Source organism: Salarias fasciatus, chromosome 15, assembly GCF_902148845.1.
Source record: "Salarias fasciatus chromosome 15, fSalaFa1.1, whole genome shotgun sequence".
Taxonomy (NCBI): Eukaryota; Metazoa; Chordata; class Actinopteri; order Blenniiformes; family Blenniidae; genus Salarias; species Salarias fasciatus.
Window position 1 is genome coordinate 1,152,647 of NC_043759.1, and position 60,948 is coordinate 1,213,594.

General features: G+C 45.4%; 1 protein-coding gene and 2 long non-coding RNA genes across 3 annotated transcripts; 2 read left to right on the plus strand and 1 right to left on the minus strand.

The window, feature by feature from the left end:
* The first annotated feature begins 7,024 nt into the window (after nt 1-7,024).
* Nucleotides 7,025-8,175, plus strand: LOC115402476 (uncharacterized). Its single transcript, XR_003933125.1, has 4 exons — nt 7,025-7,143; nt 7,603-7,683; nt 7,897-7,998; nt 8,071-8,175. It is a non-coding gene; the product is annotated as an uncharacterized LOC115402476 (long non-coding RNA).
* Nucleotides 8,176-18,132: 9,957 nt separating this feature from the next.
* Nucleotides 18,133-53,837, plus strand: LOC115402427 (NLR family CARD domain-containing protein 3-like; the record flags this gene model as incomplete). The annotated part of the gene is made up of 6 exons (XM_030110973.1): nt 18,133-18,334; nt 18,856-20,659; nt 20,740-20,913; nt 20,997-21,170; nt 44,541-44,587; nt 52,909-53,837. Coding segments are annotated over 6 exons (2,931 nt in total), but the record flags the coding sequence as incomplete, so codon positions are not given.
* A 5,863-nt stretch (nt 53,838-59,700) lies between these two features.
* LOC115402480 (uncharacterized) lies at nt 59,701-60,424 on the minus strand. Its single transcript, XR_003933129.1, has 3 exons — nt 60,321-60,424; nt 60,122-60,193; nt 59,701-59,725 (listed from the first exon to the last, which is right to left on the minus strand). It is a non-coding gene; the product is annotated as an uncharacterized LOC115402480 (long non-coding RNA).
* Between the last annotated feature and the right edge of the window lie 524 nt (nt 60,425-60,948).

Sequence of the window (60,948 nt, forward strand, 5' to 3'; positions counted from 1 at the left end):
AGTGTACATTTTCTTTACAAAAACAGGCCTATCTTCTTCTTCTTCTTCCAATAAATGATATGGGAAATTTTCCTGATATTGACCAGGAATCAAGTGAAGAACTATCAGTGAGCTTTTCTACTGAAGAAATAGAACTCAGATCATATACACAGTAAAACTTTGCAAAGTAACACAACATAATACCAACTTTCAAAGTACATGACATACATAAACACATTACCTGCAACACAGCACATGGCACAGCAATGGTTTGTGATTAGCAGCACGCAGTCTCGGGACAATCTGATCAGCATATGAAACACGAGTTAGCATCTGAGCTAGTTTAGCATTTAATAACAATCTCTAGAAAACGTTCTACAACAACAACCCACAACATGGCAAAGTGTCGGCACCAAACAGTCAGGAACCCAGTACACAGCAGAGCATAACATAATACAGTCTGAAACACTTTAAAAATTTATAATTGTCCCGGACCATGCTAAAAGACGTCTTACCACAATGGCGTCGTCGTCCTCTGTGCAGCTGACACAACAACCGCTGCGCCACTAGATGGCAGTGTTGCAACTTTTTTGCCATAATTTACAATACACCATTCTCACACGTTACACATATACAGTACATTAAAAACCAAAGATGATAGACACTTACTGTTTTCCTTGTTGGAATCTATGGCTTTCTAGCTTTCAAACAAGCCCACCCATGACTTCTTACTCTTCCGGGAGGCTGTGTTACATTGCATTGAAAATATGTCATGAATTGTGAATCTTAAACAAAATTAAGTTTCACACTTATGAGCCTACTTTTCCTATTAAACATATTTGTTTGAAATGTTGTTGTGGATTATTGACATAATTAGGAGGAAAAAAAAATTCTGTCATTAATAATATTTGTGCAAAAACGCCAACATTATCTGTATTTTAATACATAAACGAATTGTGAATAGTTTTCCAGAAAATTTATTATTTCAATGCTGTTATTGAGAAAGGAACATGAACGCATTTAATTGACTTTTTTTTTTTTTTTTTAGAAATTATGCGAACTCAACCCTTCGTGGGGTGACAGTAGCTCAGTTGGTAGAGCAGGTCGTCTTATAACCGGAAGGTTGGTGGTTCGATCCCCGCTCCCGCAGGTGTAAAACCGTCGTTGTGTCCTTGGGCAAGACACTTCACCCACCTTGCCTAGTATGAAAGTTGTGAGAGTGAATGGTTGGTGGTGGTGATTGGAGGGGCCGATGGCGCAGATTGGCAGCTTCGCTTCCGTCAGTAAGCCCCAGGGCAGCTGTGGCTACAGCAGTAGCTTACCACCACCCAGTATGGTGTGAATGAATAATGCAATGTAAAGCGTCTTTGAGTGTCCTGAAAAAAGCGCTATATAAAACCAATGCATTATTTTTTAAAATTAAGGAATACCAAAAAAATTGGAGAACATGCATAGTTTTAGATCACTGTAATCTATGCTTTGTGGTAGGTCACATCATACATTTCTCACATCTAGTAGGAATCACTGTCGATTTCTTCTTCATCCCTGTTCTCGTCATCAACATCATCACATGCTTGGTTTTCACAGTCTGGCTGCCTGCACATGCCTGCGCATTTCAGTCTATTTTCTTCCCTGTTGCTTCCAAGACTTCCTGTCACCAGACACTTCCTCCAGCTCCTCTGGGAGGATCCCAAGGCATTCCCAGGCCAGCCGAGAGACATAGTTTCTCCAGCATGTCCTGGGTCTTCTCCGGGGTCTCCTCCCGGCAGGACATGCCCGGAACACCTCCCTAGGGAGGCGTCCAGGAGGCATCCTAACCAGATGCCCGAGCCACCTTAGCTGGTTCCTATGGATGTGGAGGAGTAGCAGCTCTACTCCGAGCTCCTCCCTGCTGACTGAGCTCCTCCCCCTGTCTCTAAGGGAGCCCAGCCACCCCACGGAGGAAGATCATTTCAGCCGCTTGTTTCCGGGATCTTGTCCTTTCGGTCATGACCCAAAGTTCATGACCATAGGTGAGGGTGGGAACGTAGATTGACCGGTAAATAGAGAGCTTCGCCTTTCGGCTCAGCTCCCTCTTCACCACAACAGACCGATACAACGACCGCATCACTGCAGCCACTGCACTGATCTGCCTGTCAATCTCACGCTCCATCCATCCTCCTCTCGTGAACAAGACCCCAAGATACTTAAACTCCTCCACTTGGGCCAGAGTCTCTCCACCGACCTGGAGAGGGCAAGCCACCTTCTTCCGGACGAGGACCATGGCCTCGGATCTGGAGGTGCTGATCCTCATCCCTTTCGCTTCACACTCGGCTGCGAACCACCCCAGTGCGTGCTGTAGGTCCGGGTTCGATGAAGCCAACAAGACAACATCATCTGCAAAAAGCAGTGATGAAATCCTGTGGTCCCCGAACCGGAGCCCCTCTGGCCCCTGGCTGCACCTAGAAATTCTGTCCATAAAAATGATGAACAGAACCGGTGACAAAGGGCAGCCCTGCCGGAGTCCAACATGCACCGGGAACAGGTCCGACTTACTGCAGGCAATGCAGACCAGACTCCTACTCCGGTCATACAAAGACCGGACAGCCCTTAACAAGGGGCCCCGGACTGTATTCCCGGAGCACTCCCGACAAGACACCACAAGGGACGCGGTCGAATGTCTTCTCCAAGTCCACAAAACACTTCTGGACTGGTTAGGCAAACTCCCACGAACCCTCGAGCACCCTACGGAGGGTATAGAGCTGATCCAGTGTTCCACGGCCAGGACGAAAACCGGATTGTTCCTCCTGAATCCAAAGTTCGGCTATCGGTCGAATCCTCCTCTCCAGTGCCCTGGCATAGACTTTCCCGGGGAGGCTGAGGAGTCTGATCCCCCTATAGTTGGAGCACACCCTCCGGTCCCCCTTTTTAAACAGGGGGACCACCACCCTGGTCTGCCAATCCAGAGGCACTGTCCCAAACCGTCACGCAATATTACAGAGACGTGTCAACCAAGACAGTCCCTGCACATCCAGAGACTTGAGGTACTCAGTCTCAATCTCGTCCACCCCCGGTGCCTTGTCACCGAGGAGCTTACCAACTACCTCGGTGACTTCAGCTTGGGTGATGAACAAGTCCGCCAGAATTTCTTCGAGGCCGACCGATAGTCCTCCTCCATGGCCTCCCCGAACTCCTCCCAGACCCGAGTTTTTGCCTCCACAACTGCTCGGGCTGCAGTTCGCTTGGCCTGCCGGTACCTGTCAGCTGCTTCTGGAGTCCCATGAGCCAACAGGGCTCGATGGGACTCCTTCTTCAGCTTGACGGCAGCCCTTACTTCCGCTGTCCACCACCGGGTTCGGGGATTGCTGCCACGACAGGCACCAGAGACCTTACGACCACAGCTCCGGGCAGCTGCAAATCGTCGCGGCGCAGCCGGCATCGCTGCACTACGATTCCCAGAATGCCTTGGGACAGGTCACATGACCAGACTGCCGCTAAGCGCTGCGCGCTTGTAGCTAAGCTACTCGGACGTCAAACATGAAGCTCCCAGGTACATTATCCACCATCGTGATTAAAAAAAAAAAGAAAGACGCTTTTGGCCGAGTTGGTAAGCAGCTTACAGTCAAGTCCGCACCAACCAACTCGGCCACTCGAGAGCCCCCCCGCCCGCGAGGCCGACTTGGCGAGATGCCGACTTGGCTTGATGCCGACTTGGCTTGATGCCGAGTTGACTGTATCCCGGGGCAGTGCCGAGTTGGCCGGGGCCGACTTGGAGTGGTGCCGACCTGACTGTATCCCGGAACATTGGTATGACAGCATATAACTAAACAGAGACAGAAAGACAATAAGAGGAATAGCCCTGAAAGTAATTTAGATATAATTAAAGGAAATAAATAAATAGATAAATATTATATATAAATATTTATATAAAAAGAACAATAAATCAGATGTTCTTGTCCCTTTACTTGCATTTGACATGAGGGTTAGATTCACAATTTATGACAAAAATTTAACGCAATGTTACGTAGCCTCCAGGTGGAGTAGAAACCCATGGGTGGGCTTGTTTGAAAGCTGGAAAGCCATAGATTCCAACAGAGAAAACAGTAAGTGTCTGTCATCTTTGGTTTCTAACGTATATAGAAAATCAAAAAAGAAAATAAACTTATTTTGATTTTGAAACATTTTTAATGATATTTATCAGGATTTTGTACAGCTTCCAGAAGGCATAGAAGGCTGCAGGATAGCTTGTTGTAAAACTGCAACTGTCTAGTTTTTGAAATAGAAAGAAGTAAGTTTCTAACACTTTCTATTCCAGAGATATTGCTAAAAATGTCAGGTGGAAGCTGGGTCTGAGAGCTTGCTCGGCCGAGCTGACTTTCTTTGGTTTAAGTGATGATAGCTCCCAAAAACTACTGTGGATTGAAGGCTATCACACATTTTCCAGCACTAGAGATGTGCACCTTCATGAAAATCACTATTGAAAATTAATCCCTCAAAATGGTACCGACACACCCTTTTTGGGGCCTTGGCTCATGGACTATTTGTGTTTTGACAGACTTCCTGCAGAGTGAGGAGTGAGGATGATCAGCTGGTTGGTTTGGTTTGGTTTTGTTAGCAGCATTCAGGGCAGCAACAGCTCCAGAGTAAAAACTGTTTCTAGTCTGTTTTTTCTCCTTTAAGGCCCTGAAACGCCTCCCTGAGTGTCAGAGGTCAAACAGCTGGTGACCGGGTTGTGAGTCCCTGATGGCGCTGCAGGTTCTGGATTCTTCTTCTGAGAATCCTCAGGAAGTGAAATCTCTGCTGGGCCTCAGGATCAGGGTGGAGCTGGCAGTCCAGGTCAGGTCTTTACTGATGGAGGAGACCAGGAAGCTGCAGTCTGGCTCCACCTCCACCCTGTCCCGGTTACTGTTCTGAGCTGAAGCTCTGGTCTTCTCCTCCTGAAGGCGAGGATCAGTACCTTCAGCTTGGAGATGTTCAGGATGAGGCTGTTGATGGAGCACCAGACCGACAGTCGCTCCTCCTCCACCCTAGAAGCAGAGGTGGAGATGGAGCTGCTTGGGTTGGGGGGTGGGTGGTGGTGGTGTAGAGGAGAGGACTGAGCACACAGCCCTGTGGACAGCCAGTGGTCCTCCATGCTGAGGACAGGTTGGGTCCTACTCTCACCCCCTGGGAGCGGTCAGTCCAAAACCCTGAATCCAGTTCCAGATGTGAGAGAGACCAGGTCCCTCTGACTGCTCAGTCTGCTCACAGTGATGGAGGAATGTAGAATTAGTTTCAAAAACCCCTGGAGGTTTTGGTTCAGCCTGGTCTGTCCTGATTGGACCAGTTTAAGCTGAACCGATTTAAACAGAGCCTCATTCTGTGGAGACGAACTGAGAAGGACAAAGAGTCTGAGTCTGTCAGTTTGCTGTGAGGCTGATCCTGAAGACTTTGTGTTTATGTTTGGACAATGTCTTGGGAATTTCAGGTGATTAATTAATAATTAACTGAATTTTTAGAAATCCAGACGACCTCCAGATGACGTCCAGCCGAACTTGATCCTAAGTCGGAATGGGCACTCCTTCTCACTCACACACACACACACACACACACACACACACACACACACACACACACACACACACACACACACAAACACACACACACGTTTGTACAGCTATATGTTGTGAGGACATTCATTGACATAATGCATTTCCTAGCCCCTTACCCTAACCCTAACCATCAAAAATAAATGCCTAACCCTAACCCATACCCTAAACCTAACCTAAACCTAATTGTAACTCTAAACCAAAAATCAAGTCTTAACCCTCAAAAAGGCCAAAAAAGGTCTGTCGAATAGTGAGGACCGGCAAAAATGTCCTCACTTTCCAAAAATTGTCCTCACTTGTAAGGTTATAAACCCATGGTCCTCACAAAAGGTCCTCACAACATATAGCTGTACACACACACACACGTTGGGTTTCCCACTCTTGTGAGGACCTTTCATTGACTCCCAAAACAAAGCGTAGCCCGAAAGAAATGTTTTTGCACTTTTACTTTTTTCAGTAACAACAACATGGTCAAGAAAACACTGTTTCCCCTCATGGGGACCCAAGAAATGTCCCCACGAGGCAGGTCGTGCCAGGTTTTCCTATCCTTGTGGGGACATTTGGTCCCCGCAAGCATAGAAATACCCGTACACACACACACACACACACACACACACACACACACACACACACACACACACACACACACACACACACACACACACACACACAAACAAATTTGTTTTCACTACATTGTGGGTCTCTGTCTTTTGGGGATTTTGGGGACAGAAATCAGGTCAAAAACACTTAAAGCGATACTTCAACATTTTGGCAAATTGGCCCATTTAGTGCAATTCCTTAGTCATTTCGAACAGCATACTTACTGTTTTTGTGAGGGCGAGCTGTTGTTTATCCAGAGGTGAGTCGGGGAAGGTTTTCAGGACATACACAATGGAAGTGGACGGTATTTTTGTTCCCCCTCATCAAACTCATCACATACACAATCCAACAACCCCAGAACACTTTGGTGGACACGTTATAATCCACACAATCACTACGCTGTGAAATATTAATGCAAAATTACCAGATTGAGTTGTTTATGCGACGATTGCTAAGACGGAACTACTTACTAAACATGGCGTCTGGGCGTAGTGATTTCAACAGAAAAAGTAGTTCCCAGTATTTGCTTCAGTGTCGTAACGCTACAATATTATTTGTTGGTGTTCCACAGCATAGTGAATGTGCGGATTATAACGTGTCCACCAAAGTGTTTTGGGGTTGTTGGATTTTGTATTTGATGAGTTTGACGAGGGGGAACAAAAATACCATTCACTTCCATTGTGTATGTCCTGAAAACCTTCCCCGACTCACCTCTGGATAAACAACAGCTCGCCCTCACAAAAACAGTAAGTATGCTGTTCGAAATGACTAAGGAATTGCGCTAAATGGGCCAATTTGCCAAAATGTTGAAGTATAGCTTCATAAGTAGTGTGAAGATCAGACATGTCATCAACATGCTTATATTTAACTGTGTGTGCATGCATGTGTGTGTAGGTGTGTGTTCTGCCATGGATCAGTGTGAGGACAGAGAGGAGGGAGTCCATCCCTCTAAAAGGACTCTGTGTGGAGAACATGAGAACCAGACCACAGCTCAGAGGTGAGACCTCCATCTTTAAAGACATACTGGAGGATGCTGCGAACCAATCAGCATTGTATGGTTCAAACTCGTAATTGGGCAGTCATAATGCCAATCAATGAGGGAACGCGTTTGCGTGATGACATGTCATGTCAAGTGGCTTCCTCTGTGCGCGCTCTTACGCTCATACGTAATTCCCAAAGGGTTATTACTGACCGATGCAGAGTCTGACATGATTACAAATGTGTTTTATTCCTATGCAGAAAGACGATTCTCGAGCTGCGTGGATGTAAACAAACTGACTTGCTTCTGACGTGCTCGCTCCCGACTTCCTCATGTGGAGGCCGAGGGAGCCACACATGCGCAGTGCTCCAAAAATGGCAAATCAGCCATGTCGCACGAAATAGGCGGCAAATCCTCGAGTATGTCTTTGGATGTGTGTGTGTGTGTGTTTCTAATACCTTTGTGTTTTAGTATCAGGTCAGAGCCTGAAGTTGAACCCAGCTGTGTTTCCCTGAGGAGTGACTTGTCGAAGGACTTACCAATATACTTTAGAGGACAGTGAGTCTTATTTCCTGTTGTCTTCTGCATTTCATGTCTTTACTCAGAAAATGATTCAGTCACATGTCATTGAAGCTGAAATCCTACTGAAGTTTCGAACTGTTCAATAGTTCTCAGTCAGAGAATCATCAGAGTCTGAAACTCTCAGTACTTCTTTCTCCTCCAGTCTTCCTCCATCTCTCCACTCAGTCTGTTCCTGATGTTTGTTTTCAGCTCTGACTCTGAGTTTCCGTCCAGCTGTGAGTCCCTGAAGAGTGACGGGTCTATGAAGGAACCCCTTCACTTTAAATCAGGACCAGGACCTGCTGATGAGGGGTGAGGATCAGTGTTGGTGTCAGGATTCATCCTCAGAGCAGCAGCTTGAACAAAGTCAACATGTTTCTGCAGCGTCAGCCAGCAGAGCTCCCAGGTTCTCCGTGGAGGCTCCGCCCCTCAGCATCCAGCACATCTGGACTCCATCTTTATGGTGAGAACCAGTCTCCATTCAGCACTTTACTGTCTCATCAGGGAGACAGAAGACGTTGTGGAGACTTCCAGCTGAAACATGAAGCAGACTCTCAGCTTCTTAGATATGTTGGAGCCCAGGACTTCGAGCTGGGATTTCTGGCTCTTTGAAGGGAGCCGTCTCCTGAGGAGCCGTTCATTTGAAACAGCCGTTCAAAAGACTGGCTCCCTGACTAACGTCACGTGACTCTATTAGAGACATCAGCCTCATTAGTGTAGAGTCAATCAGTTATTTTCTGACATCTGACATGGCCACTGTCAGTTATGAGTTGTTATCTGGTGCTTTAATTTGTTTAATGACACAGATTTAAGAGATAGTCCATGAGCCGGAGGGCAAATTGGTACCATTTTGAGGGATTAATTTTCATAGTGATTTTCATGAAGGTGCACATCTCTAGTGTTGGAAAATGTGTGATAGCCTTCAATCCACGGTAGTTTTTAGGAGCTATCATCACTTAAACCAAAGGAAGTCAGCTCGGCCGAGCGAGCTCACGGACCCAGCTTCCACCTGACATTTTTAGCAATATCTCTGGAATGGAAAGTGTTAGAAACTTACTTCTTTCGATTTCTGAAACTAGAGAGTTACAGCTTTACAACAAGCTATCCCGCAGCCTTCTATACCCTCTGGAAGCTGTACAAAATCCCTGTAAATATTGTTCAAAATGTTTCAAAATCAAAAAAAGTTGATTTTCTTTTTTGATTTTCTATATATATTAAAAACCAAAGATGATAGACACTTACTGTTTTCTTTGTTCGAATCTATGGCTTTCTAGCTTTCAAACAAGCCCACCCATGGCTTCTTACTCTTCCGGGAGGCTGTGTTACATTGCATTGAAAATTTGTCATGAATTGTGAATCTTAAACAAAATTAAGTTTCACACTTATGAGCCTACTTTTCCTATTGAACATATTTGTTTGAAATGTTGTTGTGGATTATTGACATAATTAGGAGGAAAAAAATAATAAATGTTCTGTCATTAATAATATTTGAGCAAAAATACCAACATTATCTGTCCAAAAAGGTTCATTGGTCTTCCAAGTTATAATCCAAAACAAAGGTTCATTTCAAAAGACCAGGGAGGTATTTTGTTATTTACCTGACAGTTTCGGCAGCTGTCAGCTGTCTTCTTCAGAGAGTCACGTGATGTTGTGGTGACGTATCTTGTCAGCTGATTTATACAGGTTTTGGCGCTATTCTCCCACTGGTGGAAGCGGGAGAACAGCGCCATCTGCAGTCCGACTTCTTGAGTACAGCATCCCAGGTGTGTGAAAGCAAAAAGGCCCCCTCATCCCGGTTCACTGTCTCGGGGGCACGTTTCCGAATTTCAATAGCCTCTTTTATCCATCGTCGGTGTTTGTTCTCTTCTGTCCCGATGACTCTCGCTCCATCCCAATCCATAATGTGATTTTCTCTCTTACAATGATCTGAAATGGCCGACTTGAGTTGTTCCTGTTCAGCTTTTCTTTTTGTTGCACGTGTTAGTGCTGTTGTGGTTTCTTTCTCACATTCTGTCTTGTGTTCCTTTTTTCGTGTGCTGAAAGCCCTCCCTGTCTCTCCAATGTATGTTTTGTTACATAGCTTACATGGGATTTCGTAGATAATATTGCATTTTTGTTCTGGTTGTATTCTGTCTTTGGGGTGTACAAGTATTTGTCTGAGTTTCCTATATGGTTTTACTGGAGTATTGATGTTGTGTTTTTTCATTGCTCTTTGTACTTTCTCTGTGATGCCCCTGATGTATGGTAGGGTTACCATTGTGGTGTTCTCCGTCCTCTCTCTGTTGTTTTCCTTTCGTTTGGGTCTCTTTTTCTTCTCCTGAACCTGCCTTCTTCCTTTTTGTATTGCCCAGTTGGGGTATCCACATTGTTTGAGCGCTTGGATGATGTGTTGTTGTTCTTTTCTCCTGTCCTCCTCGTCTGTGATTATATTGGCCCGGTCAAACAGTGTTCTTATTACAGAGAGTTTGTGTGCTGTGGGGTGTTCCGATGTCCATAAGAGATATTGATCGATATTGATCGGTGTGCGTTGGTTTCCTGTAAATGTTTATTTTTAATGCTGCCGTCCTCTTTGTGGGAAATGTTAATATCCAGAAAATTTATTGCATGGTTCTCTTCTTCTTCATGTGTGAACTGTATTTTTCCGGTGGTGTCGATTGTGTTGAGATGTTTTGTTAATTCTTTTGTGTGTCCTTTTTTTATTTTCTCCAAGATGTCATCCACATACCTCTTCCACATAGTAAGTCCACATTGAGCTGGTGCAGTGTTGATGGCCTTCTCCTCCAGATCCTCCATGAAAAAACCACTCATAATGGCTGAGAGGGGGTCCCCCATGGCGAAACCCTCTTTTTGTCTGTAAATGTTTTGTTTGTACTGGAAATATGTTGACGTGGAGACATAATGTAAAAGCCGGGTTATGTCCTCTACTGTCAAATTGGTGCGTTTCTTGAGTGTTTTGTCTGTCCTGAGTCTGTTTTCCACTATGTGCAGGGTAACGTGTATGGGGGTCTTTGTGAAGAGGGATATGGCATCATGCGAGATTAGGATTTCATCTGGGTGTACTTGGATGTTCTTAAGTTCTTCTGCCAGTTCTCTTGAGTTTTTGCAATGTTGTTTCGATTGTCCAAGTAACGGTTTAATTAAATCCACCAGTGCTTTTGACAAGTTGTAGGTAACTGATCCTATGCTGTCAACTATGGGCCTCAGGGGGGCATCCTTTTTGTGGATTTTAGGTGTGCCATATATACGTGGAGTGATGTTGGCTGTTGGTATAAGGTGGTTGTATGTGTCTTTGTCTATTTTTTCCTCTGCTAACAGTGGTTTGAGTAGAGCTTTGAGAGCCTTCTTTTTTTCCTCTGTTGGATCCTTTCTCATTATTTCATAAGTATCTGTGTCTTTTAACATGTCCTCCATTTTCTGTTCGTAGCACTTTGTGTCCATGATGACCGTCGCTCTTCCCTTATCCGCTGGTATTATTGTTATTGTTTTATCATTTTGAAGTGCGTGGATGGCCTTTCTCTCCTCCTTTGTTATGTTGCCTGGTGGTAATTTTGCAGTTTTTAAGATTCCTGCTACTTCGTTCCTGAGCTCTGCTTTTTTTCCTTGGTCCTTTATTGATTGGCACGCTAGCTCCGTGGCCAATATAAAGTCATCGTATGGCATCTTGTTGGGGGTAATGGCGTAATTAAGTCCTCTGGATAGCACTTTTAATTCGATTTGTGAGAGTTGCCGCTCAGACAGGTTCTTCACCCACCTATGATTAATTTTGACTTCTTCAGTCTCTTTCCGGTTGTGTGTCTCTAGTCTTAGTAGTTTCTCAATATGTCTTGTTTTTGTCTTAATGAAAGCGCGTTCGTGTGTTGCCTTAAGATATTCGTCGACCAAATCTTTCGTGTGTTCATCCATAGCGTAGTTGTGTGTGAAGCTGTCAATGTTTGTTTTCAGTTGTGCGTCAATTGAGTTTACCTTGTTTGTGGTGCACCGTATTCTCTCCTTCAGTAAGGCGAAGCGTGCTCCTTTTATTATCCTTTCAGCATTATGGGTTGGGATGGGGTTCTTTAGACAGAGGCTGCGTGGGATGATTTCCTTGTCTCGACATCTTAGGCTGAATTTTAGATGGTTGCGGAAATGTGCCCGTTTCTCTTCCAGGCGCTCCAATACCCGGAAGTCTTTGATACATTGTAATCCATGACTTGCGCGTAATAGTCCAAAAAGGTTCATTGGTCTTCCAAGTTATAATCCAAAACAAAGGTTCATTTCAAAAGACCAGGGAGGTATTTTGTTATTTACCTGACAGTTTCGGCAGCTGTCAGCTGTCTTCTTCAGAGAGTCACGTGATGTTGTGGTGACGTATCTTGTCAGCTGATTTATACAGGTTTTGGCGCTATTCTCCCACTGGTGGAAGCGGGAGAACAGCGCCATCTGCACAAACTGTCAGGTAAATAACAAAATACCTCCCTGGTCTTTTGAAATGAACCTTTGTTTTGGATTGCAACATTATCTGTATTATAATACTAAGCAAATATGAAATGTGAATAGTTTTCCAGAAAATTGATTATTTCAATGCTATTATTGAGAAAGGAGCATGAACAATAGCATTTAAGTGACTTTTTTTTTTTTTTTTTTTTTTTTTAGAAATTATATGAACTCAACCCTTTACACAAGGAATACCAAAAAAATTAGGGAACATGCACAGTTTTATACCACTGTAATCTATGCTTTGTGGTAGGTCACATAATACATTTCTCACATCTAGTAGGAATCACTATCAATTTCTTCTTCATCCCCGTTCTCGTCATCAGCATCATCACTTTCTGAAGCACATGCTTGGTTTTCACAGTCTGGCTGCCTGCACATGTCTGTGCATTTCAGTCTATTTGCTTCCCGGTTGCTTCCCAGACTTCCTGTCCCCAGACACTTCCTCCAGCTCCTCTGGGAGGATTCCAAGGTGTTCCCAGTCTCTCCAGCATGTCCTGGGTCTTCCCCGGGGTCTCATCCCAGTGGGACATGCCCGGATCTCCTCCCCAGGGAGGCGTCCAGGAGGCATCCTAACCAGATGCCCGAGCCTCCTCAGCTGGTTCCTTTGGATGTGGAGGAGTAGCGGCTCTACTCTGAGCTCCTCCCTGGTGACTGAGTTCCTCACCCTATCTCTAAGGGAGTCCAGCCCCCCTACGGAGGAAGCTCATTTCAGCCGCTTGTATCCGGGATCTTGTCCTTTCGGTCATGACCCAAAGCTCATGACCATAGGTGAGGGTGGGAACGTAGATTGACCGGTAAATCGAGAGCTTCGCCTTTCGGCTCAGCTCCTTCTTCACCACGACGGACCGATACAACGACTGCATCACTGCAGCCGCTGCACCGATCCACCTGTCAATCTCGCGCTCCATCCGTCCCCCACTCGTGAACAAGACCCCAAGATACTTGAACTCCTCCACTTGGGCTAGGGTCTCTCCACCGACCTGGAGGGGGCAAGCCACCTTGTTCCGGTTGAGGACCATGGCCTCGGATTTGGAGGTGCTGATCTTCATCCCTGTCACTTCACACTCGGCTGCGAACCGCCCCAGTGCATGCTGTAGGTCCGGGTTCGATGAAGCCAACAGGACAACATCATCTGCAAAAAGCAGAGATGAAATCCTGTGGTTCCCGAACCGGACCCAATCCGGCCCCTGACTGCACCCAGAAATTCTGTCCATAAAGATTATAATCAGAACCGGTGACAAAGGGCAGCCCTGCCGAAGTCGAACATGCACCAGGAATACTTACTACCGGCAATGTGAACCAGACTCCTACTTCAGTCATACAAAGACCGGATGACCCTTAACAAGGGGCCCTGGACTCCGTATTCCTGGAGCACCCCCCACAAGACACCACGAGGGACATGGTCGAACGCCTTCTCCAAGTCCACAAAACACATGTGGACTGGTTGGGCAAACTCCCACGAACCCTCGAGCACCCTATAGAGGGTCTAGAGCTGGTCCAGTGTTCCACAACCAGGACAAAAACCGCATTGTTCCTCCTGAATCCGAGGTTTGACTATCAGTCAAATCCTCCTCTCCAGTACCCGGGAATAGACTTTCCCAGGGAGGCTGAGGAGTGTAATCCCCCTATAGTTGGAGCACACCCTCCGGTCCCCCTTTTTAAACAGGGGGACCACCACCCTGGTCTGCCAGTCCAGAGGTTCTGTCCCCAACCGCCACACCATGTTGCAGAGACGTGTCAACCAAGACAGTCCCTGCACATCCAGAGACTTAAGATACTCAGGGTGAATCTCGTCCACCCCCGGTGCCTTGCCACCGAGGAGCTTACCAACCACCTCTGTGACTTCAGCCTGGGTGATGGACGAGTCCACCTCTGGGACCTCAGTCTCTGCTTTCTCCACGGAAGACGTGGCAACGGGATTGAGGTCCTCGAAGTTTTCCTTCCACCGTCCTATGATATCCCCAGTTGAGGTCAGCAGCTCCCCACCTCCACTGTAAACAGTGTTGGCGGAGACCTGCTTTCCCCTCCTGAGGCGCTGGACAGTTTGCCAGAATTTCTTCAAGGCCAACCGATAGTCCTCGTCCATGGCCTCCCGAACTCCTCCCAGACCCGAGTTTTTGCCTCCACAACCACTCGGGCTGCAGTTCGCTTGGCCTGCTGGTACCCGTCAGCTGCTTCTGGAGTCCCATGACCCAACAAGGCTAGATAGGACTCCTCCTTCAGCTTGACGGAAGCCTTTACTTCCGCTGTCCACAACCAGGTTCGGGGGTTGCCGCCACGACAGGCACCGGACAACTTACGACCACAGCTCACGGCAGCTGCTTCGACAATGGAGGTGGAGAACATGGTCCACTGGGACTCAATGTCCCCAGCCTCCCTCGGGACATGAGAGAAACTCTCCCGGAGGTGGGAGTTGAAAGCCATGCTGACAGAGGGTTCCGCCAGACGTTCCCAACAGACCCTCACAATACGTTTGGGTCTGCCAAGTCTGTCCGGTTTTCTCCTCCGCCAGCGAATCCAACTCACCACCAGGTGGTGATCGGTCGACGGCTCTGCTCCTCTCTTCACCTGGGTGTCCAAACCACGAGGTCAGAGGTCAGATGACACAACCACAAAGTCGATCGACCTCCGACCTCGGGTGTCCTGATGCCAAGTGCACTTATGGACACCCCTGTGTTTGAACATGGTGTTCCTTATGGACAAACTGTGACTAGCACAGAAGTCCAGTAACCAAACACCACTCCGGTTCAGATCAGGGAGGCCGTGCGATCCAGTCACCCCCTTCCAGGTCTCACTGTTACTGCCCACGTGGGCATTGAAGTCCCCCAGTAGAACAATGGAGTCCCCAGTTGGAGCACTGTCCAGCACCCCTCCCAGGGACTCCAAAAAGGCCGGGTACTCTGCACTGCTGTTCGGCCCGTAAGCCGAGACAACAGTGAGGCACCTATCCCCGACCCGAAGGCGCAGGGATGCAACCCTCTGGTTCACTGGGGAGAACTCCAACACATGGCGGCTGAGCTGCGGGGCTGTAAGCAAACCCACACCAGCCCGCCACCTCTCACCGCGGGCAACGCCAGAGAAGTGGAAAGTCCAGCCCTACTCAAGAGGTTGGGTTCCAGAGCCCAGGCTGTGTGTGGAGGTGAGCCCGACTATATCTAGCCGGTACCTCTCAACCTCCCTCACAAGCTCGGGCTCTTTCCCCCCGAACGAGGTGACATTCCATGTCCCTAGGGCTAGTCTCTGTGTCTGAGGATCGGGTTGCCGGGCACCTTGCTGTCGGCTGCCACCCAGTCCACATTGGTCCATATCCGTCATACTTTTCCATATTGAAGTGGAAGCTGGCAATCTACATCTCTTTTACTTTATGTAGCATAACCACCACTAATCCTGAAACAGAATAAAACATTATCACAACTCCAGCTCCAGAAGAGTACTTACATATTACTTGCACAGTATGTAATCCCACACTAAATGTTACACCTTAATATTACTGTGAGACCTCAAAAGATAATTGGTTTCAACAGAGATTATTAAATCACAAAGCAATCTTTTAAAAATGTATTTAGCGTTCCAACTCTTTTTTCTCTTCGTCTTGTTTTGCATTTTGTGGTAAACTTCCAAGTTTGTTACTTTTTCATGTGTGTACTTGCTGCAGCTGTCGGACACCCCTGCTTCACGTGCTTAATTAGACCAGGCCAGCGAGAGGGGAGGGGCTGAGGGGGGACATTGGTATGACAGCATATAACTAAACAGAGACAGAAAGACAATAATAGGAATAGCCCTGAAAGTAATTTAGATGTAATTAAAGGAAATAAATAAATAAATAAATAAATAAATAAATAAATAAATAAATAAATAAATAAATAAACATTATATCTATATTTATATTAAAAGAAAAATAAATCAGATGTTCTTGTCCCCTTACATGCATTTGACATGAGGGTTAGATTCATAATTTCTGACAAAATTTTAACGCAATGTTACATAGCCTCCAGGTGGAGTAGAAACCCATGGGTGTGCTTGTTTGAAAGCTAGAAAGCCATAGATTCCAACAAAGAAAACAGTAAGTGTCTATCATTTTTCATTTTTAACGTATATAGAAAATCATAAAAGAAAATCAACTTTCTTTGATTTTGAAACATTTTGAACAATATTTACAGGGATTTTGTACAGCTTCCAGAGGGTATAGAAGGCTGCAGGATAGCTTGTTGTAAAGCTGTAACTCTCTAGTTTTTGAAATAGAAAGAAGTAAGTTTCTAACACTTTCCGTTCCAGAGATATTGCTAAAAATGTCAGGTGGAAGCTGGGTCCGTGAGCTCGCTCGGCCGAGCTGACTTCCTTTGGTTTAAGTGATGAAAACTCCTAAAAACTACCGTGGATTGAAGGCTATCACACATTTTCCAACACTAGAGATGTGCACCTTCATGAAAATCACTATGAAAATTAATCCCTCAAAATGGTACCGACACAGCCTTTTTGGGGCCTTGGCTCATGGACGAAGATGTTTCTTTCTGATAAACATTACATTGGCTTACCTTGCACATTGTCCCCAGAAAAGAGCTTCAAAATGCTGCTACGTGTCCTTGAACTGAGCATTTTATGGTGTGTGTGTGTGTGTGTGTGTGTGTGTGTGTGTGTGTGTGTGTGTGTGTGTGCGTGCGTGCGTGCGTGCGTGCGTGCGTGCGTGTGTGTTCCATTGCTAAAACCTCTGATGAAGCGGTCAATACGGTGTTTCAAATTAACTGGTTTCCTTGTTAACTGGTGACTGACTTCCTTTAGCACTTCCTGCTGCAGCTGCTGCTAGTAGCAGCAGATGTTGAAATCAGACTCATTAAAGGTCTGACACGGCTTTTTGTCTGGTTTTTAGCATCTATCAGCAACAAGGGACGTGAAAGAAACCCAGTCGCCAATTAATAAGGAAACCAGTTATTCCAAAACACCGGCTCCTCTCCCGTTTTGAGACACTCCTCCTCCGCTAGCTAGCTGCTGCGTTCAGGTGACTGGAGCGAGCGACGGAAAACTGAAAATCAGTCGTTCACATGAAGGCAGCGGAGACAGCTGGACTCAGGAGACACTCAGGAGACACGTGAAGGAAGCGTGGACAATTTGCACAAAATGAACGGCTCTCAGACAGCTGTGAACCGGCTCTCGTCGTTCACTTAAAAGAGCAGTTCAAACAAACGATTCGTTCATTGAACGAATCCGTATTGAATTCGAATTCGTTTCGAACGAATTCGTTCATTGCACTACTTCCGTCCGGCCGACTCCACCCGGTTCTTTGATTCTATGCTTGGTATAAAGAATGCCAAAACAAATGACTTCAGATTATTACCACTTATTTAAGTATAGCCAGATGTAATGCTCAGCGCTGGACCTTACAGGGAAAGATAGGCAGTATTTTGTCCCGAAAGGATCCTGACTGTTGATGAAACAGAGCTTTTATTGCATACTCTTCTGGGCTGGGCCTACCCCGACAGACAGGTTGGACTTTGTTCGCAATTGGGCAATTTGGTATTGATGTCAGCTGCCAACCAAGAGCTGACATCCTTATCAAGGATGTTTGAAACACAAGTGTGTGTGTGTGTGTGTGTGTGTGTGTGTGTGTGTGTGTGTGTGTGTGTGTGTGTGTGTGTGTGTGTGTGTGTGTGTGTGTGTTGGTGTCTCCGGGACATGTGGGTGGGTATGTTTACACTTTAGCAGAACATCTTATAACCTTGCTGTACTTCTCTCAGGAATGGCCGAATATGCAGTTAATATAATTGTTCCAGGGTAGTAGTGCTCATTAAAGTATATACCTAACAGATCCATTCGGGTCCAGAGTGAAACAGTCCAGCCTTCATCCAGCTTCCAGAGTTCTCTGATGCTGAAGCTGGTTCTGCTGGAGATCCACATGAAGTCTGACTCTGCTTCACATGTTGTCCATCCTGGATTTACCTCACATCTCCAGATGTTTCTCTGTTCCAGCTGCTGGAGGACAAGATGGTGGCTTTCATGAAGGAGGAGCTGAAGAAGATGAAGAAGCTCCTGAGTCCAGATTACCCAGCATCCTTAGAGAGTGAGAGAGAGGATGAGGATGAAGAGCAGAGGAGCAGCAGAGAGTCATTAGTGAGGATGACTCTGGACTTCCTGAGGAGGATGAAGCAGGAGGAGCTGGCTGAGCGTCTGAGGAGCAGTAAGAGGATTTGATCTCATTTCACAGGATGGAGATGAAACAGAAATGTTTTCAGGTAGAAGAGAGACTGGAGAGCAGAGAGCAGGACAGAGTCTGAACCAAAGGTCAGAGGTCATTTCCAGGTCAGAGACAGAAACTTAAACAGACAGAAGCAGCTAGAAAGTCCAAAACCAGAGATGGAAACCAGTGGGAGTCAGAACACAGAGAGAAATCCACACTGAGAACTGAGGAGCTCCTCTGAAAGCAGCTGATATGAATCAGAACAGGGAGACCAGGAACCAGGAAGGGAGCAGCTCCCACAAGTCCATGTCCCCAACCATGAAACATAGAGACAACAATGGCCTCGTGTCTCTTCCTGAACTCTCCTGTTCATATCATGCGAACATGTCCATCAGACCAGAAACTGTTTGGTCTCTACTGAAGATCTGGATGATCTGATGGAGGAGAAACATCAACAACACACTTTCATCTTCACTTTCAGTGTCAAACACACTCAACCCTTTTATTTCTTGTATTTCCAGGAACTTCTGCTCCAATCTGCCAACAAAAGCTGAAATGTGGCCTGAAGAAGAGGTTCCAGTGTGTGTTTGAAGGAGTCTCTAAAGCAGGAGAGTCCACCTTCCTGAACCAGATCTACACAGAGCTCCACATCACAGAGGGAGGGACTGCAGAGGTCAACCAGGAACATGAGGTCAGACAGATTGAAGCAGCTTCCAGGACAGCAGACAGAGCAGAGACAAGCATCAGACCAGGAGACATCTTTAAAGACTCACCTGGAAGATCTAAACCAATCAGAAGAGTGCTGACAAAGGGAGTGGCTGGCATTGGGAAAACAGTCCTGACTCAGAAGTTCACTCTGGACTGGGCTGAAGACAAAGACAACCAGGACGTCCACTTCACATTTCCATTCTCCTTCAGAGAGCTGAATGTGCTGAAGGAGAAGAAGTTCAGCTTGCTGGGACTTGTTCATCACTTCTTCACTGAAACCAAAGAAGCAGGACTCTGCAGTTTTGAAGACCTCCAGGTGGTCTTCATCTTGGACGGTCTGGATGAGTGTCGACTCCCTCTGGACTTCCAGCACACTGACTTCCTGACTGAAGTTACAGAGTCCAGCTCAGTGGATGTTCTGCTGACAAACCTCATCAGGGGGAAACTGCTTCCCTCTGCTCGCCTCTGGATCACCACCCGACCTGCAGCAGCCAATCAGATCCCTGCTGACTGTGTGGACAGGGTGACAGAGGTCCGAGGGTTCACCGACCCCCAGAAGGAGGAGTACTTCAGGAGGAGGTTCAGAGAGGAGAAGCAGGCCAGCAGGATCATCTCCCACGTCCAGACCTCCAGGAGCCTCCATATCATGTGCCACATCCCGGTCTTCTGCTGGATCACTGCTACAGTTCTGGAGAAGGTGTTGAAGAGCAGAGAGGGAGGAGAGCTGCCCAAGACCCTGACCCAGATGTACATCCACCACCTGGTGGTCCAGGCCAAACTCAAGACGGTCAAGTATGATGGAGGAGCTGCCACAGATCCACCCTGGAGTCCAGAGAGCAGGGAGATGATAGAGTCTCTGGGAAAACTGGCTTTTGAGGAGCTGCAGAAAGGAAACCTGATCTTCTATGAACCCGACCTGACAGAGTGTGGCATCAATCTCACAGCAGCCTCACAGTACTCAGGAATGTTGACCCAGGTCTTCAGAGAGGAGAGTGGCCTGTACCAGGACAAGGTGTTCTGCTTCATCCATCTGAGCCTTCAGGAGTTTCTGGCTGCTCTTCATGTCCATCAGACCTTCATCACATCTGGAATCAACCTGCTGGAAGAACAACAGCAAACCTCCAAATGGTCAACTATTTGGATGCAGAAACCTAATCTTCACCATCTCCATCAGAGAGCAGTGGACGAGGCCTTGAAGAGTCCAAATGGACACCTGGACTTGTTCCTCCGCTTCCTCCTGGGTCTTTCACTGCCAACCAATCAGAGTCTCCTTCGAGGTCTGCTGACACAGACAGGAAGTAGCTCACAGACCAATAAGAAAACAGTCCAGTACATCAAGGAGAAGCTGAGTGAGAGTCTGTCTGCAGAGAGAAGCATCAATCTGTTCCACTGTCTGAATGAACTGAATGATGGTTCTCTGGTGGAGGAGATCCAACAGTCCCTGAGATCAGGACGTCTCTTCACAGATAGACTGTCTCCTGCTCAGTGGTCAGCTCTGGTCTTCATCTTACTGTCATCAGAACAAGATCTGAAAGAGTTTGACCTGAAGAAATACTCTGCTTCAGAGGAGGCTCTTCTGAAGCTGCTGCCAGTGGTCAAAGCCTCCAGCAAAACTCTGTACGTGGTGTAAGAACAAATCTGTAGAACTGAGTCCAGGAGAAACATTGATCTGGTTTTCATTGTTGGTTCTTCTCCAGGCTGAGCAGCTGTGGTCTGTCAGAGAGAAGCTGTGGAGCTCTGTCCTCAGTTCTCAGCTCTCAGTCCTCCAGTCTCACACATCTGGACCTGAGTAACAACGACCTGCAGGATTCAGGAGTGAAGCTACTGTCTTCTGGACTGGAGAGTCCTCACTGTCACCTGGAAGCTCTCAGGTCAGGATCCAGCTGCTGCTTGATCATGTGGAGGATCTTCCTTCTTCCTTCTTGACTTGATGCAGCCATGTTTGTGTCTCCAGTCTGTCAGGGTGTCTGGTCTCAGAGGAAGGCTGTGCTTCTCTGGTCTCAGCTGTGAGCTCCAAGTCCTCCCATCTGAGAGAGCTGGACCTGAGCTACAACCATCCAGGAGCCTCAGGAGTGGAGAAGCTGTTTGCTGCAGTGGAGGATCCACAGTGCAGTCTGGACACTCTCAGGTATGGACACACAGCAGGAGCTCCTCATGGACACTGAGACTGTCCACAGAAGCGGTCCTCAACAGGTGGACTGTGGTCCAGGTCTGGACCCAGACGCCGTCCCATACAGACCCTCAGTGGTGGACAAAGTCCTCCGCTCCATGACTGGAGGGAAAGTTCTGATCCTCCTGGTCAAATATTAATGCAGTACCAGAGAAAGCTGTGAGGTCAGATAGTTTCAGTTAAAGTACTGGAGTACCTGCTTCTGGAAATACTTCAGTAATAAAATACATTTTCATGTGAATGTCCAACATTACTGCTTTGTTCCCACAATGAATGAACACAACCAAACCACTGGAACATCTCCTGAATGCACTGAGCTGCTGGTTGAAGCTGTGGAATAAAAACTGGTAGAATCTGCTGCCGGTCCTGAGAGATTCCTGCTGAAACTCACCTGACCTGACAGGAGGACAGTTACTCTGCTCTGTTTACTCTGTTCTCTGTTGATTCACAACCAAACATAGAATTCAGACCCTGAAGATGAACTCCCACCAACTCCAGCATCAAGTCAGATGAGTTCCATCGTCAGGCTTTGCAGCCGATCAGACAGTGGGAGAAATGCTGAGTTCAAAAGAGTAAAGAAATAAAGTTACTCAATCTGTCAGGATTACTGCTGCTGGAAAACCTTCTGTAACTGGTCAAGTATTGTAGTTAACCTGGTTTGTTGACTATCTAGTGAACTCACTGATGAATCCACACAGGACTGGCCCCAGGGGGACAAAGCAGAGGATCAGATCTCATTTCACTGACCTTGACCTCAAACTGCAGCTCCTCAGAGTCCAGGAGGCTTCATCTGAAATCTGGATCTGGAAAGAAACAGATGTGGACTTGTCATCTCACCTCCACAGGCGTTCTCCGGCTGGACAGGGAGTTTTAGTAGGAGGTGATCAGGGATGGGAGGGCTGCTTCAAGCATGGAGTCTGGGACAATTACTATTTACTTTTCAAAAAAATGTAATCAGTAACTTACTCTAGTGACTTCAATGAGAAAGTAATCTACCAGATCACTCCTAGTTACTTTTAGATTACTTCACCAGCAAACATAAAAAAAAAAAGACAGACAAATCCAGTGTGTGGTCCTCTCAGTGTGTTGATGACTCTACACACAGCAAACACACACTGCTCTGAGGATTATCAATACATTTTGAACTCTGACCTCTGACCCCATCAATACCAACAACATGACGTCTTCTAAACCTGCTGACAGTCTGACTCAGGATCAGCTCCATCAGTCCAGACTGTGTTCCTCTAGTAGTTCTACAGTCCAGCAGCAGCACCAGGAGCCGGACTGACAGCGTTAACACACATTTCTATTCTGTCCTCAGTCTGCTGAGTAGCTGGACTGCTGGAGTGAGGAGCAGGGCTTGTCTTCAGGTCGGCCGTGCTCAGGATATTTTCAAGAGGTCAGAGGTCATTCATTCCTCAGTGACAGAAGGAAACATGCAGTCTCCAGTCAATCCTCCATCCAGGCTGAAGATATTATTGCCTCCATCAGATATTCCTGAGTTCAGTCTGGAGAGGCTGCAGTTCTCAACAGGTTCCTGACAGGTTAGCAGGCTAGCAACACTTTAGCTTCACTGTGAGTTCAGGTGTGTTTCATAGCTGTAGATGTTCCTTCAGGTTTTAGACGGCTGAGACAGAGAAAGTGAGAGAATAAGACAGGTGAGAAGAAGAGAGAGAGAGAAAAATATGGATGAAAGAGAAAGTTCGTTGTTAGTATAATAGTTAAAGTTGAGCCAAATGTCACTCTCCAAAAGAATCCCAGTGGACAGTGAAAACAGAGCATTGAATCCAGAATGAAGAGTTTGTTCTTCCTCCTTCCCTCTGGACCATGTTTGGCTCCACACACAGCTGAGAGGCAGCTTTCTCCAGCAGGAAACTAATTTCCACCTGGTTCCAGGCTCACCAATGAGCAGCTCCACCTGTGTCTGAGAAAGACTCGGACTCACTGAAGTCCAGCTGGAACATCTTGACAGGTCAAGTAAGAGCTCCGATTTCTCCCTGAGGAGGAAAGAGAGCATTTCTCCACAGTGAGCCTGTCTTTACACTGATGATCTGTCACATCTGGTTTATTGTTCTGAAGTCCAGCACTGCTGCTGAACATTTGATTCAGTTTGTCTTATTTTGAAAACGAGCCTGACTTTTATTTAGTAAATGACAAAACATTATATTGAAAGTCAGACATTTTTTTCCAGCTCCATGTTTCATGACAATAAATCTGATTAGAAGGTTTGTGAGTTTCACTGAATTAATTAGATTTGACACTCAGGGGTTGATTAGATGCAGATGTTGGCAGAACTTTAAGTATATATCACACTAAATAGTTCCACATTCTGATCTTCTGGACCTTTACTTCAAGAAATAGAGTCTAACTGCCCCTCTGAACATTGGAGTTAAAGAGCCCTGCTCTACAAAATGTCTCCACTGACTGTAAACAGTGATTTTTATGACACAAGGACCAAGAACAGCTGAACCCTGATGACAGAAATGAGAGTTTGAAGCCTCTGTGATGTGAGAGAGATAAATGGGATATTATATGTCAAGCTGAAAGATTTATGGCCCCCCAATAAACCCCTCCCCTCACCATTTGTCCACCATTTGTCCACCATTTGTCCAGCGTTTGTCCACCGTGCATTTGCCCCCCCCCCCCCCCCCCCCCCAAACTTCCTTCCTTCTGAGGTCTTTTGAAGTTTTTGCGATGTGTTAGGTGTTGACACATCTGAAGGGATGAGTAGGAGCCAGACAGACGGATAGAGGGGGGTGAATTTATATTGTACTCAGAGATGGCGGAGAAGCGTGTCATGAAGAGGTTATATTACAAGCCGAGTCATCCTGGTAGCAGGGCCGGCGATTAGGCTGGGCATCCGGGGCACTTGCCCAGGGCGCCTGACGCCGTGAGGGGCACCAGCCAGGGTGCGACGCTGTGACGGCCCGTTTGAGCAGCGCACTGCTTGGCTTTGCTCGTTCGCTCGCTCGCTGAGGGTGAGTAGAAAATGAGACCAAATTGTTTTTTGGGTGGAGTATTCCTTTAACATCTGCACTGCAAAAACTGCAAAAATTCAAAATCTTACCAAGTTCAAAAGTCTTGTTTTCAGTCAAATTGTCTCATCTCACTTGATTTAAGATATTTTTAAGATACAGAGACTTATTTTCTTGGTTTAATATTCTTATATCAAGATCTTGTTTTAAGTAAAATTCACTTGCTGCATGGACAGATAATTTCACTACTTTTAAGAGTATTTTTCTTTAATTTAGTGTCGTTATCTTGTATTTAGGTTATCCTTTTTTGCAGTGTGGTACAACCGGAGTTAAAGGAATGACGCTGAATTTTTTTTTTTTTCCTCGGGTCCTGTGCAAATCTGTGCTTCTTTGTTCCTGGTTTCAAAAATGGCGTTTATTGGTGTGGTGTTTGGAGACACACATGACACTCCTCATTTCAGCATTGTTTGAACCACTGGCCCCATTTCTTTTTCCATTGATAAGAGATACTGTTTAACACAAACACGATATTTTGCATAGTTAATTTGTGCTTGATAAGGTTCCAGAGCCAGCAATCCTACATGATTTGCAAATACAGATTTTCTTCTCCTTTCTAACAAATCCACAGAAACATTACCAAAGAGCAAAATATGACAACCCCTTGTAAGAGCAGCATTTATATAAGAACGAAGAGAGAACCATGTCCCTAGAGCCAGTCTCTGTGTCCGGGGATCGGGTCGCCGGGCACCCTGCCGTTGGCTGCCACCCAATCCACACTGCACCCGGCCCCTACGGTTCCCTCGGTGGGTGGTGAGCCCACCGGAGGTCAGGCCCACGTCGTCCCTTCGGGCTGAGCCCGGCCGGGCCCCGTGGGCAAAGACCCGGCCACCAGGCGCTCGCTTACGAGCCCCAACCCCAGGCCTGGCTCCAGGGTGGGGCCCCGGCTGCGCCATACCGGGCGACGTAACGACCTTTGTTCTTTTCCTTCTCATAGGGGGTTTTGAACTGCTCTCAGTCTGGCCCGTCACCCAGGACCTGTTTGCCATGGGAGACCCTACTAGGGGGCATAAAGCCCCCCGGCAACATAGCTCCTGGGATCATGCGGGCTCTCAAACTCCCCCACCACGTTAAGGTGGCAGTTCTAGGGGGAGTGCGTTAAAATCTGAGGCAAATTAAGTAAACACATTTCTCTCATTTTGATGATTTATATATATATATATATATATATATATCTATATATATTTTTTCTTTTTTTTGTCATGCAGCCACTTTCACCTAGCAGAAAGGAGGATATGGGAGAATTAAGATGACTAGCATAACTGAGAGAAAGAAACCAGGGGAAAGATGGGATGTAAATCTCTGAAAGGTCAATGTCAATGCACACACACACACAGTCTGTCCGGTTTCCTCCTCTGCCAGCGAATCCAACCCACCTGGTGGTGAGTTGGATTCGCTGGCAGAGGAGGAAACCGGACAGACTTGGCAGACCCAAACGTGTTGTGAGGGTCTGCTGGGAACGTCTGGCGGAACCCTCTGTCAGCATGGCTTTCAACTCCCACCTCCGGGAGAGTTTCTCTCATGAGGAGGACTATCGGTCGGCCTCGAAGAAATTCTGGCAAACCGTCCGGCGCCTCAGGAGGGGAAAGCAGGTCTCCGCCAACACTGTTTACAGTGGAGGTGGGGAGCTGCTGACCTCAACTGGGGATATTGTTGGACGGTGGAAGGAATACTTTGAGGACCTCCTCAATCCCGTCGCCACGTCTTCCGTGGAGGAAGCAGAGGCTGAGGTCTCAGAGGTGGACTCGTCCATCACCCAAGCTGAAGTCACTGAGGTGGTTGGCAAGCTCCTCGGTGGCAAGGCACCGGGGGTGGACGAGATTCGGCCTGAGTACCTTAAGTCTCTGGATGTGCAGGGACTGTCTTGGTTGACACGTCTCTGCAACATCGCGTGGCTGTCGGGGACGGTGCCTCTGGATTGGCAGACCGGGGTGGTGGTCCCCCTGTTTAAAAAGGGGGACCGGAGGGTGTGCTCCAACTATAGGGGGATTACACTCCTCAGCCTCCCCGGGAAAGTCTATTCCAGGGTACTGGAGAGGAGGATCCGACCGATAGTCGAACCTCGGATCCAGGAGGAACAATGCGGTTTTCGTCCTGGCCGTGGAACAGTGGACCAGCTCTATACCCTCCATAGGGTGCTCGAGGGTTCGTGGGAGTTTGCCCAACCAGTCCACATGTGTTTTGTGGATTTGGAGAAGGCATTCGACCATGTCCCTCGTGGTGTCTTGTGGGGGGTGCTCCGGGAATACGGAGTCCGGGGCCCCTTGTTAAGGGCCGTCCGGTCTTTGTATGACCGGAGTAGGAGTCTGGTCCGCATTGCCGGCAGTAAGTCGGACCTGTTCCCGGTGCATGTTGGACTCCGGCAGGGCTGCCCTTTGTCACCGGTTCTGTTCATAATCTTCATGGACAGAATTTCTCGGTGCAGCCAGGGGCCGGAGGGGGTCCGGTTCGGGAACCACAGGATTTCATCTCTGCTTTTTGCAGATGATGTTGTCCTGTTGGCTTCATCGAACCCGGACCTACAGCATGCGCTGGGGCGGTTCGCAGCCGAGTGTGAAGCGGCAGGGATGAGGATTAGCACCTCCAAATCGGAGGCCATGGTCCTCGACCGGAGGAAGGTGGCTTGCCCCCTCCAGGTTGGTGGAGAGACCCTAGCCCAAGTGGAGGAGTTCAAGTATCTTGGGGTCTTGTTCACGAGTGGGGGACGGATGGAGCGTGAGATTGACAGGCGGATCGGTGCAGCGGCTGCAGTGATGCGGTCGTTGTATCGGTCCGTCGTGGTGAAGAAGGAGCTGAGCCGAAAGGCGAAGCTCTCGATTTACCGGTCAATCTACGTTCCCACCCTCACCTATGGTCATGAGCTTTGGGTCATGACCGAAAGGACAACATCCCGGATACAAGCGGCCGAAATGAGCTTCCTCCGTCGGGTGGCTGGGCGCTCCCTTAGAGATAGGGTGAGGAGCTCAGTCACCAGGGAGGAGCTCGGAGTAGAGCCGCTACTCCTCCACATCGAGAGGAACCAGCTGAGGTGGCTCGGACATCTGTTTAGGATGCCTCCTGGACGCCTCCCTAGGGAGGTGTTCCGGGCATGTCCCACTGGGAGGAGACCCCGGGGAAGACCCAGGACACGCTGGAGAGACTATGTCTCTCGGCTGGCCTGGGAACGCCTTGGGATCCTCCCAGAGGAGCTGGAGGAAGTGTCTGGGGACAGGAAGTCTGGGCATCCCTGCTGAGACTGCTGCCCCCGCGACCCGGCCCCGGATAAGCGGTAGAAAATGGATGGATGGATGGATGGAAGAGAGAACAAAATAAAGTGCTTAGTTTAAGAAACAAATATGAACATCAGCTCTACATTAGCTTTTCCTGTAGCAATTTCTTTTCTGATCAGTCTCAACCAGTTGCACAAGAAAACAGAATTTCAACTCAATATACATTTTCTCACTCTTTTTCTACTCTGACAGACAGTAATGTACGCAGCTTTACACACGCCGTACTGCGTTTGCGCCGCTGTTTTACATGATTTGCAGTTACAGATTTTCTTCTCCTTTCTAACAAATCCACAGATGCAAATAATAAACATTACCAAAGAACAAAATATGACAACCCCTTGTAAGAGCAGCATTTATATAAGAACGAAGAAAGAACGAAATAAAGTGCTTAGTTTAAGAAACAAATATAAACATTAGCTTTACATACCTTTTCCTTTTGTTCCTGTAGCAATTTCTCTTCTAAACAGTCTCGAATAGCAATATACATTTTCTCACTCTTTTTCTACTCTGACAGACAGTAATGCTCCCTCATCATTACTATTATTTCCTCATCAGCTTTACACACTCCGTACTGCAGTTTGCGCCGCTGTTTTAGGTGGCGTAAAGATTAGTTGTGCGTCAACTCTTGCCTGTATCTTGTTTATAGCACTCCCTACATATAACGTGACTCTGTTGCTCATCTGATACTTTAAAACTGAACAATCTCCGAATTACTGAGCCACTGTTTTTTTTTTTTTTAATGAATGGGATTTTTATTGGGGTGTTGTTTGGAGACACACAATTACTCCTCGTTTCAGCAGTGTTTGAACCACTGGTCTGACCCCATTTCTTTTTCCTCTGATCAGGGATACTGTTTTAACAAACAGGATATTCCGCATAGTTAATTGTTGCTTGATAAGGTTCCATATCCAGCAGTCCTACATGATTTGTGTGCTGTGTCCATAATTTAGATGGAGCAGACGCTCAAACTGACGGAGGTTGCAACAACACATCCAACTGAACTTCTGCTTTCGTTGTATTTTGCAAGATTTTAATGAACAAAAATGCAAAGTGTCCTCATCATACGACCAAACAATAACATTTTAGTTGCTATCTTCATCATCTGGTTGTCTATGAAGAAACTGGTAACAAATGTCAAGCATTTTAGTCCCAGTGATCATTTGTAACTGCACTTTGAAGTTTTTACGATGGGTTAGGTGTTGAGGAGATGAGTAGGAGCAAGACAGACGGATAGAGGGGGTGAATTTATATTGTACTTCGAGATGGCAGAAAAGCGTGCCATGAAGAAAGTTAGGGTGGAAGATGTGAAAGATTTTTTATCATCTCAAGACACCTATACTCTGCATAAACCGGCTACGGTACATTTTCCAAGGAACAGAGTTTTTGTTACAAGACCTCTCAAACAGTTTCAGGCAGACCGTTGCGATAGGAAGACGGGCTCACCTTTCCTCCTCTCCTCTCTTTCATCATCTGGTTGTCTATGAAGAAACTGGTAACAAATGTCAAGCATCTTTAGTCACTGACCCAGTGATCATTTGTAACTGCACCGATGAATGGTTCAATGTTTCCGTGCATATATTTTAATAATAACATCAGTCCCTCTGGAGAGAGACAAACAGTATTTGTGGACTTGCTACTCTGTCCGAGAATGGTTTATCTGCTGGTCTACTTGACAGAATGCTAATGTTCTGATTCCCTCTATTGTGAACAGTCAAGTCACCACATCAACATTTAGCAAAACAGAGGCTGCTTTTGCCAAACAGGGAAATACTGTCCTACCGTCTGATGTATGTTTGGAATGTTTTACTGTTACTCACTCTGGAGCACAAATTCTATATAATCTTAATTTTGACAGATTATCTTTTTGCGAATAATTAAAACATTTCTAAATCACAAACACATGTTGAAATTTCCAGCCATCTCTCTCGACCGGTAACAGTTTTGACAGCGGTTCTCTTGGTGGGACACCAGAAATGCTGACAGTCTGAACAGTGAACTTAATGGACAGTATATCTCCTGTTGATAAATACAAGAGAAAAAATACACCTATATTTATGAGAAACTTTTTTGGTTTCCCTTTAATGTTTAAACAAATCTTTGGTATTTCTACCGGTGTACCTGAAACTTGTGCATGAATAACCATCATTATTATTATTTGATCACCGTCAGCATCCCAGTACTGTCGGCCTCTTCATTGTGTAGAAGTTTTTCTCCACAGAAAGGAAACTGGTCTCTGTTCTGGTGTAATGTTTGTCTTTGGTACTTGTTGTGATGTGCTGCGGGCACATCGTGGTTTTTTTTTACGGACAGCTTCTCGGTTTTTTTTTCCCTTCAGATATTTAGGGAATATTTATCCTGTTTTGTGTTTTTTTGAAGTAATTATCTTCTTCCTTTTTTGTTCGGTTTTGATTGGAGCGAGTCGCTATAAATAGCAGCGTGGAGGCGGCGCTCTGGGTCGGCGTCGTCCGGTCTCTCTCTCGCTCGCCTACCCACCTCGTTACACCTGTATGGACTTCGGCTCTGACAGGCAGGCATGTTGCTGCAGGGCATGCTAGCCCACTAGCCTGCTTTGCATTCTCTTTTTTTCCGATTTTTCCCTTCTTTTGGATCGCTGTCTTTTTCTGTCCAGGTGTGACCAGCCGTCCCGTTTTCGCCTTTCTTTTGATCGGGTTTAGTTGGGGTTTTGTCTTTAGTTTGGACGAGGGATCAGCTTCGACGGCTGCATAGCAGCTGGGCTGTGGACTCGTCTTTTTCTTAAATTTGGCTGGCGCATCTGGGCCTTCCTTGGTTTGCTACTTTGTTCCTTTTTTTTTGAATACAGTTTTTGGGGCACGGGTGGTGAGGGTTCTCTTTCCTCCAGAGCCTCGTCAGGTTCCAGCTTCAAGACGCCAACTCTGGAGAAAGTGTTAAATAAATGACGGGACCCTCATCCTGTTTGTCCTGTGTCCTTGAGAAATATGTTTGACTCTCCGGGTCATAACACTTGTTGAGTTTTGGCCTTGATTCAACACTTGTGGCACTCCGGTGGGTCTCGCTACTTTAGCTTCATCTCTTTTTTTCCTTTGCTCACAGTCTCTGATCATTGCATGCATCATTGAGGTTTCTTCACCCTTGCCAGTGTTTGATCATTAGTATTATTATAATAACGTTGGCCCCTAAATCGTCGTTGATTTGGTCTCATCCTGTCTCATCCTCATCCTCTGAAGCCTGGTTGTGTTGATACAAACGGTCTATACTCTCCCAGAGTTGTGTATTGTACAGCACGAATCTTAGCTTTTTTTTTTTTTTTTTTTGATTTGCAAACAATCCAGTTGCATCTAATCCTCTAGTCCTCTTTTAGTAATTCCACAGGACTCAATGAAAACACGTCTGGGGCTGGTAATTCTTTAAAGTATCAGCATCCTGTGTTCCCAGTCCATTAATGATCATTGACACAGAGAAGGGTTCAGCTTTATGCGACACTTTTAATTTGACCTTTTCTTTCCAACATTTAAGAAATCTTTCTGCATATTCAGACACCTGTTCATCAGTCCGTTCTTACAGTGAAGTTCTCGTGTTATCACATCTGCTAAAGTAAGAAGCTTTTCCATAACTTTGTCATGTATCGTTCACCATAAAGTCCACTCATTTGAGAACAGGAATTCCAGAGTAGTTTTCAGCATGATCTATTTGCACAGGGGGGTTATATTGACTCCATCGTACGAATAAAGATGGCTTCACTAAGGAGCAGGAAATGGCTGTAGTACAGGCCTGCAAGAATGCCCCGGAATACAACTGGCCCCCAAAAACAGCAAAATAGGTCGATACTCAGATGCTTTAAAGAACATTCTGTGAGAAGACACGGAATGAGGGAATCTAATCTAACTTATTTCTTTCATCCGTTTGTCAACTTCTCTGATTGACCTGACCATACTAAATACACATTGGGAAAAAACTCTGTGGAAAACCACAAAAGCGTCAACTGACGCAAACAAATGGCTTTAGCACCTCTGCATGGTGAGGCTGTAAGGCCTTATTTGTACTCACTTCCAGAATCAGCACCTGTAGCGAGCTTCAAACACTCACAGCCAGACTGAGCGTCTCTCTACAGGCCTGATGTGCTTCTCACCTCCAGAGAATCATCGTCAGCATCCAAGTTCCTTCAACTTCCTTAAATCAGACACAAAATACGCGTCTCTCTGCTTTTCTTCACCTAGACAGGACGCCACACTGTCAAATGACTTCCTCAGATCAGAACACACACACACACACACACACACACACACACACACACACACAGACACAGACACACACACACACACACACACACACACACACACACACACACACACACACACTTACCCTCCACCCATGCTGACTCAGTGGAGGTGGGGGAAAGGAGGAAAAAATAAAAACGCTGAAGTCCTGTGGGCCCTGCTCTCGCCCTCCCTATAGAAGGGGCTCTATTTATACACGTCATTAAATACATCAAGCCCATGTTGGATCACTCCAATTAACAAATACAGATTTTGGAAGAAAAAAAAATGGCTCAGGAAAGAATTCAAAACCCGATCATCCGGGACACACCGATCATGGTGTACGAAGAGACGCCGATCATCCCGAATGCACCGAAGAAGCATGTGATGCACCTGCTTCGGACCCAGTTCCGTCTATTGGAATCGTTGAAGGAAGAATGGCCGCTGAAACCTTACGGACGGCGTGGTGCATGGGGCTACGTGTTCAAATATACGACGGGGGAGCTTTGCCTCTATCAGCGAGGTGAGGGTGAAAAGCAGGGAGCTGTACCTTCTATAGCGATGCTGAACTCCAACGACTGGGGTGTGCTGTATCACATGATTGTTCGACATTTTCGGGCAAACCCTGATGAAGGTGGCGCGAGGCCCGTCGATCCAACACTGACCCCTGGTCGACCTCTGAAGCGTGAGTCCGTGGAGGGTGATGCACAAACAGGGTCTCCTTCTTGGAAAAAAAAAGTGTTTTACAGCATTGCGTGGCAGTCCAGAGCGGGTGTTTCAGGCACTATGTGCTTTCGCGCCTGCATTTGTTGCTACGAAGGGAAAAAAGGCTTGGAGGAGTTTCTTTTGGAGACCTTTAATACCAGCTGCGGCGTATTCCATACACTGCTAAATGTCCCGCTGGTCGCATGGAAGGAAAGGTTTGGAGGACCGGACGATAAAATCGGCTCACTTTTTCGCAGCTGCTGCTACTGGAAAGATCTTCTCGTGGTTAAAAAAAAAACCTGTTTCCTTTGGCCTCCATTCAATCCTCCAGCTTTTAGTTCACCATGTCCACGATCCTACCAGTTTTCCCACCCCCCGGACCTTCCTGCCACCTGTACACATTATAAAGACTGCGATTGATCATTCCGCATCAAGAAGATATGGAGAACATCAGGAGTATCCGTAGAACCAGCTCTCGCGTCCTCATCGATCCGCTGTGGAGCAGAACTCCGTTGGTGGAGTACCCGATCAACATGTTTGCGGATGAATCGTCGAATTTGATCTCCCCGGACCCTGACTCTCAGCCGGGTTCCTCTCGATCACTGTACACCATTCCCGAGACCTGTGACCCGGATCCAGGGTCCCTGGGAGATGATGAGGATCGAAGCAGTGAGGTGAGCGCTGACGGCGGAGACCTTCAAGTGGATGAGTCCCAACTCCCCGACTCTGAGGATTTTGTGGAGCCGGAACCAGCATCTTCGCCTCCTGACACTCCAGAGGTTCAGGAATCCGAGGATGAGCTGGACGGCTGGATGCCCTCGGCCATCATCAAAATTGTCAAAACAGCGGTCATCCATCTGCTGGACATTGTGACTCACAAGTACCGGGAAGAGCTTTGCTACGGGTGTCAGATCAGACATCCGAATGAGAAACAGCATCCTTGTTTACAGCCGGTGGACGAATATTTCTATCAAACTCACTTTCGCCGTCTGATGGAAAAACTGTGTACCGACCATTTCATTCCTGCTATTCAGTGTTTGTTATTCATGCGCAACATTAAAATCGACGATATACGAGTCAAAACTGTGGCAGAGACGTTGCTGAGAGAGATGAGATCCAAAGAAAAGTTTGTGGAAACTTTTGCAGATGTGTACGACAATCTGATCGGGCTGGATGTTGTGAAAATTGGTGAGCTTGGAATTGTGAAAGAATGCTGGAATGAGAACTGAGGCAGGCCTGGAGCTGTCCTGATGTGTTCAGTACTTTTTTTTTTTTTTTTTTTGTCCATCTAATCTTATTTTTAGTTTTGCATGTCATCATTTCTTTGTAGCTGGGTATACTATTCTTAATTTTAAAGAAACTTTAAGTTGTGTGTTCCTGTACCTTTTCAGTTTCATGTCCTACCAATCCTTCTCGCTTCTTGCTTGGTAGAAGAATTGCTTTGTGTGTGTTTTTTTTAAATAAAACAACAAAAAAAGAATCTGGTTTTCTCAGTGTTTCTGAAAAAACATGACTGATAAGCGGTGGTTGAAAAAGCCATTCTACCCCCCTTCATCCACCTGCCCTCATCTGACGAACCATTTACGACCCAACTGTAAGTGTGTGTGTGTGTGTGTGTGTGTGTGTGTGTGTGTGTGTGTGTGTGTGTGTGTGTGTGTTCTGATCTGAGGAAGTCATTTGACAGTGTGGCGTCCTGTCTCGGTGAAGAAAAGCAGAGAGAGGCGTATTTTGTGTCTGATTTAAGGAAGTTGAAGGAACTTGGATGCTGACGATGATTCTCTGGAGGTGAGAAGCACATCAGGCCTGTAGAGACGCTCGGTCTGGCTGTGAGTGTTTGAAGCTCGCTACAGGTGCTGATTCTGGAAGTGAGTACAAATAAGGCCTTACAGCCTCACCATGCAGAGGTGCTGAAGCCATTTGTTTGCGTCAATTGACGCTTTTGTGGTTTTCCACAGAGTTTTTTCCCAATGTGTATTTAGTATGGTCAGGTCAATCAGAGAAGTTGACAAACGGATGAAAGAGATAAGTTAGATTAGATTCCCTCGTTCCGTGTCTTCTCACAGAATGTTCTTTAAAGCATCTGAGTATCGACCTATTTTGCTGTTTTTTGGGGCCAGTTGTATTCTGGGGCATTCTTGCAGGCCTGTACTACAACCAATTCCTGCTCCTTAGTGAAGCAATCTTTATTCTTACAATGGAGTCAGTAACCCCCCTGTGCAAATAGATCATGCTGAAAAACTACTCTGGAATTCCTGTTCTCAAATGAGTGGACTTTATGGTGAACGATACATGACAAAGTTATGGAAAAGCTTCTTACTTCAGCAGATGTGATAACACGAGAACTTCACTGTAAGAACGGACTGATGAACAGGTGTCTGAATATGCAGAAAGATTTCTTAAATGTTGGAAAGAAAAGGTCAAATTAAAAGTGTTGCATAAAGCTGAACCCTTCTCTGTGTCAATGATCACTAATGGACTGGGAACACAGGATGCTGATACTTTAAAGAATTACCAGCCCCAGACGTGTTTTCATTGAGTCCTGTGGAATTACTAAAAGAGGACTAGAGGATTAGATGCAACTGGATTGTTTGCAAATCAAAAAAAAAAAAAAAAAAGCTGAGGTTCAAGCTGTACAATACACAACTCTGGGAGAGTATAGACCGTTTGTATCAACACTACCAGGCTTCAGAGGATGAGGATGAGACAGAATGAGACCAAATCAACGACGATTTAGGGGCCAACGTTATTATAATAATACTAATGATCAAACACTGGCAAGGGTGAAGAAACCTCAATGATGCATGCAATGATCAGAGACTGTGAGCAAAGGAAAAAAAGAGATGAAGCTAAAGTAGCGAGACCCACCGGAGTGCCACAAGTGTTGAATCAAGGCCAAAACTCAACAAGTACCAAAGACAAACATTACACCAGAACAGAGACCAGTTTCCTTTCTGTGGAGAAAAACTTCTACACAATGAAGAGGCCGACAGTACTGGGATGCTGACGGTGATCAAATAATAATAATGATGGTTATTCAGGCACAAGTTTCAGATACACCGGTAGAAATACCAAAGATTTGTTTAAACATTAAAGGGAAACCAAAAAAGTTTCTCATAAATGTAGGTGTATTTTTTCTCTTGTATTTATCAACAGGAGATATACTGTCCATTAAGTTCACTGTTCAGACTGTCAGCATTTCTGGTGTCCCACAAAGAGAACCGCTGTCAAAACTGTTACCGGTCGAGAGAGATGGCTGGAAATTTCAACATGTGTTTGTGATTTAGAAATGTTTTAATTATTCGCAAAAAGATATTCTGTCAAAATTAAGATTATATAGAATTTGTGCTCCAGAGTGAGTAACAGTAAAACATTCCAAACATACATCAGACGGTAGGACAGTATTTCCCTGTTTGGCAAAAGCAGCCTCTGTTTTGCTAAATGTTGATGTGGTGACTTGACTGTTCACAATAGAGGGAATCAGAACATTAGCATTCTGTCAAGTAGACCAGCAGATAAACCATTCTCGGACAGAGTAGCAAGTCCACAAATACTGTTTGTCTCTCTCCAGAGGGACTGATGTTATTATTAAAATATATGCACGGAAACATTGAACCATTCATCGGTGCAGTTACAAATGATCACTGGGTCAGTGACTAAAAATGCTTGACATTTGTTACCAGTTTCTTCATAGACAACCAGATGAAGAAAGAGAGGAGAGGAGGAAAGGTGAGCCCGTCTTCCTATCGCAACGGTCTGCCTGAAACTGTTTGAGAGGTCTTGTAACAAAAACTCTGTTCCTTGGAAAATGTACCGTAGCCGGTTTATGCAGAGTATAGGTGTCTTGAGATGATAAAAAATCTTTCACATCTTTCACCCTAACTTTCTTCATGGCACGCTTTTCTGCCATCTCTAAGTACAATATAAATTCACCCCCTCTATCCGTCTGTCTTGCTCCTACTCATCTCCTCAACACCTAACCCATCGTAAAAACTTCAAAGTGCAGTTACAAGTGATCACTGGGACTAAAATGCTTGACATTTGTTACCAGTTTCTTCATAGACAACCAGATGATGAAGATAGCAACTAAAATGTTATTGTTTGGTCGTATGATGAGGACACTTTGCATTTTTGTTCATTAAAATCTTGCAAAATACAACGAAAGCAGAAGTTCAGTTGGATGTGTTGTTGCAACCTCCGTCAGTTTGAGCGTCTGCTCCATCTAAATTATGGACACAGCACACAAATCATGTAGGACTGCTGGATATGGAACCTTATCAAGCAACAATTAACTATGCGGAATATCCTGTTTGTTAAAACAGTATCCCTGATCAGAGGAAAAAGAAATGGGGTCAGACCAGTGGTTCAAACACTGCTGAAACGAGGAGTAATTGTGTGTCTCCAAACAACACCCCAATAAAAATCCCATTCAGTAAAAAAAAAAAAAAACAGTGGCTCAGTAATTCGGAGATTGTTCAGTTTTAAAGTATCAGACGAGCAACAGAGTCACGTTATATGTAGGGAGTGCTATAAACAAGATACAGGCAAGAGTTGACGCACAACTAATCTTTACGCCACCTAAAACAGCGGCGCAAACTGCAGTACGGAGTGTGTAAAGCTGATGAGGAAATAATAGTAATGATGAGGGAGCATTACTGTCTGTCAGAGTAGAAAAAGAGTGAGAAAATGTATATTGCTATTCGAGACTGTTTAGAAGAGAAATTGCTACAGGAACAAAAGGAAAAGGTATGTAAAGCTAATGTTTGTATTTGTTTCTTAAACTAAGCACTTTATTTCGTTCTTTCTTCGTTCTTATATAAATGCCGCTCTTACAAGGGGTTGTCATATTTTGCTCTTTGGTAATGTTTCTGTGGATTTGTTAGAAAGGAGAAGAAAATCTGTATTTGCAAATCATGTAGGATTGCTGGCTCTGGAACCTTATCAAGCACAAATTAACTCTGCGAAATATCGTGTTTGTGTTAAACAGTATCTCTTATCAATGGAAAAAGAAATGGGGCCAGTGGTTCAAACATTGCTGAAACGAGGAGTGTCATGTGTGTCTCCAAACACCACACCAATAAACGCCATTTTTGAAACCAGGAACAACGAAGGACAGATTTGCACAGCACCCGAGGAAAAAAAAAAAATTCAGCGTCATTCCTTTAACTCCGGTTGTACCAGATGTTAATGCTATCTTAGTATCAATACCATCCAGAGCAAAGTGGTACACAGATGTGGATTTGTGTTCTGCTGTACACAGGAATACATTGGATTTGTTTAGTTTCACCTTCTGTGACCAACAATATCGCTTTACAAGATTAAGGTTGTTTGTTTTTTTTGGACAGTCCAACCATCTACGCTGCAGCTGTGAGACAGCAGCTTCCAAAGCTGACATTACCTGCTGACTCGGTTTAGTTTGGCGTACATCGACAACATCATTATTTTCTCTTATACGGGAAATGGAATTTGAGTTTAAAAAAATTGTTAACCTGATATTCTGATTTTATTGAAGGTTGTGTCTACGCTTCCTGATTAAGTTTGTGTGGCTTTATTTTGAATATTTTAGAATGAGACTGTCTTTGAAGGATTTTATTATTCATTTATACTTTTTGTATTTTATACACTTTTTAAAAACCTTCTCTTCTTTTGAGAAAATTACACGATGCTTATCACAAAGGACACTACATGTTTCAAAGTTTTGAGAGCAGTAACTTAAAATTTCAAGTTAGGAGCAGATTTGGTTATCTTCAGGTCACAAATAGTAACACTTTTGATTATTTGCTTTCTATGTTAAGATTAGGGGTGTAACGGTACACAAAAGCCACGGTACGGTACGTACCTCGGTGTAAGGGTCACGGTTCGGTACGTTTTTCGGTACAGTGGGGAAAAAGTAAAAAAAGCTCACAAATGTACCAGAACATTTTTCCCAAGCTTTCCCATGCGACACATTATTGGCCCAGTTTACATGGTGTTTTTTTCAATCCGATTGTAAACAGTCGTATTAAACGCGAGAGTATTCATGTACAGCATACAAAGCATCCACGATGAATCCTCGTTTACAAGGACCCTGTGACATGTGACACAAAGTCTCACGAGGAACTTGCAGGTCTTCCTCTCTGCAGCAGCAGTCCTCAGCGCCAAGCAGAGAGTTTTTATCTGCTGATATCTGCTCAAATAATGTCCCAAAATCTCCATGATACGCTGCTGAAGGAGCGGCTGCTCTCCTGACCGCAGCACCGCCGTGCGGAGCAGCACGTCTCGGTGTGAGCTCTGCGCCGCATGCCGATGTTTCGAATTAACTGGTGCCCGTGTTAACTTGTGACCAATAATGACTGAATCATCTAGTCGTTCTGGAGAACGTCGGTTATCGACAGTTACAGTGAGTGTATACGTTTAAAGTCTTTTGTGAGTCTTACTTTAACAACTGCTGTAATCAGCATGTGTTTACACAGACCTCCGCTGTCATTCGTTAACACGGGAACCAGTTAATCCATAACACCAGCCGGCGATCGCTCGTATTCTGCTATGGAGCTCTTTATACAACTCGCTGTTGCGCGATTTGGTTCCATCTCGCCTCTCCAATGTTTTTCATGTCGGGGTTTTGTATTAAAAAAGTGTTTTTCCACCACCGTGGTGTTCTCTGCTGGTTTTTTGACTGTGCTGCTTCCCGTTTACTGGCACATCACACGTCACGCCTTATGAGGGAACGCACGCGGAACAAATACTCTCCCGTTTAATCCGCTCCGCCACACGCTGCAGCTCTCATTCCGCTTGTACTTTCTTCTTTGATTGTTCATGTTTGGACCTGCTTGTTCTACTTCTTCTTCTTCTGTGATAATGGTGGTTGCCGGCAGCTTTTAGGCTCATTACCGCCATCTAAGGTTGGAATTTTTTTTTTTTTTTTACTCACTGGTGTATTCGTGGTGTGATTGTGTGTGCCGAACCGTGACCCCCGTACCGTGACGGTACGGGAGGAATACAAATACCGTTACACTCCTAGTTAAGATGAAACCTGAGTTTTTTGTTTGGATCATAATTTTTAGGTTCACCTCTGGAGAGCTTTTAAAAAGGTCACACAGCCACCTAAAGTGCTACAGACACCCAGACACATCTGTTTGTAGTAAAATGTAATATCGAACACAGACTGTTTGAAAACTGTATGATTGAAAAATGTTAATGAGTCTTTTTTTCACTTTCTGCAGCTCCGGCTCATAGAATAAACCTTCGATCACTTCGCCGTCATAATCTTTGAGTTTATATACGCGGAGTACGTGGAATGCATTCTGACACCGTAAATACTTCATCCGTGAAACTCTGTTCGTATTTTTTTAATGAAGGCCCCTCGCAACTTGGATATTCTGACAACATCGCCCACCTTAAATCCTACCTTTAATTTTTGTTTTCTCTTGTCTCGTGGTGTAGGCGTACCGTACAGATTGTGAAACACACGGCGGGTATTTTCCTTAGTCACATCAACCGAACGCATTTTTATACTGCTGTGGTGAGTGTTATTATAGCTTTTTACTAAGTCTGGTAGGACTTCCACGTATCGTCTAGTGCTCTTAGCAGTGAAATATCTCCGCATTCTGGTCTTTAACATTCGGTTAAATCTTTCAACCACGCAGACTTTTAGATCACTGGCTGTGGCAAAATGTATGATGTTGTGTTTCCTCATCAGAATCTCAAAACTTTTGTTGAAAAATTCTCTTCCCGCATAAGTCTGTAGGTTTTCAGGCGTCGGGCTCTCGCGAAAGACGGATTCAAAGGCAGACACCACCTCAGCCGCGGTCTTCTTTTTCAAAGCTCGCACGTATGCTAATTTGGAAAACACATCAATGACCGTGAGTAAATAACTATACCCATCATTTTCATCGACTCACGCCCACATATCGCAAAGGTCTGCCTGAAATTGTTTGAGAGGTCTTGTAACAAAAACTCTGTTCCTTGGAAAATGTACCCTAGCCGGTTAATGCAGAGTATAGGTGTCTTGAGATGATAAAAAGTCTTTCACATCTTCCACCCTGAATTTCTTTCCCGTCTCATCTTGAACCGCTTTATGAAGCCGCTCTACCCCGCCGAAACTACCAGGATGACTCGGCTTGTAATATAACCTCTTCATGACACGCTTCTCCGCCATCTCTAAGTACAATATAAATTCAACCCCCTCTATCCGTCTGTCTGGCTCCTACTCATCCCTTCAGATGTGTCAACACCTAACACATCGTAAAAACTTCAAAAGACCTCAGAAGGAAGGAAGTTTGGGGGGGGGGGACAAATGCGCGGTGGACAAACGCTGGACAAATGGTGGACAAATGGTGAGGGGAGGGGTTTATTGGGGGGCCATAAATCTTTCAGTTTGACATATAATGTAGTAGATACTTTTTTTGATGTGGTTCAGTTCAGACATCTGGAGCTGGAGTTTGAATCATTTGATCAAACTGCTGCTTCACTCTTCAAGTTCTGATGAGAATTCCTCCACTTTCCATTCCAACATGATCTTCAGGGTTTTCTGTGTGTTTTGGCTGAATGGAGACTTTTCTCGATGTGTGTGTTGGAGCTGGTTGATGAAGAGAAACAGAACTTCTCTTCTTCTCTGTCAGACGGAGTCTTTCAGTGAAAACTCCAGAAGTGTGGAGGATCCTTTGAAAGCTCCTTTTCCAGCTGTTAGGAGGAGAGGAGCAGAAACATGCCGACAGGTTTCATCTTCATCACACTGATCCAAAGCAGCAGAAACACTTTTAGCCTCCAGACGTCTCCACAGAGACTTTGAACTTTTGAAATGAGTCGGGATGTTCGATACCACTTTTTGTCAGACCGATACCAAGTACGAGTACTTCATCTTCAGGACTCACCAATACTGATACGCATACCGATACTTTTGATACATAAAAATTTAAATAATGCAATGACAGATCATTTTTGAAAAATCAGTTTTATTTCTTAAAAAAGGAAGCCCAGTCACTATGTTTAAGTCCAAAATAATAGTCTGAAAAATAAAACAAACAACTCTTTGAGTTTTACACTTTTCTAAATGAAATTAAGTGCAAGAGAAAACAATTTCTCTGAGTTTTAAGTTTTTTTTTAAGTGAACTGAAGTACAAGATGTAAACGACTCTAAATTATACACATTTTTAAATGCACTTATTTTAATGTTTTTTAAATGAACGTAAGTGCAAGATAAAACAATTTTCTCTGAGTTTTACACTTTACATGAACTAAAGTTTTTAAATGAACTCATTTTAATGACTTTTTATGAACTAAAGTCAAAGAAAGAACAACCCCTGAGTTTTAAGAGCTGCTCTAAGAGTTTAACCTGACACACCAGACGGTGTGCTTCATATGTCCGCCACGGAAATAATATTTCACTAGTCCATCTGGGTAGCTTCTCTTCCGATTTGATTTCAGAGGCGGGACCTTCAAAATAATCAGTAGCTGGCGACTGGACGACCATTCGAACCAAAGAAGAAGACGATTGGACGACCGTTCTGATTGACACACGACACACTCACCACAGACCAATCCACATCAAGCCACGGTGTGACGGAGCTTACGTACGCTGCTGCTGAGAAGCAGTATACATCGTTTCCTGACAAAAAGACTTTAAGTGATGTTCTGTGCTCCTCTTTCAAAGAAGAAATTGAGTCGCTTTCTTATAAAACTGCAGATATTGCCATGTCCATGGAGATCGCTCAGCATGCCCCCATTGTTTTCGAACTTTTTCGAGCTTCCTGCTGTCGTCACGTCTTTCGTCATATCTGCTCCTCCCGCAGCTCCCGCCTCTTTCCCCTGATTGGGCCGGTGAAATTTTAACAGAGTGAAACCATTGGTCTATGGCAGGGGTCAGCAATTAGCGGCCCGCGGGCCAAATGTGGCCCGCCGAACCGTCCAATCCGGCCCGCGAGAGGATCCCAACACGCGCGCGCACAAACGCATTAACGCACGCATTACCCGGGGCCCTCGAGCGGACGCACGCACCCCTGTGAGAGTGCGATATCCGTCATTGTGTTGCAATAGACAATCTTCGAGGGATGTGTTGTTTAGTTGTGGTTTCCAGTTTGTCACTGAAAAATAAAGAGGAGTGGCGCCTCGTCTGGTGAACAGAGAGCGCAAGTGCGCTGCACCGAGCTCACCGTGTGTTTATTCTCCAGTAAGTTTGAGTGTGTGTTTCACAAAGTCAATGTAATGACGCGATTGTCGCTCAACCTTGAGCGGTGGATGGCGAGCGATGACGCGGCCGGCGGCCGGCGGAGAACGTTTCCAGGGAAAAATCTGCGCGCCCGTCGACTTGCACAGCCGCTCGCTGCCGCCCGCCACCCGCCGCTTCATCACTCGTCGCTCATCTCTCGAGTTGAAATAATTGAACCTTTCAAGCGAATTGGCGCCAGGACAGCCTATCAGCGTGGAGCTCTTCACGGACGTGCTGACGGAGGGCAGCAGGGCTCCGGTCACGCAGAACAGTTGGCTTGATGCCAAGGCGAGCGGCGTGCACGATCTCACTTGTTCACCACTTCTGGTGGAAACCGGGCGTCAGCCTGAAGCAGCGCTGGAACCAGCCGTCCGGGCGCAGCTCCTGCAGAAGACGGTGGAACTCACCGAGCTCAGACCGCCTCCGGAGGGCAGCAGGCAGCCTGAAGCGATGCCGCCGCCTCGCTGCAGCCGGAGCTGACTTCCTCATGCCAGATACAGAGCAGCGATGGTGGCAGGCGGAGCATCTCAATCTCAATCTTTATTTGTAAAAGTACTTCTCATATTCATAAAAGTGCTGAACAGTAAAAACAGTCATAAAAACAAAAAAGAACAAAACCCGCACCATCGATCAGTATGCACGCGCGCGCACACACACACAGACAGCCGGGTGCACACAGGACTGTGGGACAAACATCAGAAGAATCCTGCCCACTGCTGCTGTGCAGGAGACGGTGATGAGGAGCTGTGATGTTTCAGCAGGATGTTCTGTGTTGCATATTTGTTCCAGCGTGAGGCGTCCCGCGAATGAATTCACACACCAGCGATAAAACTCGTGCATGCAGCGCGGCGCGGTGCCATTTGTTGCGCAAATGCAGTCGCGTTAAGTACATCCGGTGCCAACCCCCCCCCTCGCTCTCCAGTCCGCGGATGAACGCGCGCGCGAGCCGGAGACCCCTTGGCCCGCGATTGAAGTGCCCCCCAAAAAAGTGGCCCGCTGCCAAATCTAATTGCCGACCCCTGGTCTGTGGAGTGCTACAAGATGGGATCTGCAGGATTTAGGAACTCAATCAGGCAGGCCATCTACTATGCAAGGTTACTAAGAGTTGCTCGTGTTCTTTGAACTGCTCTCAGATCGGTGCTCTTCAGGTTCTCGGTCTTCTGCAGAGTTTGCCGTCCAGCACAACAGCGTCAGCCTCTTGTCAGACTCTCGTCCACAAGCTTCGCCCTGAGGTGTTTCAAAAAATTACTAGTGGTAAATGAACAAGATCACGCACCTCCAAAGTTTGCATTCTGCAGAGCTCGGCTCGTTTTCGCTTGGAGAAAAGAATTTCTACAGCAACGAAGTTTTGGTGAGACGAGCAGCCGTTCTCAAGGATTCATTCCTGTTGTCTCTGCTCTGGATGTGACGTTCACAGAGAAGTCAGCCCGTGCAGTGTAGCACCAGCACCTGTCAGCGACTCCCAGAGAGGAGCTTCTTCCTCTTTCATGTTTGTCGGCAGCTTGCATCCCATTCAGTTGCACTACCGCCATCTGCTGGTGAGGAGGACTTACTACGCGTGAGGTTTTCTTGCCGTGAGTATCGGCGGCTGGCATCGGTAGCCTTCACGAATACTCGATACTTTGAAATAAGGCCAGTATCGGCCCGATACCGAGATCTGGTATCGGTACTCGCACATCCCTAGAAATGAGTCAGTGTGAGCTGAAACACCAGAGGAGGCTTCATTCATCACTTCATCTTCTTCATCCCTCCATCCAGAGCTGACTGCTGTCCTGAGTGAAGCAGTCCCAGAGTGTGGACTCAGAGCTCCTTCAGCCTTTTTCTGAGGAGCTCTGCTTCATGTTGAGCAGCAGTTAGGACTCCTGCTGTAGAGAAAACCCTTCTGACTGTCTTTCTTCCTGCAGGGTGGACCATGGTGGAGAGCAGTGGTTAAAACCTGGTCTCAGGAAGTGTAAGTTGGACTGATGAGGACCAAACAGTGTCTGTTTGTCTTTCAATCAACGGTTTTAATTCATTCGAGCACAGCTGCAATCTGATCTCACAGAAATGCGTGAAATGAGCACACACTTTTAGTACCAGACTGCTGCTCCTGTCATGCATGTGTTGAAATTGCATGTGGTCACCACACAAACAGTCTCCACTGAAAGTCAATCAGAATCTGTGTTGTGGTGGGAACGCATTCTCAGCTTCAAAGACGTCACGCCGTGGGTGTTTCATAGATCCCGGAAGTGCGAATGAAAATTAATCGACATTCTGAAGAAAGATCTGATTATTTGCCATAACAGTGTGACCATCCAAGGCAGACTGTGTAGCAATGGTATGTGTTTCTGCTGAGTCAAAAAGCTCCCGTGAAATATCAACTTTATTTTAAGAAAACACATTTTTTTGTCAATGTCATATCATTCAGAAGCACTAAAATATCCATAATCCTCATGTTTATCAGCGACGTGTCCGATTGGTCGAGGCTGACGGTGGATGCTCCTTTTCATGGACAAGCAAGCAGAGGTCTTTTGCTTATGGGAACCATACTCAAAACAACACGGACTGACAACCAGGTGGTCCTAATTGTACAATAAGCTGCCGCATGCGTCTCATATGCACAGCTGTTCGGCAGGTATATGTACCAGATCATCCAGGCTTCCACATCTGCCCGGGACCCTGCAACAAAATCATCTTATAGACTGTCAGTGGACAAAAAGCATTGATTTTGAGAGCAGGATTGGCGGAGAAGGGGAAATTAAAAATGTGTCATAGGACTACACTGCAAAAAAAAGATAACCTAAATACAAGATATCAACACTAAATTAAAGAAAATTACTCTTAAAACTATTGAAATTATCTGTCCATGCAGCAAGTGAATTTTACTTAAAACGAGATCTTGATATAAGAATATTAAATCAAGAAATAAGTCTCTGTATCTTAAATATATCTTCAATCAAGTGAGATGAGACATTTTGAATGAAAACAAGACTTTTGAACTTGGTAAGAGTTTGAACTTTTGCAGTTTTTGCAGTGTAAGCATGACACATCACCGTAAAGGACTTGATCAGGGGAGTAAGATTATGGCAGCCTGGAAGTTTGAATTTGCTCCTGCTCAGAGATATTGACCTTTGAACTTTGACTTTGCTGTTTCTTTTAAAGCTTCTATTTTGACAGTGAAAAATGCTAGAATCATGGGACCAACTGTTGTACAAAGCTCTTCAACTCCACTATCCTGTCAGGTTTGATTTGATATTATCACCAGCAGGGGGCATCACGATATGTGGTAAAAACTAAATTTCACCTATGTATATCAGTTTCATTTGAAAAAATAATCCAGTGGAGCATGTTCCTCGTCACTCTAAACCCCTAATGTACTTATTTTTTATATTTCCCTCTTCTATTTAGGGTAAACGGATATTTTGAAGATAGAACTACAACTCCCAATAGCATCATGATGCAAATCCATTGATCGCGTCATGAATTTGTAGTTCTTTCTGGGGTTTGAAAGTAGGATTAGGTTTCTGAGTTTATGAACGCCAATAAACCATATGAACAGTTGAACATGTACTACTGGTGAAGTGTAATGCATGTCTTATGAATTGAGTGTGAAGAAGTACATCGCTCTGGATTTATTTGTGTGATTTGTAGCCCTGCCAGCTATCACGTGAATGCTAATGGTGGTATTCTCGCAAGATCTTGCGTTCTCTCGATACCACCAATCCCGCTCTCAAAATCGATGGGTTTTTGTCCATTGACAGTTTACAAGATGATTTTGTTGCAGGGCCCCAGGCAGATGTGGAAGCCCTGATGATCTGGTGCATACACCTGCCGAACAGATGTGCATATGAGACGCACGTGGTGGGTTATTGTGCAATTGGGACCACCCGGTTGTCAATCCGTGTTGTTTTGACTACGGTTCCCATAATCATTTGCAACCTGGTCACATGAGCAAACAACCTCTGCTTGCTTGTCCATGAATAGGAGCATCCACTGTCAACCTCAACCAAACAGATGCGTCGCTGACAAACATGAGGATTATGGGTATTCTAGTGCTTCTCCGTGATATGACATTGACAAATATACATGTTTTCTTCAAATAAAGTTGATATTTCTTTTTGACTCAGCAGAAGCACATGCCATTGTTATACAGTCTGCCTTGGATGGTTGCACTGTTATGGCTAAAAATCTGATCTTTCTTCAGAACTAGTGCTGCACGATTTGGAGAAAAGGTGCGATTGGTGATTAGGTGGACAACATTGCGATTGCGATTGTGCTTGCAATTTAACAAAAAAAGTTGGTTCATCATGAGTCTACAGACTTGCTTGGTTTTCATGGGAAATAAATCAAGGAAAAAGCAGAGATGGATTCCTGAGGATTTTTATTGTGTAATAATTCTCAAAATATCCAAACTTACTTTATACAAACAACAGTGTCCAGCACAACAGTACTGTTTTGTTTTTATTCAAAATAGCACAATTATGCACTGTACAAACTAAAAAGGCACATCTCTGTAGACTGAAAACAGTGTGAAGTATCTTCTGTGTGATACATACACTGGAATGATAACACAAAACTTTACCACAGAGAGGGTTGGGCGCTAAGAACACAATCTTATATCACGGTATCAGAAATTTCATATCACGGTAACAGTATATATCACGGTATTATTTTTCCCCTGTAAATTCAAATAATTGCTTAAAAATAAGCAAACTGTCACATTTGCTCATTGTCCCGTTTTATTTTTTAAACCCCGGTTTACATAACTTCAATTATTAAAAAAAAAAGTCAATCAATCAATCAATCAATTTATTTTTGTATAGCCCAGTATCACAACAACAGTTGCCTCAGAGGGCTTCAAGATATTACATTGGTCGGTAAAAATAAAAACAGTGAATAAGCATAATATTAATATGTCAAATTCACAGTAACGAGACAAAACGAAGCAATCACCGCCTTAGACCGTCACATCCAGCAAGAAAAAACTCCAAAAACCCAGTGGGAAAAGAAGAAATCTCGGGGAGAAGAACAGTATGGAGGGATCCCTCTCCCAGGGACGGACAGCTTTGGCAACAGCTAGCATGAGACAATAAGAAGTAAAGCCCAGGACAATGTTGAGGACAGTCCGTTGGACGGTCCAGCACAAGAACCACAGATCCCAGAAGTAGAACCGAAGCCAGTCCGCGGGCACACCACCGACAGGAGTGTCCTCCCGGTCCGGACGGAGCTTGTTCGTAGGCCCTCGTAATAGTGGAGTCAGCAACTGAAACTGGAGAAGACTCCCCCTCGAAGGGGGGGACAGCAGGTGAAAAGCAATGAACAGACTAAAGGGAAGAACATTCAGACATTAGAGGACAGGGCTCAGTGCACCGTACTTCCCACAGCATTCTAGCTCCTAGGGAAGCTTTGTGAATAGTTTAGTATTTAAACTAGTATTTAGTTAGGATAGTTTAGATAGTTTAGTTTAGTTTAATTTAGTTTGGTTTAGTTTAGTTTAGTTTAGTTTAGTTTAGTTTAGTTTAGTTTAGTTTAGTTTAGTTTAGAATCCCTAGCTGACCTGATCATAGGCTGCATCGAAGAGAAACGTCTTGAGCCTCACCTTAAATGTGGAGACTGTGTCTGCCTCTTTGACACCACTTGGAAGCTGGTTCCATAAAAATGGTGCCTGATAGCTAAAGGCTCTTCCACCTAGTGTCCATTTAGAGACTCTAGGAGTCACCAGTAACCCTGCATTTTGAGAGCGAAGTGCTCTGATTGGTTGATAAGGCGTTAAAGCATCTTGGAGATAGGTCGGAGCCATCCCATTTAGGATTTTGTAAGTGAGGAGAAGGATTTTAAATCTAACTCTGAACTCGACAGGAAGCCAGTGAAGAGATTTTAGAACGGAAGTAATGTGTTCGCCTCTTCAAGTTCCGGTTAATAATCTGGCGGCCGCATTTTGAACCAACTGAAAGTTTTTTAATGCACTTTTTGGGCAGGCTGCGAGAAGGGAGTTGCAGTAGTCCAGTCTAGTGGAAACAAATGCATGGATGAGTTTTTCTGCATCGCTTCTAGGTAGAATGTTTCTTATTTTAGCTATGTCGCGCAAGTGGAAATATGCTGTTTTACAAGACAGGTTGATGTGTGCTTTAAAGGAGATATCCTGATCAAATAAGACCCCGAGGTTCCTGACAGTAGAGGAGGAGGATATACTGACGTTATCTAAGGTGATAATCTGTTTGGATAGACACTCTCTCAGTTTATGGGGGCCTAGTATAATGACCTCTGTTTTGCCAGGATTAAGACGGAGATAGTTCGTAGTCATCCAGGATTTAATTTCTCTGATACAGTCACTGAGTCTGTCTATTTGATTAGTTTGATCAGGTTTCATAGATAAATACAGTTGTGTGTCATCTGCATAGCAATGAAAATTGATATCGTGACTTCTAATTATGTTCCCTAAAGGAAGCATATATAACAGAAATAAAATTGGCCCGAGCACGGACCCTTGAGGAACCCCATATCTGACCTGGGAGCACGGTGAGGACTGTTGGTTAACGTGAACAAATTGGTACCTATTAGATAAATAGGATTTGAACCAGCAGAGGGCTTTTCCTCTGATGCCAACCTCACATTCTAATCTCTGCAGGAGAATATTGTGGTCAATTGTATCAAAAGCTGCACTGAGGTCTAGGAGAACCAGGACTGAGACGAGACCTGCGTCAGCCGCCAATAGCAAGTCATTAGTGACTTTAACTAACGCAGTCTCAGTGCTGTGATCAGCTCTATATCCTGACTGACATTTCTCAAATAAACTATTGTCCTGTAGGTGGCGGCAAAGCTGTTTAACCACGACTTTTTCCAGGACTTTTGAAATAAAAGGCAGATTTGATATCGGTCTGTAGTTAGCTAGAATATCAGGATCAAGATTAGGTTTTTTTCAGCAGTGGTTTGATTACTGCGAATTTAAATGACTGTGGCACATAGCCAATTTCTAGAGACGTATTTATTATAGTTATGATCGTATTTAAGATAACTGGAAGAATATCTTTGAAAAGCTTAGTTGGAATTGGATCTTGGAGACAAGTCGAGATTTTAGAAGACATTACAATTGAAGTAATCTCAGCCCCATTTACTGGTGAGAAACTATCTAGTATTTCAGGTATTTCAGGTGGAGGCAGTGGCTGGATTCCCTGAGCTTGATCTGAGGAAAGCGCTTCACTGATTTTACCTCTGATGGTTATGATTTTATCATTAAAGAATTTAAGAAAGTCATGGCAGTTTAAAGATTCTGGGATTACTGGTTCCACTACAGTATGACTGTTTGTCAGTCTGGCTACAGTGTTGAATAGAAACCGAGGGTTATTTTTGTTTATTTCTATTAAACAAGAGTAATATAATGTCTTGGCTTTAAAAAGAATTTGTTTATAGCTTAGCAAGCTACATTTCCAGGCCTTCAGAGATTGTTCCGATGTAGATTTACGCCACAGTCTTTCTAATTGCCGAGTTTTTTGTTTGAGAACACGGGTTTCAGAATTAAACCATGGAGCAACGCGCCTGGGTCGATTGGTTTTCAGCTGCAACGGGGCCACGACGTCAAGGGCAGATTTTAGAGAGTGCATAGCACTGTCAACAAACTGATCACTATTATCACCTCTGGTCAATAAGCGCATTTCTGTGAGTTCACAACATTAAAGAAAAAAAGACCCGAGTTGTTAGCGTCACTCCTGGAGCCGCCAGTCTCTGCGTCCGCCATTACGGCTCCACCTCTCCTGGAGATGCTGGTGTTATTTGCTAGCGCACCCTGTGCTGACCTGACCAAAGACACGCAGCGAACAAACCCCGCACGACGTCGAGACACGCTTTGAAAATGCACAAACACACCCAAACAATTGCGCTCCAGCTGTCCTGTTAGCGAGTGCAGACGACTTGAAGCAGAAATCTGCTCTCTCTCCGGGTTAGGGTTTTTTTTTTTTTTTTTTTACAGTTTTTTTAATAATTGCACAATCGCACCCCTTTTGCGACTATGTAATTGCACGTGCTGACATTGCGATTGCGATCGTGATTGCGGTAATCGTGCAGCACAATTCAGAACATCGATTAATCTTCACTTGCACTTCTGGGATCTATGAAACAACACCCACGGCGTGACGTCTTTGAAGCTGAGAATGCGTGTTCCCACCACAACATGGATTCTAATTGACTTTCAGAGGAGACTGTTTGCATGTTGACCACATGCATTTTCTTTTTTTTTTTTTTTTTTTTTTTTTTTTTCCCTTGTCCTGTTCGGTAGCTGGGGCGTGCAATATTGTAAGATTGTAGCCTTTTACTATCCGAACAGATTTTAATATTAGCAGCAGGACGAGACTGAGTCTCCTCCTGCTGCTGCCTTTATTTAAAGCTGGCATCCGGCATGGCTACCGGACAGGACCGGGACGGAAATGCTCAGAGAGCAGGAACAGAAAGAGAGAAAGATAAAGAGAGGGAGAACGGAAGGGGGGGGCGGCACAACCTATGTACAAAGTCACAATACAAAACAGTGTTGTCGACGCACCACACACAACCGAGAACAATCCCAAACCCCCAATCTAGACAACACCAAAACAGAGCCGACAACCAACACAGAAAATTACAGAACCATACATACATTTTTTTTCTTCTTTTTTTCCAAACCATATTAATGAACAGAACAGGCCACAAAAATAAAAGGAGGTGTAGGGGAGGAGGGAACTGCAAGGACACCACAAACCGTATTTTTTTTTTTTTTTTTGAATATAGCTAGTCGTAACTAGTAGTAAACTCGGGGCGTGCATCAAGAGAGGTCTGCTACAGATCACCATTAATCTAACCACCACAAGAAGACAAGGTAACCCAGTATGTGAAGAGTGATTAAAGATCAACGTGATCATGTGAATATGATGGTGACAGTGATGGTGATAGTGATCATGCATATATTACCTCTGACCTCTGAGAAGGCCAGAAGCAGGCCAGAGAGGCCCTCAGAGCCCAGACAGCCGGCGGACATCACAGAGCCCAGATCCAAGCCGCCCCCCCAGGCAGACGCCCCCGCTCCGGTCCAGAAACGGGGCAGAGGAAAGCCCCGGCCGGGGACCCCGGCAGCCCCGGGGCCCGGGCCCCGCGGAGCCACGACCGGCAGGAGCCGGTCCACCCCGGGCGCCGGACGCCCGGGGCGGGCAGGGCCGAGAGCCCAAGGCCCAAGAGCCCAGGAGCCAACCCCCCACCCAGGCGAAGGGCCATGACCCACCCGGGAGAACCAGCCCACACGGGCGGCTACCCACCCCGGGCCAGTACACCCCCCAGCGCTCCGGCCATGCACCCCGAGATCCAGGGCATCACCCCCCCCCCCACCCCACCCCACCCCACCTCCCACCCCACCACCCCCACCCGGAACCCACCCCCCCGCCCGTCCACCGCCCGGCCCACCTCTCCCACCCCCTGTCCTCTCCCGCCTCACTCCCCCCCGCCCCAACCCAACACTCATACCCACTCACTCATACTGACACACACATGCACACACGCACACACACAATCACTCATCCCTAAACCAAACGCACACACACACACACTCACATTCCAACACACTCACACCCTCTCACGCACACGCTAGCAAGCACACGCACGCACACACACGCACATGCACACACACACACACACACACACACACACACACACACACACACACACACACACACACACACACACACACACACACACACACACAGTCCATCCTACCCCAAACACACTCACATTCCCGCGTCATCCAACTGTCACATCCTGTGGGAGACACCCCCGGAAGGCAAGGGAACACCGAACCCCACATCCAGGACCCCCCGCCACCCACAACTGCCGCCCCCACCCCCACATGCATTTTCAACACAATACATGATAGGAGCACACAATCTGGTACTAACAATGTGTTGTGGTGTCTGCTGGGAGAGGGTGTTTCCTCACATTAGAAGAGGCGGGGTTTAGTCACGTGAGAAGGTGTGGTGCACTGTTGGTGGGGTTTAAAAGGGCGGAAATGATCTGTCATGGAGTTGCTTCCTGAAATGACAGCTGTCACCAGTGTGCTGTGAATAAACGACACCCAGCTCTACTCTCTTGTCCGTCTCCTCCTTGTGCTCATTTCATGCATTTCTGTGAGATCAGGTTGTTCAAAAATTACTGACAAGAGAAGTCTGACAAAAAGTGTCCTCATGAAACTTTCTCTGAATGAACAACATGTCATGAAGTCCAGAAAGAAGAAATCCATCACATGTGTCAGAGGATGACTTTTCTCTTTCTCTCCATCAGATTTCTCTCAGCTTGAACTGGACACAAACTCAATGAGCAGAAATCTCAAACTGTCGAACAACAACATGAAGGTGACATGTGTGGAGGAAGAGCAGCCGTATCCTGATCATCCAGACAGATTTGATTACTGTCCTCAGCTGCTGTGTAGAAATGATCTGAGTGGTCGATGTTACTGGGAGGTCGAGTGGAGCGGGAAAGTTTATGTATCAGTGAGTTCCAGAGGAATCAGGAGGAGAGGAGACAGTGATGAGTGTTGGTTTGGAGGGAATGATCAGTCCTGGAGTCTGTACTGCTCTGATGAAGGTTACTATGTCTGGCACAATAACAGAAGAACATCCATCTCCTCCTCCTCCTCCTCTGGTAGAGTAGCAGTGTATGTGGACTGTCCTGCTGGCTCTCTGTCCTTCTTCAGAGTCTCCTCTGACTCTCTGATCCACCTCTACACCTTCAACACCACATTCTCTCAACCTCTCTGTGCTGGATTTACAGTCTGGGACTCTGGTTCTTCAGTGAGTCTGTGTCCTCTGTAGGAGGGACGGTCTCTGTCTCTGACAGCAGTCCTGTCAGCACCAATCAGAGATCAGAGAACATCAGTGGAGTTCAGCAGGGCTCACAGACGGAGCCTCCAACACTTTGTAAATATGTGGTCACTTTAAGTTTCAGGATGTTTTCTGACCTCCTCAAGTCTTTGTCAGCAACGATGGAGACCATGAGGACAGGACTCTTCTGATCAAAGTTTGATGTTTGTCTTCTGTTCCAGCCCAGCCGGTCCTGACTGGACCAGTCTGGTCTCAGCTGGACTGATTGAAGGAGAGTCTGACTGAGAGTCTGAGTCTGTCAGTCTGCTGCCAGGCTGGAAGTGAAGCTCTTTTTAATCCTGATGGACAAATGAAGCTTTCTGAAGCTCTGAAGCCTGGATGGAAGCGTCTCTACACAGTACTATTTGGCGCCACCTGGTGGCCAAAAGTCTGCAGAGCAGCTTGAATGAAGAGCTCCATGATGGTTCAGAGTTCAGTTCACTGCTTCTCTCTGATCATGTGACAGTTCTGTTTGATATCAGGATGGTTGTGGTGATGTGAACAAGTGATTCTGAGGGTGAAAAAATAACCTTTTATTGAACTGACGAATTGACGGCTTGGCTCTCGGAGGAGGCGGACGCTTTTTCTATCACTCCCTATTCTCCCTCCCTCTTGTCTCTGCTGCTGCTTTTGTCCTTTCTGTTTGACTGGAGTAATCACAATTGATACGATTTTTTTCAACAAAGAGCACAGGAGAGAGAGAACCTGCCTGTCCGGATGGGACCTGGCATGCTGGGTATGGGATGAATGCCCCTGGCCAGTGGAGCGGTGTCATATGCCTGGCACTCCTGTCTGTCAAGGACATTGAAGATGTGTACATATTTGGATTTATGATGATTGGTCTGCTGCTGATTGGCTTGTGCTACAGCCTGATCCTCTGGAGGATTAAGAAGACTGTCAATGCAACAGATGTCCAAGGGATGACAGCCTTTTCAAATTAACGGGCAAAAGCTGACGCTGACCGTTTGTGCGAACTCTTTCGAAAGGTGGACAATTTGAATGGGGCTGTGGACGACTTGAGACTCAAGATTTATTTCATCTCGAGAAGTCTTAACCCAGCTGCTGTCTGAAAAGCTGAGAACCAAGCCGAGGAAGGTCAAAACGGCTCTTTCCACAACAAAAACAAGATAAGTTCTGATTGCATTTGGTGCCCCTTGGAATTCTAAACAATTCCCCCTGAAAAGCCCAAGGACTAAATGATTGCTGTCTATCTTCTTCTTGTCTCACTCCCTACACACCCAATCTCACTGGACTGCTTCTGACGAGGCTGTATCCATAGTGACTACCATCTGCGAGTGGGTCAGCACTATCCGGAGCGCAGAGGGGGACGGGCCAACCACACACACATAAATGGACTGATGAACTGATAGCCTCACACCTGCACTCACGACGTCTCCATACCCCCAACCAACTGCCTCCCCGACCTTTCTGCTGACGAACAGTGGGGTTGACCTGGCGCGCTGAAGAAGCTGCGACGGTTGATCTGCTGAACTGATACAACTGTCTTATGTCTTTGCTGTTTGTGTGCACGGGTTAGTTTTTTTGGTCACTCATCCTTACTTTGTTTCCCCTAGGAAGCATAGTCTGTAATGATGTACCTTTATTTGACCCCCGCCCCCCCTCACTCACTTTGTTTTTTAAGCCCATGTCAGGCGCCTGAAGAGGGCTGTCGGGACAGATATGAAATTTCCCCTTGTGAGACTAATAAACACATAATTCATTCATTCATTCAATTGATGAATGGACTCTATGCACAACTTCACTTGACTTCTGTAACCACAACAGTAATGGTCAGACACACCTGCATTAATCAGCTCGTCCTGTCATGAAAGACAGGAAGCAAAGAGTCACCTGAAGTTCAGGAAGTGATTGAGTTGTACATAGAGCCCATAAAATTTCTTGGGATTAAACACGTGCCATAGTGTGGTCTCCTTTTGCTTGTGACTTCTTGATGTTTGTGAACATAATAGACAGAAAAATGTTATTTTGAATCATGTTCAACACAATCTGATGAGAACCTGGTTGTTCTGTGAGGTTCCTGTCCCGTTTCTGTCCTAAACTATGGGTCCTCATGAATGAATGTCTCAGCAGAAACTCTGAACTTCCATCTGGGTTCTTCTTTCCATCCGTCCAGCAAAGTCTGTTGGAACCACATCCTGTTCTAGAAGAACGCTCCAACATTCCCATCAACACTGCTGAAGCTGCTCCAGCTCCAGAGGACGGAGCCACAGCAGATTAAATCCTCTGCTTTAAGAGTGGAAGGTCACTCAAGGTCATCTGAATTCAAACTGTTAAAAACACACAACACAAACGCAGTAGTTAATGAAAGATTAGCTTTATTCACAATAGAAATCTAAGAAATGTAGTTTATTAAAAAGTCTGCAGCTCATTTGAGTCCAGAAGCTCCGAGGATTTTCATATAAATGTAGAACAGCTCATTTCCCTAATGGAATGTATATATTTTATCTTTTGGTATCACTTTATTTCAATGGGGGTTCATAACACTGACATAACACTGTCACAATCATGACATGACACTCGTCATGAATATTTATAAATACTTATGACAGTTGTCATTAATGTCATTCGGTAGATTATGTAAATTTTTAATGCAAGTTGACATTGTTGGAGATGTCTTTGTTATGACAACTTGTCATAAACAAAGACAACAGAACCTGTCATAAACATGGCATAGTAGACTTAGTGTCAAACTTAAAAAACTACTGTATATAGTTTTATATGTTAACGTGACATTAAACTATTTAACTGTCATATGGTTTGCTTTGACATTAACTGCAGCAGGGCCGAGCGCGATTACTGACCCCGGCAGCCTCCAGTGTGACCTGCTGGCAGCTGCCGCTCCCGCCAGTAGTTGCCAGTAATTTACTGACCTCCCTTCTTCCGTCGTGCCAGTTTTGCTGTCCCCTCACCTCACAAGTCAGTACAGCCATAGACCGCCAGTGTTCAATTTTCCACCATATTGAAGCCCCCTGCAGGCAGAGGTCAGTAACTACAGCTCAGGTCAGCTCCATTCAACCCTATGGGTTACTCACTCACTCACATCTTGAACCCTTAAGCATATGGCCTCGGTCTTTAAACTGACAAGGTGACAGCAACATGGCCTGTCACTGACTCAACAAACTCATTTTTTTCCACTGGTCACCACTCGGGGGGGGGGGTCTGATAAAAGGCCACTAAAATCAAACTCCAAACTATCCTGACCCTGATCACGACCCTGAGCGAGGACATTTTTATAATTTTCAAACTTTCACTAACAAGTTGAATTGTTCCATGTCAGAATTTACTTAAAGGGCAACTCCGGTTTTTTGACATCTGGACCTTATTTCCAGGTGTGTGCATGCTCATACACTCAGACAAACATTGTGCAGCACGGAGTCCTTCAGAAGTTATTTAGATCCAACCGATGTAGCGGGGGCCACGGCAAGGGAGCTTCAGTTTGGGACATAATCTCTGCAAAATCGCTCATTTCGGCTATATTTTTTCATCCATTGCCAGTGTTATCATAAAGTCAGCTTGTCTACCGTCTTCAGGAGGGTCAGCTGACGGTTTATTTGGCTAACTTAGCCACAAATAGCTCGAATGGGAACGTCGCGGAGCTCCTCTCCCCAGCAGAGAGGCACTTTGGCTGGGCCTCGGCTGTCAAGTCATGCGGGCGTCTGACTTCCAGGGCCGAGTTGGTCAGACTCAGGGCTGAGGTGGGTAAATGGCCCGGTGCTTGCTCCACAGAGTCTCCAGAGGTCTCCAGGGGTGCCTAGCCTCGGTGCGCGCGGGGACCCGCCGTGTTCCGCCTGGATGTCTCTTCTCACCGAGGGTCTCCAGAAGTCTCCAGGCCGGCCTGGCCGCACCGCGCGCGGCTGGGTCTCTCACCTCGCCGGGGGGACCTGGAGGTCTCCAAGCCGTGTGTGCGGGCCACAGTGCGTGCGGGGACCCGCCGCATTCCGCCTGGATGTCTCTCCTCACAGAGACTTCCGCGACGTTCCCATTCGAGCTATTTGTGGCTAATGGTGCGTTCACACCGGACACGAATAGCGCGGCGCGATTTGTGCGATTCGCCCCTGGTTGGCCGCGTGTGCATTTTGTGACCCAACAGCGGCTGCCGCTGAATTCGCGTCTCTGTTGCCAGCGGTCTTTTTGACAATGGCGGATGAGATCGAAACATTGGCTTTTCTTTATTTGCTAAATAAAGCCCGACAATGTCGTTGTGGCGAGTCCAGGTGACGTGTCTAGATTCATCATATTTTGGAGAGGCGTTCAGAGTATGGTGAGTTTCACCATTTACTCCAGGAGCTGCACCAGGATGAAGGACGCTTTCAGCGGGACTTCCGTCTCTCCCGGGCCCAGTTTGACGAGCTGCTGTCCCGCATCGGCGCTCGCATCTCCTACCAGGACACCAACTACAGGCGCTCTATTCCACCTGATGAGCGCCTTTCCATCTGTCTGCGGTAAGTGTGCCAAACCAGGTCATTAATTGCTTTGAAATACAGTTCAGAGGTCAAAGTACAATTTAAACCGTTCACTAAATGGAAAATCCTAATTCTGCTCCTAATACGTTCATATTTGAGCCTTTTGATGTGTCTTTTGTCAAAAATCTGATTCCTTTCAACTGAGAAATTTCCTGTTGTGTTTAATATTTTTTTTTCTGAAAAATACGGTGGCCCTGAGGTGCAAAACACAACAGCAAATGAGAAAACACGAATGCAAATAAGAAAACACAACACAAAAAGAGAAAACACAACGCCAAATCAGAAAACACAACACAAAAAGAGAAAACACAACGCCAAATCAGAAAACACAACACAAAAAGAGAAAACACAACGGCAAAAGAGAAAACGGAAATCGGGTGACATCAGTCTTCTTCTTCTAATGATTTCCGGCAGGCTGTACGCTTGTTTAGCGCAATGCTGCCCCTTCAGGTTAAGTAGTGGGTGACATCAGTCGTCGCTGATTGGACGAAAGAACTGGTCCGTCCTTTGAACCGGAAAGAGTCACAGTTCGCCACTAATCCAATGCCTCGGATCCTTAAGATGCAGTAAAAAACGCCTGTTTTTTTAATAAAATGCCGTAAAAAAAACGTGCGTTTTAAACTAGCAAGACGTGCGATTTTTACGGCGTTTTATAAGATGTTAATGAGCTCTGCCCTCTGAAAAACACAGCCAATAAGTATAATTTTTCTGAAGCAGAGAGCACAGCAACGCCAAAACAATGGATCCAAGACATTGCCAGCTCCTCTGCTAGAATAAATGACTGAAATTCAGAGGATTAAAATATCGATTTGCACGAATTATAATCACCATGGCTGAAAACGCTGTGCTGAAAATGTGTGGTTAGTACAAAAAAAAAATAAACAAAACAAAACAACCCTCGATCATCACATTTTCAAAATGTATTAAGTCCATATCTGTACATACTTCTATATATTATAGCTCCAGTCGTATTTTAGTAGTAGTAGTGTTATATTTTAGATCTGTTGTATATCAAGTTCAGTGTTTTCTTCTTTTTGATTTCGATTACTTATTCTTTATTTGCAAATGTCCTCATTTATTTGCACCAGTTTGTTCTACGAGCCTCCATAACTAAATGTCTTCATGGTGAGATAAATAGTCTATTCTGTTCTTTATGAGGCACAGATCTGCTCTTAACTGGGTAAAATTCATAATTTTTTTTCTGACAGACAAAACAGTTTGCTGTTAAAGGTTTAGTTTCAAACCAGTCTTAGTGTAACCTGCCTCAGCTCTAACTGTTAGTGGAGAAACTGGGAGATACAGATATTTTTCATCAGTGTATCAATTCCCTCTTGGACCAGTATCAGAAGGTTCTAGGTCGCTACAGGAGAAAGGGAGGCTTGACAAACTGCAATGAGTGACGGAATAAAGAACTTCACGCACATCAAAGATAAGTATTTAAATGAATTGTATTGAACAAGAATGGTTGAAGAAGAAGAAAAAAAATAAATAAATTGAACAAAATAATTTCTCTGCTTTTCAGCTCTTCAACAATGAAATATCAACCACGAGCCACAAATAAATCAGTCTCTATCAAAATTTCAGTCTCTGGTTCTTTCCTTGGGTTGGCCCGCCACAACCACTGAGGTCCCGTGTTACCTTACAGACACAAGATGAGTCCCCAGTAGAAGATTTCTTCAAGGTCAGCACAGGAGTCCATAACAAAGAAGGGAATTAAAACAAAAGAAAAAGACGAGGAAAAGAAAAAGACCCGGCCTGTAAAGGCCAAGAACAGGGTCAATGTGTTGTTCTCATAAACAAAATATACTTTCAATTTTAAACAGATACATAAACACACATTCTTATGCATATACTTTTTAACACAGCTTCTTATAATTTAACCACTTAGTACTGTAAATTCAATGAACTGAATACTTTTCTGAGTTTAAACATGAAGCAAAATAGTTGAACATTTCATTTCCCTCTTTTATCTTTTCCTACTGCCACTCAAAAAAAAACAACACAGAATGAGGGCAACTGTAAACAAACACTGTCATACAAAACATTTTAACCACCACATTCATTGAAGAAACTCATTGATCCATATTACCATCAACAGAAACAGCACATTTCACTCCATTTAGCAACATAACTTCAGTAAAAGTTACTCACCAGAGGCTCACAGTTCACACACACTCCAGGCACAAGGCACAATACAGGGCTCTCATCAGTCCAGGATCCACGCTTTTAAGAAACAAGTGACATGAGGATTCAGTAATGTGTAACTTTTACAGCTTAGCCTGGGATGTGGCTAATGACTGGAGCTAGCGCCGCATGCTAGCGCCGAATGCTAACGCCAAATGCTACTCACGTTCTCCTCCGTTTCCGTTGTTAAACACACGGTCCGCTCATCTACCATGAAAAGAGAAGGGCTCCACTCTTTGCTCCAACCATAAAAGTGGCTTAGACTTGGAAAATCTGGCTCTTTTAGACAAAAAAACCGGCGTAGTCTGCAGCAGAAGCTAACAAGCGCTGCCTCTAACACGATGCGGCAGAGAGAGAGAAAAAAACCGGAAGCTCTCAGGCACGTACGCCCTGGTGTCGTCTGATTGGTTACACCATTACATCATCTCATGTCACCCGAATCTTTTACACACATCTTTTGCCACACTCGAAATGAAATAAAATACTCTTTTTAACAAATAAATGAACTTCTCTGTGTTGATCTTTTTAATCTTTTAACATATTTATGATTTTTAACCATAAATCCTATTTATTCACTATTTATTCAGGACTGTAACTTATTTGTCACATGAAGAAAAATATGAATTTATTAATTTATTGATCTAATAAATCAATTGGTGAGCTGGACTGTTCATGAGGCCTGGTAACCTGGGTTACATTAGGAATTGTGCAGAGACTACATGCTTGTCAACATGAGGCCAGCTCAGAAGAAGAGCTGGTTGATGACAGGAGAATTGTTTTATAAGGCTGTACTT